General features: G+C 31.7%; 6 protein-coding genes across 12 annotated transcripts in view; 3 read left to right on the top strand and 3 right to left on the bottom strand.

Moving 5' to 3' along the window:
• Positions 1-8,608: 8,608 nt before the first annotated feature.
• On the bottom strand, positions 8,609-9,855 carry LOC112777282 (F-box/kelch-repeat protein At3g23880-like). Its single transcript, XM_025821618.2, has one exon. It carries the CDS (start codon positions 9,821-9,823, stop codon positions 8,609-8,611), a length of 1,215 nt encoding a protein of 404 aa, XP_025677403.1. The 5' UTR covers positions 9,824-9,855.
• A 7,963-nt stretch (positions 9,856-17,818) lies between these two features.
• LOC112777047 (uncharacterized) lies at positions 17,819-24,600 on the top strand. 6 transcript variants are annotated; one of them, XM_025821327.3, is made up of 15 exons: positions 17,909-18,312; positions 18,645-18,704; positions 18,890-18,980; positions 19,429-19,501; positions 19,742-19,787; positions 20,001-20,111; positions 21,632-21,719; positions 22,255-22,351; positions 22,652-22,712; positions 22,831-22,961; positions 23,203-23,320; positions 23,548-23,671; positions 23,864-23,971; positions 24,054-24,119; positions 24,260-24,600. In XM_025821327.3, exons 1-15 carry the CDS (start codon positions 18,247-18,249, stop codon positions 24,349-24,351), a joined length of 1,332 nt encoding a protein of 443 aa, XP_025677112.1. In that variant the 5' UTR covers positions 17,909-18,246; the 3' UTR covers positions 24,352-24,600. The 6 variants fall into 6 exon arrangements, with proteins under 6 accessions (XP_029151713.1, XP_025677116.1, XP_025677112.1 ...); XM_025821326.3 differs by having other exon boundaries at positions 18,887-18,980; XM_029295880.2 differs by lacking the exon at positions 18,890-18,980 and having other exon boundaries at positions 17,819-18,312.
• Positions 24,601-36,658: 12,058 nt separating this feature from the next.
• LOC112776112 (F-actin-capping protein subunit beta) lies at positions 36,659-39,527 on the top strand. The gene is made up of 8 exons (XM_025820116.3): positions 36,659-37,036; positions 37,252-37,322; positions 37,694-37,807; positions 38,021-38,103; positions 38,205-38,278; positions 38,434-38,550; positions 38,761-38,856; positions 39,038-39,527. The coding sequence occupies exons 1-8, from the start codon at positions 36,908-36,910 to the stop codon at positions 39,119-39,121; spliced, it is 768 nt and encodes a 255-aa protein (XP_025675901.1). The 5' UTR covers positions 36,659-36,907; the 3' UTR covers positions 39,122-39,527.
• A 104-nt stretch (positions 39,528-39,631) lies between these two features.
• On the bottom strand, positions 39,632-42,196 carry LOC112776113 (co-chaperone protein p23-1). 2 transcript variants are annotated; one of them, XM_025820117.3, is made up of 6 exons: positions 41,963-42,196; positions 40,829-41,015; positions 40,566-40,734; positions 40,437-40,474; positions 40,286-40,343; positions 39,632-40,042 (listed from the first exon to the last, which is right to left on the bottom strand). In XM_025820117.3, the coding sequence occupies exons 1-6, from the start codon at positions 41,965-41,967 to the stop codon at positions 39,927-39,929; spliced, it is 573 nt and encodes a 190-aa protein (XP_025675902.1). In that variant the 5' UTR covers positions 41,968-42,196; the 3' UTR covers positions 39,632-39,926. The 2 variants fall into 2 exon arrangements, with proteins under 2 accessions (XP_025675902.1, XP_025675903.1); XM_025820118.3 differs by having other exon boundaries at positions 40,325-40,343; positions 41,963-42,145.
• Positions 42,197-43,126: 930 nt separating this feature from the next.
• On the bottom strand, positions 43,127-46,271 carry LOC112776107 (very-long-chain aldehyde decarbonylase GL1-9). Its single transcript, XM_025820108.2, has 3 exons — positions 45,949-46,271; positions 45,349-45,713; positions 43,127-44,046 (listed from the first exon to the last, which is right to left on the bottom strand). The coding sequence occupies exons 2-3, from the start codon at positions 45,571-45,573 to the stop codon at positions 43,504-43,506; spliced, it is 768 nt and encodes a 255-aa protein (XP_025675893.1). The 5' UTR covers positions 45,574-45,713; positions 45,949-46,271; the 3' UTR covers positions 43,127-43,503.
• Positions 46,272-70,411: 24,140 nt separating this feature from the next.
• LOC112777503 (NAC domain-containing protein 17) overlaps positions 70,412-72,089 on the top strand; it is a 4,232-nt gene continuing 2,554 nt past the window's right edge. Inside the window, exons 1-2 of the mRNA XM_025821889.3 lie at positions 70,412-71,240; positions 71,848-72,089. The exon at positions 71,848-72,089 is cut by the window's right edge and continues 36 nt beyond it. Of these exons, the coding sequence (XP_025677674.1) occupies positions 71,051-71,240; positions 71,848-72,089 (432 nt within the window). The 5' untranslated portion in view covers positions 70,412-71,050. The remainder of the gene's footprint in view (positions 71,241-71,847) is intronic.

The raw sequence follows: 72,089 nt of genomic DNA, 5'->3' as shown, positions 1-72,089 counted from the left end.
TAATTTAGGAAAATATATTTATTATAATTATATAAAATTAATATTTAATACATTATCAACTAATGAAAGCGTTGTGTCAATTTTTCATGAATTTATTTTCTCTCCAAAATAAAAATACTATTCTCTCTTCTAAATTTATTTTAGAAAAATTAAAATTCCATACTGAATATAGGTGGCAAGTTAAAAAAAAGCAAGTTAATGGAATCAAATCATATTTCTATAACATATATAAGAATGTATATTTTTATTATATAAAAATTGAATTTCCGCACTTCATGATGGTCGTGACATACTTCTTAGCGTGTTTCTTAATTTATTTTTTATAACTCATTGAATACAATTTATTACGGTAAATTAATTATATCAACTAATTGATTTGATTAGGTATTTAAATATCACACGATTTATTATAATTTATATCAATCAAATAATCTATTCTATTATATAAAAATCGGATGTCTGCATTTAACGATGGAGCTGACGTAGCATGCTCTGGAGAGTGTTTCCCGATTTAATTATTTTAACTCATTCAATACAATTTATTACCATGACTTAATTATATCAGCTAATTGAATTGATTAGATATTTAAATATTAATATAATTTATTATAATATATATTACTTAATTAATTTTACTACATTAATTATAATTTGTTATATTAGTTAATTAATTTATTCATTTATAAAGTCTGAAATAAAATAAATAATTTATTATTTATTCTAATTGAATTCATTAAATTTAATTATACATTATATATGAATTAATAATAATTTGTAAATCAATTTATATTATATATGTATTAACAAAATATTATATATGTCTTAATGTGTTAATTAAATATTATATACGCACAGAAAAATAAATACAAAGATGATTTATATAATATTAATAATATTATATTAGCACGGTGATTTTTTTTTCTTTTGATATCATATAGTATTAATAATGATAATATTATTATATAGTATTATATAAACTTTCTAATATTAGTATAGAAAATTGGAAAATTATTCCTTATGGCAATTATTCTTAGTAGAATAGTGTGTCCTTTATATAGTATTGATAATTATTGCTTAATTTAAAATAATTGTATGTTAGTATCTTAAATTTATTTTCAATAATGACCTAAATAGATAAATCTAATTGAATTGTTTATATAATTAATATACTAAAATTAAATTTATTTTTTGGTACAGAATTTTATAGGTAAATTTTATATAAGATTAAGTAATTTTTTATTTTTTTTATCTATGTTACTTAATTTAATTTTAAGTAGCGTCATATTTACAATTACTGCCAGTATAATATTTTATAAAATATGAAAATCAATTTTTTATAATTTAAATATCAATGTTTGAATAGAAGAATTTAACAGACTCATAATGAGAGAGGGAGAAAAATTTACCTAGAGAAAAGAAACTTGGCATGAGAATGGTGGCGACGGGCTCAACAACGACAGTAACGAGATGAGCAGCGATGATGACATAAGCTGTGAACAGTGATGGACCCAAAAAAATTTAGTAATGGGGATAAAAATATAATAAAATTTAGGTATAGATATTTTTTTTGCTTCCCACGATATTCAACAAGTTAAGGACTAATCCGTCATGAATTTGAATTCCATTTAAGAATCTACAATTGGCCGGCAACGAGTTGCTATACATACGAGACAGAATTCGAACCCTCAATACTTATTTAAGCGGACGACTAAGTTGATCACTTGATCAATCTAAATTGGTTTAGATATATTCAAAATTTAAAATTAGAACTATCTAATACATATTGATAAGAACTAGAAATATACACACAATCATTATTACAATATTTAAAATAATAAAAATATAATTTCATACACATAGTATAACTAATTTTTAACCAAAATAATTACAGTATATTATAATTGTCAAATCTACTTATTATAATTTTTATAGTATAAATAAATTTTTTAACCAAAATAATTACAGTATATTAATACATAGATAATATATATTTTTTTATCTTAAACAAATTTTAAAAAATCACTAATAATTTAAGTGGTATTTAATTAGAAAACTAAGTTTTAATTTTAATTAATTAACTAATATAATATAATTAATTATCACTAATTTTTGAGTGTATTTATTTATTTTTCATACTAAATCAAATTTAATAATATAATTATTATTATGTGTTAAGTTTAATAAAATATTTTTTAACATAAAATACAAAAAAACTATTTATATGTTATTTTGAGACAAATATAATATAATAAGTGGTATATATGTATATAAGTATTAATTTTTTTCAAAAAAATTTGTGGGGGCAAATGCCCCCTCTATATTAAATGTGGGTTCGTCTCTGGCTGTGAAGGAAGATGGGAGTTGTGAATAGGTAAGCGGCGATGGACTCAGCAACAACATGACAGGAGCTATGCGATTTTTTTGTGAAGAAGTCGAGAAGAATAAGATTTTAGGTGAGGATGATTGAGTTTATCTTGCATGGCTATAGAGTATAGACTAAAGTTATGAATCATGTGTGATGTGAGGCAAATCCTAATTACTAAAAAGTGTTTATATGTATATATTCGGGGCGGATACACCCTAAACCCGACGATACCTGTCTTAAGCAAAATCTTTCCCGACTCGAGTCAAGTTATTACCCTTTTCATTCGGGTATAGACGGGTCGGATACCTGCGTATTCGAAAACTCCTGCCAAGTCTAACCACGTATTGATACTCCTTTTATTAAGGGTTTATCGCTAGCCAATAGATTGCTATATACACAAGGCGAGATTCTAACTCCTAATAGTTGTTTAAGCGGACGAGTGAGATGATCACTTAACAAATTCAAATTGATTAAGATAAATACTAATTATTTTTAATATTTTAATATTAAAAATTTTAAGAGTTTGATTTTTATTATAACTTTATAAAATATTTATAATAATTATTATTATATATATTATTTAATTTTTAATATAATTTTTAATATAATTTTATGTATTATCCCGTACAAGGTACGGGAACATACACTAGTTGTAAATAAAAATTAAAATCGTATTAATGAATTTAATATTAAAGTTAATTTGGCTTTTTATTATTTAGAGTATTTTTCAACCAATAATTTTATACTCTTTACTTTTTTTTCAGTTTCATTTTGAATTTTAATTTAGTACTCAAAGATAGTGAAATTCCATTGATACTGAAATAAAGTTACATAAGGGTCCATAGGGTGGAATAAATAAAATAATGTGATACCCACATTGCAACATCTAAATGAAACAACTTAGGATCTAAAATGTTTATCTTTCTCTTTCTCGCTGTTTATTATATTATCTATTCTATCTATTCTATTATATAAAAATCAAATTTTTACCTTTAATGATAGAATCAACGTAGCATGCTTCTGCTTTATTTTGTTTAACTCATTAAAGACAATTCATTATGATGAATTAATTATATCAACTAATTGATTTGAATAGATATTTAAGTATCACACAATTTAAAATTATGTATATTAATTATTTGATTTAATTTTATGATATATAAATTAAGAATAAATTAAATAGATAATTATTATTATTTAATAATTAATTAATTAATTTAGTTAAAAATTTACTATTTTCTAATCTTCTATAAATAAAAATAACAAAACAAAATTATAAAAATAATCTTTTTATCATTTTTGCTATTTTAATTTTATTTTCTTTGCTTTTTCTTATGTGTAATTTTATTTTATATTAACTTTATTTATTTAATAATAATATTTTTTTTTCCTATATTAATCGAAGAATTTCAATAGTTATCAACTACATCTAATAGAATGACTGAGAAGTGAGAACTACGAGAAGTTAAACCCAGGTTCAAAATGCTGAAACAAAAAAAAGAAAATAGTAGATATATGATTAGAGAAAAATGTATAATAATGACAAAATATACTAAAACTGGATTTTTTCTCCAACTAATAAAAGTGAGGTGTTAATTCCTCATGAATTCATTTTTTCTGTAAAATAAAATCACTGTTTTCTTTTCTAAATTTATTTTTAAAAAATATATTTATTATAATTATATTACAATTAACATTTAACAAATAATGCATGACTACACTAATTTAGAGAAATATTTTTATTATAATTATATAAAATCAATATTTAATACATTATCAACTAATAAAATGAGGTGTCAATTTCTCATGAATTTATTTTTCCTCCAAAATGAAAGCACTATTCTCTCTTCTAAATTTATTTTAAAAAAATATCTTTATTATAATTAAATTACAATATTACAATTAGCATTTAATGAATAATACATAATGATAATAATTTAGAAAAATAAAATAAAGTCCAGTAATTTATCTTTCAATTGCACATGTGTGTAGAATAACTTTTAAGGAGTAATGTATAGTAAATACGGTCGATGATTGTAAAACAGTATACTAACATTGATATAATATTATTTCAGGTATATATTTTGCAGGCATCAAAGAAAAGTGTTGAGTTATTTTTTAGTAGATTTAAATTATTTATTGTTTATTAGCGAATTTTGTGCATTAGAATTCTCTAATAATTTATTATTTATTTTGAGCTAATTTTAATATGTTCTTACTTGACAGTAAAACATATAAAAATTTGTTGGTGGGTCTAAGTATTATTAAATTGTTTATCGTCACATTGAGTATATATATTTGATTTATTGAAGAAAGTAAATTACTAAAACTAATTAATAACTATTTTAGAGTTAATATATTTAACATTAAATTAAGAAAAAACAAATAATACATAACATGTTATATTTTTATTAATCAAATTATTATAATTTAATTTAATCTTAACAAAATAATTTAAAATTATAATTTCAATCTTATTACGTGCATAACACGGATTAATACACTTGTTTGTATATATAAGTGACAAACAATATAAAATTATTTATATAAGTTAAATATATTTTTGACAAAAAAAATTTAAATACATTTTAGATATAAATATAAAGAAATAATATTTTCTGTGCATCCCACATATATATACACAATACACTACTACTTTCTAAAAAAAAAAAAAATAGAATTGAAAAGAATAAAAGAGAATTAGAGAAAAAATAATCGAGAGATAATTTCATTAAAAAATTTTAAAGAGAAAAAAAGACAATTACTAATTTTTTGTTTTATTGACTCTATCGCTATTATTATATTTATACTAAATTCTACTCTTAATGAGAATTTTTTTTGTTGGATTATTAACCCTTTTTTACTCATTATATTACATCCTCCTTAATAACAATTTTATCCTCAAAGTTGCACTAATTTTAATGCAAGTTTGTTTAATTTTTTCGTAGAAATTTCTCTTTTTTTGGAATGACGGATTGGTTAGGATAGATAAATCATCAAGAAAAGCACACATTAGCAGTTGATAATTTGGATTCAAGTTTTTTAACTAGTTTTAATCTGATTTCGATGTTCGAAGAATCACCATGATAATTTAACATGGTGTTCAATGAAAGTACCAACTATGTATAAGAAAAAGAATACTTTAAACACGTGTTTTGCATAATACTTTACACATATTAATATATTATATAATATCAATAAAAAATATTCTGAAAGAATCATAGATATTAATACATAATTATGAGAAAAACAATATTTTATACATTATTAAAGTTAAAATGCGTGTATTAATATTTTAAATCACTACATTATAGGAACATATGTATATATGTATTTATATTAATAAGAAAAAGATAATATTCTAATTTATTATAAATTATACTAAACATAAATTATTCAAATTATACATAAAATTTACATAATTATTTATTCTTAAATTAGAGAATCAAATTATTATACCATCATCCTTAATTAATATTTTTTTAATTTTAAAAACATTATAATTAAATGAATAGAATCTGACAAAGGAAAAAATATGTTAGTCTATTAAATAGAATTTTTAAATTAAATTTTGAACTAAATGTGATTATTCTTACTTGTCACATTATACGAACAATAGATGATGGATCTTATTTAAAAAGAAAATGGTATGAATTTGCGTCGATTTTACCTATTTAATTTGGTCAAACTATTTTTGTTAGTTATCGTTACAAAAATGATTCTAATATATATGCATCTAAAATCTAAAATTGAATATCATAAATATTATTTAAATAACTTAATTCTAATATTAAGATTGGATTAGTTTAGTTTTAAAATAATTTAAAACTAAATAATATATCATATAATTTTGATATACAGTTAATCTATCAATAATTAAAAATTAAATTATTTAAAATAATAATAATATTTTTTGTCAATAATAATAAATGTTTATGAGAAAAAAATGCTTTTAAATACGTTTTTACATTATACTTTACGTATATTAATATATTATTATGAAAAAGATAATAATTATATATTATTAAAATCAAAATGTGGGTATTAAACGAGAAGTAAAATACTTTTTATTTTGGATTTTAATCTGACCCGCTCGACTCAACCCTAACTCTATTCTTTAATTGCCCGGCTATAAATTCTGCAAGAATATTAGGATGTCCATAAGGGTTTGCAATTTTTGTAATAGCAATGTTCAGTTTTCTGTTCACAATGTTTTAAATCAACTAATAGTAAGAGTATATATGATTATACTATTAGAAGATAGATAATATTTTACTGAATATAAATTATACAAATTATAATATGATTTACATAATTAATTATTTGCTCTTAAACTATAGAATCAAATGATTGTATTATTAATTAATAATTTATTTTTAATTTTAAAAGCATTATATTTGAATGCATATACTTTAATTAAGGAAATTAGTCTATAAAGCATATTTTTCAAATTAAATTTTGAGAATAAAATATTAAATTTTTTCCTTGTTGAAAATTCCGTGTATGATTAGTTTATTTTAAGTAATTATTTTGAGATTTTGTTTCCTAATGTATTGAATATGATTTTATTTGATGTTCTTTATTATATATATCATTAATTAATAATATATTTCCTAATCTTAAAAGTACTATACTTACGGAAAGAACTTGGATATTAATATATGATTTTAAGAAAGATAATATTTATATATTACTAAAGTTAAAATTTGTGTATTAATGTTTTAAATTAATTAATAGTAGCAATCTATATTACTATATTATTAGGAGAAAGATATTATTCTAATTTATTACTAATTATACCAAACATAAATTATATTATAAATGTACAAAATTATTTGTTTTTAAATTAGAGAATTAAATTAGTATATTATTAATTTATAATTTATTTTTTAATTTTAAAATGATTATAATTAAATAGATAGACGCTAATTAATGGGTAAATATGTTAGTCTATTAAAAATAAATTTCAAATTGAATTTTATGAATAAAATAATATTTTAAATATTTTTTATTGTTAAAAAATTTGTGATTAATTTGTTTAAGGTAGTTACTTCGACATTTTATTTTTTAATACATTGGGTATGATTTTATTATGATACTCTTTAATATAATATTAACTAATAATTTCTTTCTTAATCTCAAAAATATTATACTTATGGAAGGAACGCGTATATTAATATATGATTATGAGAAAAAAAATATGTATATATTATTTAAGATTAGAATGCATGTAATAATATTTTAAATTAATTAATAATAGAAATATATTTGATTATATTATTAGAAAAAAATGATATTCTAATTTGTTGCTAATTACACTAAATATAAATTATACTACAATTATATATAATTATTTGTTATTAAATCAAAAAATTAAATTATTATATTATTAATTAATAATTTTTTTTTCTAATCTTAAAAGTATTATAATTCTTTTTCAAAAAAAATATTTTTCATAATATTAAACATTTCTAAAATTATTTTATATAAAATTATAAATAGAATACCTTTTCATTATGACTATGAATAATAAATGAAAATAAGATAGAATAATCATTGAATAAAATAGAGATTAGTGGATAAATTTTTGTAACACATAAAATATAAAATATTGAAGGTGTAATTAATATATTATTATTATTATTATTATTATTATTATTATTATTATTATTATTATTATTATTATTATTATTATTATTATAGCATTGTTTGTTATTTGTATAAGTGACAAAAAAATATAAAATTATTTTATTTAAGTTAAATATATTTATGATAATTTTTTTAAAAAATATATTTTAGATATAAATATAAAGAAATAAATATTTTTTATGCATCGCACAGATACAAATACTAGTATTTTCTAAAAAAATATTTTAAAATAAAAAATAATAAGAGAAAATTAGAGAAAAATTAATAAAGAGAGATGATTCTATTGAAAAAAAAGTTAAATTAAGAAGGTTACGAAGAATGAAAATTGAAAGAAAATATAATAAAAAATAAATACTTTAATAGTTTTAAAAAATTTAAATAACTAAAATTATATTATTTGGACATTATGGTCGTCACCACCATCAACAATAACAATAATAACTAAAAAAATTTATTTTATTAGATGGGATCAATTACATAAATCTTACAATCTCATCTTATTCACTTTTCTAACTGAATGATTTACTAATCTTCTAGTTAATAGAGTGAATGAGAAGAAAAGTATATCAAATAAGTAACGGCTATAATCAGCTGTCAATCCCAATAAGCTACTTCACTTGGAAGGCCAAGATGTGAGGGTGAAACCAAGCTTTCATGGAAAACATGAAAGCCCCTAGGAGCTGCTCTCTCACTCATGGGAAATTTTGTCATGCCATCACTTGAGCTGTCAAACAAAGGATAATGTAACCGGTTATGATCATTTGGGTCATACAAAACTAACTTGTAACTTGTAGGAGGAATGGTCAAAACAACACCATTCTCATAGATGTACACCAGGTACAAAGGATAAGGGGGTTCATAATGCTTGAGTTCCACATGTGAGATCACAATCAATTTAGTCCAAGACTCTTGAACTCCATACTCCTTCATTATCCACACATCAAAATGACTTTTCTGATGGTCAACACAAACGCAAAGACATTCCCTCGCCACTTGCAACACAGGCTCGCACACGTTTTCGCCATTCATAAAAGGCAGAAATACTTCACCGAAACTCTCCCTGGCCAAGTCAAAGAAAACTATCATCCAAGAATTGAGAGTGACAGGCACCTTATGAATCCAGTTGAGAGTGCCACTCACGAATTCCCCTTTGCATCGTTGAGGGTAAAATGGGAAATCCGGCATTGTTGACCAAGAATTATTTGCGCCAAACGTCAAAACCATTGGGCTTGTAGGTTCTTGGCGACGTTTCTGAACAAACAACAAGAGCTTGTACCTGTCATGCACATGATCGTAGCCGAAACCGTGATTCACAACTTCTACTCCTCTTTGCTCAATTTCAATCCAATCGGACTCGACTCCGGTGCAAGGGTTCCACAGCCGAACAAAATTACATATAATTTCGAGCAAGCAGAGTAAGCCGTTGCAGGAGCCAAGAATTTCGAGGCAATCTTTCATCTCGAAGCTAACGACAGTCGTAGGGTTTGATGATGGAGATGATGTGTTCTTCAATAATGGCTGTACGGGGAAGAATCCGATATTACAGTCAACGAAATGGCGAGTGGAATAGACCAATCGAGGATTCGTCATGGTTGGATCCGCAATTGAGCGTCGAAAATGGTTTAGGGCAAATCTGGAATTGGAGATTAAGGTTTTCCATGACTTGCAGACGGTCTTGAGTTCCAGAAGGTTCCTCGCCGGAAGCCTGAATAGGATTTCGGCGATGAGATCTTCAGACAGTGTGTTGATTGTGGTGGTGGTTTCGAGTGGATTGCTCTCAGCAATAACTGGGTGCAATGCCGTCGTCATGACGACGCCCAAGGTGTTCTTGAAACGCCGGTGCCGCCGAACTAAGAACACGTCAGGCCGCTGAGGAAATGAGTGAAGAACAACCTTTACAAACTCTTTATTTATAGTTCAAATTTAGGATTTCAATAAATTTATTGGTCAACTTTTATTAATTACAAAGGATTTAGATTGCTTTAAAATGAACGTATATAAGGCTGTGTTTAATATAAGTCAAATTTGCAATAAAGTTTATTACTATTTTTGTCATCTATTTTGGCATATTTGCATTAACTTTCAATAATAATCTAGCATATAATTAATGCAAAAGTTAATGCGGAATTACTAAACACAGTCTTATACAAACTCATTTTAAAGCAATCTAAATCCTTTGTAATTAATGAAAGTTGACCAATAAATTTATTAAAATACTAAATTTGAACTATAAATAAAGAGTTTGTAAAGGTGGTTCTTCACTCACTTCCTCAGCGGCCTGACGTTCTTAGTTCGGCGGCACCGGCGTTTCAAGAACACCTTGGGCGGTCGTCATGACGACGGCATTGCACCCACTTATTGCTGAGGGCAACCCACTCGAAACCACCTCCAAAATCAACACACTGTCTGAAGATCTCATCGCCGAAATACTATTCAGGCTTCCGGCAAGGAACCTTCTGGAACTCAAGACCATCTGCAAGTCATGGAAAACCTTAATCTCCAATTTTAGATTTGTCCTAAATTATATTCTCACATTCAATTTGATGTTGAGACTTATTATATATATTTAATTTATAAAATTGTAAATCTAATCTAATAAAAACAACTTGAAATTAGATCAAATTTTAAAAAAATCATTCAATCCAAATTATACCATAAATAAAATTAATGCTCAACATAAAATTTTAACTAAAAAACAATCTACCATTGTTAAAAGTTAACACAGAGTTACCAATTACCAAAACAGATGACAAAAACAATAATAAACTTAATGCAAATTTGACTTATATTAAATATAGCCTTATACACGTTCATTTCAAAGCAATTCAAATCCTTTTTAATTATTAAAGTTAACCAATAAATTTACTGAAATCCTAAATTTGAACCATAAATAATTAGTTTGTAAACTGTTATTCTTCACCCACTTCTTCAGCAGCAGCTACAGGTGCCATATCATTAACAAGATATGAAAAACTTTATTGATTAGTAAAAAAATAATTCTCCAGTGCTTATAAAATTGTCTATATACAAGTGTTGATATAAATTTAAAAGATGTATAATTTGTAGATACCATAAAACAAAAAAATATCGTAAATAAATTTAATAAGACAATAAGCATAAATTCGCTCAAAAATTTTAGATTTTTTTTTCCTCACCAATCTCAAAATTATCAATTAAGACTTAAGAGACGTATTATACTTTAGAAAAAATTCAATTTAACCAAGTCGTACTATAATATTAAAGAAATAAAAAAAGTACTCAGAAAAAATATTAAAATACAAATAAAAATATTATAAAATTTAAATTTGTATTGTTCTTATTAAAAAAATTAATATAAAATAAATCAAACTTTATTAAAGAGCAAAAAGAATTATAAATTAGTCAAATAAAATAATTGGCATAAACTTCTGTTATATTATTTGATAATCCACTCTCTTTCTAGATTGAATACAAGAAAGAAGAGGGAATTGAATTGGGAATTTTGCTGGTTGAATTATATGAAGAATATTAAAGACACAAAAAAATAAAAAAAAAAATTCAAACAAGAAATACTAGAACACAAATAAAATAAATAAAATAAAATAAGATATAAATAACAACACCGCTTTTATTGATAACTTTTAATCCCTACTCACTGTTTGTTAAAGATCATTGCATAGAATAGAGTCACCAAGTTCTTTTACACCGGTACTATTATCAAATCAATTCACCAATATGATCATAAGCAGTGGAATAAAGCTGCTATTTATTGAGGAAAAGTGCGGCTGAAGCGTTTATTCCACCTAGGTCTATATAATGGACGGATAAAAACTTAAAATAGGCCCATCAAAAAATTTTTTTTCTTAATTTTTGGATAATTTTTAAATAGACAAATTAGTCATAATATATTTTTTGAAAAGTTATAAAAAAAAAACTCAAAATAAGCTCATTTGTCATTTTTATTTTTATATATTAAGAATTTAATTTTGATATAGAATAATATAAAGGTTATTTTGTTAAAGAAAATAAAAAATATTTAATTTAAAAAATTAAACTGATTTTTTTTATTAGAGTAAATTTGTCGTACTAATACAAATTGAACGGTACAAACAATAAGAATGTTTTTTTTAATATTTTTGGTCAATGATATTGGCATTATCAATTTATTATTGTCTTCGTCTAGAAATACATAAAAATACATAAAAATAAACTGTATTTAAAAATGACATTATATTTTATACTTTTGCATTAATTTTTTTAAAGATACGTACTCTTGAAAATCTAAAAAAGGGGATAAAATTATATGTTCAAATTATTTTTTGTTAATTGTGTGCGGTGTACATACTTGCCAAAAATAATAATGTAATAAGAATTGTGCTCTCCAACGCTAAAAAAATAGTTTTTTTTGGTGACTCTAAAAAAAATAGTTATAAAGTTTAAGTAAGGTGACATCATTAAATTTGACATTTAAAATTTACAATTTTTTTTTTAAGTTTGTCCAAACATACAGCAAACTTTATGAAATTTACTAATTTTGAGGAGAGAGACAACAAACTTGTTATCGGTGCAAAAAAAATATTTAGACTCTCTCGCAAATAAAATGTGAGAATGATTTTTTTTATTTTATTACAAAAAAAATCTTGGTATAAAGCAGTTGTACAAGAAAGATTATAATAATTTTGCATATAAAATAGTATAACTTCCTCTAATAGATAATATTATTCTTTCATTATATATTATTTTAAAATTGTTTTTGTAAAAAAATACTTCTATGACTATAAAAGATAAAAAATAGAGATAATTTGGTAAAATAACCTAAAAAATATTTATTTTAACATCGTGTAATTTTTAGAGATAATTTGCTTTTTCATATTATTATTGTATTTTAATTCTCTATTTTATTGTATTTTACATAATAATATTTTATATTTTATTGATTTCAATAGTTTCATCAAATTTATGATTAAATCTTTATATTTTTTTCTAAATTTTTATAATATTTTAATTTTATAATTAAATCATTGTCAGTATAAAATATGTTAGAGTTAATAAAATATTTTTCACAAATTAAAAATATCCACATTTGAGAGCCTAATTAAATTTTGACCACATATTTTTAAAAAGAATATTCTATAAATTTTAATATTTTTTATACAAAAAAAATTTAATTATAAAATTAAAAATAATATAAAAATTTAATTAAAAAATATTTAATTATAAATTTAATAAATTTATAAAAATTAATAAAATAATTAAACCTATAATAATAATTAATATTTAAAAATAATCAATACTAGTCAGATTAAAGTCTATTTTCTATTAAAAAAAAATTTTGTTGTCTATTTCTTTATTCTAACATTTCCCGGCTTTTAGTTAGGGATGACAATACCACCCGAACTCGATCCCGTTCCTACCCGCTTGGAGCGGGTAATTACCCGCCCCGCACCGGGGCGGGTTTTTAGCGGGGCGAGTTCTTGGGAGGGGCGGGGCGGGGTCAGGTTTAGGTAATACCCGCCCCTACCTGCTCCGCTATATATATAATATATATAATTTTAATATATAATATGTATAATATATGTAAAATAATTAGTAAATGATTAATAATATTGTATCATATTTAAATTTTTATTTTAATTTATGTTATGTATGTGATGATAGTTATATAAATTTTGAAATTTAATTTTATTTATTGGATTTTAATAATTATAGGGGCGGGTTAAGGTTTACGCGTTCTATGCGGGTTATTGTACGACGGGGCGAGGTCGGGTAGAGCAAAAAGCCAAAAACTCGCCTCTACCTGCCCCGTTGCCACCCCTACTTTTATCCGTGTAGTTAATAAAAATATAAGAACTAACAGAAAATTAATTTTCATATAATGATATTAGGTGTATATTAAAATTATCTACTAAAATTAATATTTAATATAAAATATACATTAAAACTAAATTAAATTATACATATATTTATATATAATATATATAAATTTATGGTGGATGATTTTTATGTACATATATTTATTATTTTCATATAGAGTAAATTTTGGCTGATTTTACTTTGTTGTGTTGATGACACCATTGAATCTATGAGAGTCCTCTTCTTGTATGGTTGAAATTTAAAAAGACCTATAACAATAAAATTTTAAAGGAATCTATCAATCTCACTTTTTTAAGATTGTGTTTATTTGTGAAACTAAAAATCAATCTCTAGTTTGGTGGAAAGAACAGTTAGAAATTGTGGTTTTAGAGAATGGAAAATAGTGGAACCTAATGGTACGACAAGAGGACTAATATTGACTTGGAAAGAAGGCACTGTGATGCAAGTTATTCCGGCTGATGATTATTATGTCGCTGCAAATGGTAAAGACTCATCCTTTAATGTCTTCTTATATGTTTTCATTTGAGATGCTCAAATCAGATGTAGGCAGTTCAATTCTATGAAATTTCTGGCCTAATTCCGCAAATTGATGAGAAGGCTTTGATTATGTGAGATTTCAACACTATCACTAATCAACAAGAGAAGGAGGGAGGACGTGAGAAATTTTTTTCGTCCATTTCTAACATTAATTTTATTGATGATTGTAATTTCATAAATCTTGGTATGTCTGATAAACTGTTTACGTGGTCTAATCGAAGAAGTGGGACTGAGCTTATAAAGGAACAGTTAGATAGATGTACGACTAATCTTCCTTGGTCTAATTCATATCCTACAACCAGAGTCTTTAGATTATCAGAAAATGGATAAGATTATGCTTCTTTGTTACTAGAATCAAACTTGTAATTGAAAAGAACAAAAAAATTATTTAAATTTCAGGAGTGATGATGTAAATTGGATGATATTAGAGCTTTCATTATTAATGTCTAGAGGTCTGATTTTAAAGGATCAATTATGTATAATCTGGCTCAAAAATTAAAAGTTTATAGACATCGTATTATACAATAATAGCAGCTTAAAAGTCAAATTTCAGAATTGAAATTAATGACATAGAAAGACAAATTGAAGCACAAAAGAGGTTGGTTTTGAAGGAGGGAATATAATGAACTAATTGAACTTGAGCACAAACTTGAAGCAAAAACTTCTATAGAAGAGAGCTATTGAAAGAAAAAATCCAAAATAAAATGATTACAAGCTGGAGGTAGAAAGACAAAGTTCTTTTACCAGAATTTCTAAACTATAATTTGGAGAGCTAGAATTTGAAAATTGGAAAAAAATGATAGTGATTATGTTACAAAAAAGAAAAAGATGTAACATTATTATATAACTTGATGATAATTTAAAATAAAATTAACTTTTATATAAAAGAAAAAGTATTAAATTATCAATTAATGATCTTCTTTTAGTCGCTAAGAAGTCTTTCGTTCAACATCCACTTAAAAAATATTTTTATATAAGTGTATAACATATACATGTATAGAGTGTGAGTTGATCAGATAAATTTAAAGTTCAACTCGCACTCTATCCGATTCGCACAAAAATCCTACTCGTTACGAATCGGGTTGAATACCCACAGGTAGGAAAATGGATCTTCTCAATTTTTTTAACAATTGAGAAAGTAAAATGTACTTTCTTACCATTAATTTTATAGGTGAGATCAACAATAAATATGAAAGAGAGAATAATAAAGGGTTAAAAATCACACTTTACACTCCCAATTTTTTTTAACAATCAATTCTGCTAGGAACCAAGAGGGATTCAGCCAATTCCTACAAACTTTTTAATGGGTTGGACCTCCAACTTTTTAATGGGTTGGACCTCAAAACTCATTTTAATAAAAATAAGTTAATATATATGGATGTTTCTTCTGCTAAGCATCAGAATGTTTCTTTTTCATACTAAATGGATGTTCTTTTATATATTTTTCGAATTTTTTTGTATTGAAAATATGAATGTCTCTATTTCTTTAAGAATTTCATAATTTTTTTTAAAAATTTTATAGATCTTTAATTATTTTTACTAAAATATAACTGTATATTTCTTTTGTTAGGTATTAGGATGATTTTTTTTCATATTAAATGAATATTTTTTTTTATATTTCTTATCCGTGATCCACTACTCCTTTTGGCTAAGATCAAGTGTGTAGTTTGCAGTCTCAAAAATGACGAAGAAACTTGAGAACAAAGCCAAATAGGCATTCTTAGATAACGATTTTGTCCTCGCCATTGATTACTACTCTCCGCCGATTTTTCCTATACTCTGGTGTGTGACTCTCTTTATTCTCATATTACTCTCTCTTCTTTACATCTTAAGGTGCTTGTTTTTCTTTAAGATGGTAAAAACCGAGTTCTTGCACGGAGTTAATTATCTCTTTGCATCATGGATCTCGTGGCTCTTCCTTCTTGAATCGTCACCCTTCATGACACCCAAAACCGTCTCTTACCTGGTGCTGTAGTGGTTGTTCGCGGTCCCTGTGGTGATGCTTGACGTGAAGATCTACGGGCAGTGATTCGAAAGGGAAGAGGTCTTTGTTGACGGTGGCGAATCCGACGAGTCAAATGTCGGTGATAGAAGAGAAGTGGATCGCAGTAGGGAGACAGAGCGGGTCTTACGGTGAGAGAGAGTCTGTGTGTAATTGTTAGAGGTGTGTAGGTTAATGTGAGAGAAAAGAGATGAAAGTTTTTATAAATTTTAATTAGATTTAATTAATCAATTTTAAATTTTAAAATTAATTATTAATATTTTTTTTGGTGACTAAATAGAAAAGAAAGAAAAAAAAAGAGACAAAACCAAATTAATTGGCTAGGGTCATATCTAAATCTATTAGATGTTGAAGCTCACTCCATGGTTGGCTCCAATTCGAATGAATGTCCGCGACAGAAGCAGCTGCTTTAGCCATACAATCTGCAACACTATTTGCAGTCCTCTGAATTAAAAGAATAGAGACTCTCCAATTCCAATTCATAACCTCCTGTATATGCTTTGCCAAATCCCATTCCGGAATATCCTTACCAAGCATTCTTTGGTTTACCAAGAAAAGAACTTCTAAACAATCTGTTTCACAAATAACCTCACGAAATCCACTCTCCCAAGCAAGAAGTAAGCCTTTCCAAATTGCATACAATTCAGCAAAAAGAACACTGCACACTTCGACTTTTCCAGTGCAACCTTTCAACCAACATCCATCAGGATTGCGAATGATACAACCAAAACCAGCATAGCCAGAAGGAGCAAACCAACTAGCATCACAATTCAATTTAACAGAATAAACTGGAGGTGGAACCCAATGCAAACAAAGTGAAGGAGGAGACAGAGATTGATGCATAGCAAAAATAGTGTGAAACTCCCTTACTGAACTACGAATCAAACTCACCACTTTACTAGCACTCCATGAATCATCTATATTAAATAAGTCATGATTCCTGCTTCTCTAAATCCACCAGATGGTCGAAAAGAAAAGAAAAATATTTTCACTCCTTGCACCTCTATAGAGCCAATCATGCAAATTTGAGTTATCTGAATACAGGCCTAAAAGGTTCCAGACCTCCTTGGCACTAGGGCACTCCCGAAGACAATGAAGAATTGATTCAGAACCCTTCTGACACCGATGACAGGTGCTAGATAAAGCTAAACCACGACCCAAACGAAACTCTGCCGTAGGAATAGCATTATGAAGACTGAGCCAAATCAAGAACTTGTACTTCTCAGGAATATGCAGTCGCCATACACACAACCAATTATCATGCTCATTCCAGTCAAACTTTCTTTTGGCTAGCCAACTGTACCCACTCCTAACTGAGTAAAGTCTAGAAGATGCCACACCCCACGACCAACCCGAACTCTCTCCAGCATTCAAATCCGGATTATAAGCATTCAAACGCTGTTTGACATCTTAATTAATTAAGTTGTTTCATTTTTAACTAATTAAAAATTGCTTCCATATATTTTTCTTTTAATAATTGAGAGAATACATTCCCGCCGAATGTTGTCACCCCCCTAAATGAAACGTGTTGACCTTTGATTTCTCAACAAAATAATTTGCAACGATAAGAATTTTCCGAGTGAAAAAATGTCGGTTTACCACTTTACCCATTTTTCATTCAAAGGGGAATTTTCGAAAACGATGTTGTAAATTGTAATTCACAAATTTTCTCAGCTTCTGTTTTCAGTGTGCAGAAATTTGAAACAAAACAAGAAGCGGCGGAGATTGGTTCCCGTTACGGTTTAGGCTTCAGAAACTGCACCAAACCTACACGCTCTGGTTTGGTTTCTTTCGTTTTAATCATTGCCACTATTAACATAACTCTAACTGTGCTTTAAGCATGGCGACGCAACTGAATGGTGGTGACAACAGTGACCTCATAGCCACTTTGCAGGCCAGGGTCAAGGTATTTCCTTTCAACTCCGATTCTATTTTTCAGGAAAATAATATTTCATGAGTGTCATCTCGGATAGATGGAATTCTTTTTGTAGTTTTAGACCCACTTAAGATATCATTGTATTTTGTAGACATTTAGATATGAAAACAGTGAACTGAGCTAAAGGATTTGCTGATATTATGTTATGTTTATTTTTTTATTTTTTTATTTTTTTTTCAATAGTTCTGCTGGGATGAGGGTTTAATCTGGAATTCTGGACTTAGAATCAACATTGCAACTAAATATGTGTGTGTGTGTGTGTGTGTGTGTGTTTTTAACTGATTTGCGGTTTATAAAATCAGGAATTAGAGGCTGAGAATGCAAGGCTGTTATCTCAACTTGCTAATTGTCAAATTCAAGAGGTTAGCTAGTAAATTGTTTCATTTTTTTTTTTAAAGTTTGCTCTTTGTTTAGTCTCCTGGGAAGTTAGAGCTAGTGGCAGTTTTCATGTAGGAAATACTAAACAAAGAGAAGTGATTGCGAAAAAGGAAATCACCTATGAAAAAAAGAATAAAAGTGAGTGAAATTTTGTGTAAATATGAAGCAGGTGGAGAAGAAATTACATGGCACTGATGCTAAAGAAACAAAATCGAGAAAAGGCAACAGGAAATCAGGAGAAAAGATAGAAAATGTGCCAGGTTTCTTTTTCTACATCCTAAGTTTATTTCAAACACATGGCCACCTAGTACACAAGATCAATGAAAGGGATGCACCCAAGGAGTAGCCTGAATGCATTAGTAATTGATTCCATGGCTTGAATGGGTGACCTCAAAGCTCAATGGTTGCTCCAAGGCTTTACTTCTTTTCTTCAAACACATGATGGCTTGAAATTTTTTATAAAAATTAACTTGCAAACTGAAAGCTTCACTTTCTGTTCTTCAGTAAATGCCTCAGCTGTGTTTAATGGACTTAATGAATTCAGCGATTTATTGATTTGTATACATGGTTTGCCCCTTCCACATCACAAGTTGTAGGTTGTAATGAAATTTAAATGACAAAGGACCTAATTTGTTTTTAATCTCATGAGCAAGATGAGTTTAGCAAAACAATTTGGCATTTCGAATTAACTTCTGCATCTTGGTGCAGGCTATAACTCGAGGTTTATGAGTCATCACAGCAAGAGATATGTAGCTTTAAAAGTTATGTACTTTGGAAAAAGGTATATGTATCGTCACTATTACATCTGGCCTTGTTTTTTCTGGACAATTTGCCCATCTTTACTGAAAAGACAGCTGTTTTAATAAGTTGTACATCCTCAGAGCATTGGATGTATAACCTTTGTGTTTTTCCTTCTTCTTATTTCACTTTTTTACCTGTATTCCTTGAATTAGAAACATATAGATTTCATGTGATAATGAATATGAAGGCATTTTAACAGTTTGGTATTGGCTAAATACAGGTACTATGGTTTTGCTTCAGAGGCACAAATGGAACCTACTGTTGAGGTTTGTTATGTTGCAGATACACAAGAAAATAATTCTGAATTTTCTGGGGAAAAAAAATTGATCGAGAACTAACAACAAAACATCCGATGCTCATAAAGATTTTTATTTGTTCTGGATGTACACCATGTGGATAGTTATTTAAAAAAAAAAATATCAGCGTGGCATTGACTGTGCGATTTTATTTTTTATTTAACTTAGAACATTTTTTTGCAGTCTGAAATTTTCAAAGCTTTAGAGAAAACTAGGCTTTTGGTTGGTGACAGGAAGGAGTCACAGTATTCAAGATGTGGTAGAACAGACAAAGGTGTTTCCTCTGTTGGACAAGTAAGTTAATGTTGAAAGGGGGAAGAAGAAAGGGAGTGTGCTTTCTGTTTACTATGACTAATACATTGACGTTTATATGCTATCCTTTGATGTATTTGGCTTGAATGAGATTCACAGATATTTATAGAGTTCATATGTGATTTCTTCTAGGAAACTCCTTTAGCATCTATACAGAGGGACTGAAGAGCTCCTTTCAGTCCTTCACTACTTTGTTTTCCTATCTTTTCCTTTGTCTGATGCCTTTTCATTTTTGGAGGATATCTTACTTTCCCTAGAAACAATGATAGTTTTATCATGCAATCCTTGATAATTCAAATTGTTTGAGTTTTTGTCACAACAACAACGATGCCTTGTCCCATTAGGTGGGGTTCGGCTACATGGATCAAACGAGGCCATTGAACTCTATTATGTATCATGTCTACAGAGAGATCATTTACATGTATATTTCATTTGACCACCTCATGGATAGTTTTCCTAGGTCTTCCTTTGCCTTTCACCCTTTATCCATCTTCCATCTCAGCTACCCTCCTGATTGGATGCTCTGTCGGTCTTCTTCTCACATGTCAAAACCACTTGAGACGCGATTCTACCATATTTTTCACAATAGGTGCTACTCCAACTCTCTCTCTTATATCTTCGTTCCTTATTTTATCCAATCGCATATGACCACTCATCCATCTCAACATCTTCATCTCTGACACACACTTAACTTATGTTTACGCTTCCTTTTGGCTGCCTAACACTTTGTATCATAAAGCATAGCCGGTCTGATAGCAGTGCGATAGAATTTACCTTCTAATTTTAAAGACACTTTTTTGTCACATATAAAACCAAACGCACTCCGCTATTTTGACCAACCTGCTTGGATTTTATGATTTACATCCTGTTCAATTTTTCCATTATCCTGTATAATGCATCCAAGATACTTAAAACTTTTAACGTTTCTCCAATTTTCACCTCTGTATTAGGGTTTTCCCTTCGACGACTGAATTTACATTCTATATATTCCGTTTTGCTACGGCTTATGTGCAGACCATACACTTCTAGAGCTTCTCTTCATAAATCCAACTTTTTATTTAGGTCTTCCATTAACTCTCTCATAAGGATGATATCATCGGCAAAAAACATGCACCATGACACAGGTTCTTGGATATGTTATGTGAGTACTTCCAAGGCTAATGTGAAAATGTATGGACTTAAGGATGATCCCTGGTGTAATTCTATACTAATAGGAAATTTCTTTGTCACACCATCTTGAGTCTTCACACTAGTTGTATCCCCATCGTACATGTCTTTAATTGCACGAATATATGTGATTTTTACTCTTTTCCTTTCCAAAATCTTCCGTAAGACCTTCCTTGGCACCCTATCCGAGTTTTTATTTTTATTTTAAGAGGATGTATCAGCATCAAATTTCTAATTATGATTAAGACTATTATGCTGTTGATTTGTGGATTTATGTGATCTATTAATAACTTGTTACTTTATTGGTTCTCTCATTTGGTAACGTTTTGATGCAGGTGATAGCTCTTTTCCTAAGATCAAACCTCAAGATATCTGGAGCAAATGATGTAGGTTCTGGAGAAATTGCTTTAGAAAGTCAATATGGTTAGCAGAACAATCTTTAGAGCTTACACAAGTAGACATTTAATGGTGGATCTGATATCACCATGAAACAATTTTTTCCATAAAAATTTCCCAGGATTTACTAATTAATACCTTTAGAAATTAAATTTTCAAGTGTTAAGCATACAACCAAACTATATATATCTGACTACAACATCAGTTAAAGTCTTAACATTAACCTTTTATGTGGATGGCATAGGGTTATTTCTATTGGTGTATGAAGTTTGATTTCTTCCCTTCCTCTTACCACCTCTTATTAACATATTTTGTACCCAGCATAGATACCAACCGGATTACTTATTAGGCTGCTTTGTTGTAATAGGTTTGGGTTCAATGCTTTTAGCAGGTTTTCTTTATAATGTTTTTTATGTTATGGGTTTTTGGGAGTTTTCTGATCATTGATGATTGAACCATGCTCTTGACTATTTTGTATAACTATAACAGTTTGACAATTGTACAGATTTCTTTTCCCCCATTTTGTAAAACAAATATATTTTTTTTCTTTTTTAAACTGCAGAAGGGGAAATTGATTATCTGAGGGTGCTCAATCGAGTCCTTCCAAATGATATTCGCATTATGGGCTGGTGTCCTGTTCCAGTCAATTTCCATGCAAGGTTTGTATCTCTAACTTCATTTTCTATATGAATATCAAGTTATACTGAGTTTGAGAGCAACGGGGAACAACTGATTGGGGAAGTAGGTTTGATATGGTTAGGTAAACCATACTATTGTGGTGAAGTTCATACTCTAACAGATTTATTGAATCATGAAGTAGCTGGAATATTTTCATTTACTTACCCTTCAAATTGAAACGGGCTTGCAGTAAATCAAATTTTAAAATATTAAATAATTAAGCTTGATATTTTGAATTATAGTATTTTTTCATCATGTCCCTTGCTTATTTGTGGATGCAGGTTCAGCTGTTTAAGTAGGCAGTATAAATACTTCTTTTGGAAAGAAAATTTGAATATCCTGGTAGGAAAACATTACCCCTTTGCAATCTTTTTAGATATCAAAACCGCCTTTTCTCTGATTCCTATAGACATGTGAAATTGTGAATTTTATACATTTTTCTTTGGTTCATGTCCATTAGGCAATGGAGAGCGCCGGGAAGAAATTGATAGGAGAACATGACTTTAGAAACTTTTGCAAAATGGATGCTGCAAATGTGCACAACTACAGGAGGAATATCACATCACTTGAGATGTCTCCCACAGATGTGAGGTTAAGATTGGTAGACAATTTTTCTGACCCTTATATGTGTTTTTGTTTGTGTGTTTGTGAGTGGATCCTAAGGTTAGGAAAACATAGGATAAAAATCTAAGATGTAGAACAAGCTGAGACTTTTTTGTTGGCAATTGGTAGACCCTATGTAATACGAGGAGAGAACCCTAATTCTGTTTCATTTCAGAATTCAGTGTTTTTGGGCTTGAAGTTTGTGCATCATTTTCATGTTTATCTGCAGGTATGGTGATAATGAACTTTGGGTGATTAAAATCAGAGGCAGTGCTTTCCTATGGCACCAGGTTCGCTGCATGGTTGCTGTTCTATTCATGATTGGCAAAGGCCTGGAATCTCCAAATGTGGGTACCTAAAACTCTCAACTAAATCACTTTAAAATTATGTTTTGCTGTTGCCTTGTTCGTCCTTTAAGTGTGTCCAGTAAAGCCATTCCTGTCAGATGACTGATGGCCGTATGTGTATTATATGACATTTTCCAATTTTACTTGCCGAAGCCAATTTTAGATCCTAGGAATGTTCATCCTTTTTAGTACTTTGAGCTAAACACTTCACTGCTTAAATTTTGTAGGTAATTGATATGCTACTGGACACTACTAGTATCCCAAGGAAACCTCAGTACACCATGGCTTCGGAGGTTCCATTGGTTCTTCAGTCATGTGAATTTGAAGATATTAAGTTTATATGCTCATCAGGTAGTTCTGATTTTTTCCTAGATTACGGAACATGGTGACTTGCTGTTTCACTGGATTCTTCCTAGAAGTCCAGTACCAGTTAGCATATTGGAGATGCATCGTCTTTCAAATTTTTCTTCTTCGCTTGCCTAGTTGTGAATTTTATTTAGAGAAATTTGATACTATCACTTCATTAATTTGTCTCGTATATAGATTCTGGAGAAGCACTGCGTGCACACTTGGTGAACGAATGCCAAAGTTACCAGCTTGAAGCTGCTATCTTTCATGAGGCACTTCTTAATTATGTGCCTTTATCAGAAGGTACAGCAAAATGCATTCCCGAATTAATATCGTATTCCTTGTGTTTACAGTGGTCTAATGCTGATAACTGATCCTTTTCCAGATCAACCTACTCGAGAAATCAAAAAGAAACCTTCACATGTCCCTATTATGTTGCGACCAACTGAGCGTGAGTTTCGGTCACCCATATTTTAAAGTTTGCATAGAAATCTACTCAAATGCATGTGTCTGGAATGTTTATGAATTTAGTTCTTGTAAGCTTCACACCAGATGTTGTTTACTGACTTATTCTTACTGAACTAAATGCAGCATCATATGAAGAGCGCCGCTCCAAATTCAACTCAAAACATGAAGATCATATTCATACTGCTCATCTCAACATTGTAGGCCTTCCTACATAGGTTGTATTATCAAGTGATCACTTTTTTCCTAATTGAAAGTTCTGATGTAGATTGCAATCTTTTTATCTGGGCTATTCAAGCCCCTCCGAGATTTTATTGTGAGCAAAAGAGCCAAAGATAATTAATTATCAATTGTTGATGCAAAATTACTCACCCTAACCTGCTATTTACTTGGATACTAGCACTTTGTTGTATTTAATCTTTCATTCTTGTGAGTAAATGAAATGAGTCAAATGAGATTAACTGAAATGAGTAATGACCTTAACTGAATGCAGGTGAACAACAGTTTGCTTGGTTTTGACACTTTCAGCTTTCAATTTTATGCCGGATCTAATTATATATTTTAGATACTTTTTTAAAAGGTAGCTACTTCCATAAAGACAAAATGATGTTGTAAACTGTTAGATAGTTTAGTCAAATATGTCAAACTATTTAATAGTTCACAATATCTTTTTATATAAAGATGACTTTATTGAAATAATCACCATTTTAAAATTGTCTTTTGATAGTTGATTTATAAATATTTGTATACAAATACCGGAAGAGCTTAGAGTTAGTGTTCAGTTCCTGAGAGGATGCTCAATGTTGAATTTACTTGAAACTTTTATGGAAAATGTTGAATTTACTTGAAACTTTTATGGAAAAAAAACTACAAATTTTGCTTGATTTCCGTTATGAAAAAAAATAATTCAATCCATGTGGAAATAAACCAGAAATTATTTTTAATATGGAGATAAAGATGATGTTTTAGTTGAATATTGATATTTGAAGTGTATTACAATATTGTAGATGTATAAAAAAAGTGTTCAACACGCATCCTGCGTGTTGCTAAGGTGTTGACACGTGTCCAGCACGCATCTTGCGTGTTGAGTTCTTACTTGCAAAATTCACTCACCTGTAATTACACCAAATAATTTCATTTTTAATAAAAACAACAAAACAACAACAAAGCCTTGTCCCACTAAGTGGGGTCGGCTACATGAATCAAACGACACCATTGTACTCTGTCATGTATCATATCTACAGAGAGACCGTTTACATGTAGGTCTCGTTTGACCACCTCATGAATGGTCTTCTTAGGTCTTCCTCTGCCTTTCGCCCTTTGTTCATCTTCCATCTCATCCACCCTCCTAACTGGATGTTCTATCGGTCTTCTTCTCACATGTCCAAACCACCTGAGACGCGATTCAACCATCTTTTCCACAATTGGTGCAACTCCAACTTTCTCTCTTATATCTTCATTCCTTATTTTATCCAATCGCGTATGACCACTCATCCATCTCAACATCTTCATCTCTGCCACACTCAGCTTATGTTCGTGCTCCCCTTTAGCCGCCCAACACTCCGTACTATACAGCATAGCCGGTCTTATAGCGGTGCGATAGAATTTACCTTTAAGTTTTAAAGGCACTTTTTTGTCGCATATAAAACCAGATGCATTCCGCCATTTTGACCAACCTGCTTGGATCCTATGATTTACATCCTGTTCAATCTCTCCATTGTCCTGTATGATGCACCCAAGATACTTAAAACTTTTAACTTTTCGTAGGGTGTTTTCTCCAATCTTCACCTCTATATTGGGGTTTTCCCTTCTCAGACTGAACTTACATTCCATATATTCCGTCTTGCTACGGCTTATGCGCAGACCATACACTTCTAAAGCTTCTCTCCATAACTCCAACTTCTTATTTAGGTCTTCCCTTGACTCTCCCATAAGGACGATATCATCGGCAAAAAGCATGCACCATGGCACAGGCTCTTGGATGTGCTCTGTGAGTACTTCCAAGACTAATGTGAAAAGGTATGGACTTAAGGATGATCCCTGGTGTAATCATATACCAATAGGAAATTCCTCTGTCACACCACCTTGAGTCTTCACACTAGTTGTGGCCCCATCATACATATCTTTAATTGCCCGAATATATGCGATCCTTACTCTCCTCTTTTCTAAAACCTTCCATAAGACATCCCTTAGTACTCTATCATACGCTTTTTCCAAATCAATAAACACCATATGTAGATCCCTTTTATTACTACGATACCTCTCCATCATCCTTCTTAATAGGTATATCGCTTCAGTGGTAGATCTGCCTGGCATAAATCCAAATTGGTTCTCTATTACTTGTGTCTCTTTTCTCAACCTCCGTTCTATCACCCTTTCCCACAACTTCATAGTATGACTCATAAGCTTAATCCCTCTATAGTTTTCGCAACTTTGTATATCCCCTTATTCTTGTAGATAGGTACCAAGGTGCTCTTTCTCCACTCATCAGGCATCTTCTTAGACCTTAAAATCTCATTAAAAAGCATGGTTAACCAGTTGATGCCTTTTTCTCCAAGACCCTTCCAAACCTCAATCGGGATATTATCAGGTCCTACTCCCCTGCCATTTTTCATCTGCTTTAGAGCCTCTTTTACCTCGAAGTCTCTAATCCTTCGATAGTAGTCAAAGTTTTGATCTTCTTCCCTTGTGCATAAACGACCAAGGCTCGGAAGAGTCTTCTGTCCCTCATTAAATAACTCGTAGAAGTAGCTCTTCCACCTTTCATTAATCTTCTCCTCTTGAGCCAACACCTCTCCATCCTTATCCTTTATGCACTTAACCTGATCCAAATCTCTCGTTCTTCTTTCCCGGCTCTTTGCGATTCTATATATACCTTTTTCTCTTTTTTTCGTGCCCAAAGACTGGTAGAGACCCTCATATGCTCTTGTTCTTGCTTCACTTACAGCCACTTTTGTCTCTTTCTTAGCCGCCTTATATTTTTCCCAGTTATCTGCATTGCGGCATAAAGACCACTCTTTGAAGCATCCCCTTTTTATCTTTATCTTTTCTTGTATACTCGCATTCCACCACCAGGACTCCTTGTCTCTTAGTCCTATTCCTTTAGATTCACCAAAACTTTCTTTTGCTGTTCTTCTAATAACTTCTGACATCTCCCTCCACATCTCTTCCGCGCTTCCATTTCCATCCCACTTTGCCTCTTCTCCTACCCGTCTTAGGAAGCTTCTTTGTTCCTCATCTTTCATCCGCCACCACCTCGTCCTTGGGTTCTTCGTATGATGTCTTTTCCTCAACTTTTGCTCAACGCGGAAATCCATGACGAGCACCCTATGTTGTGTTGTCAAACTCTCTCCCGGGATAATTTTACAGTTAATGCAAAATTTCCGGTCGACTCTCCTCAACAAGAAGAAGTCGATTTGAGAGCTTGTCATGCCACTCTTATAGGTTATAAGATGTTCGTCTCTCTTTTTAAAACATGTATTTGCGATGAGAAGATCAAAGGTTGAGGAAAAGTCCAAAATAGTTTTACCCTCGGCATTGATCACCCCGAAACCATGGCCTCCGTGAATACTCCCATATCCAGTCACTTCTCTCCCAACATGGCCATTTAAATCTCCTCCTAAGAAAATCTTATCTCCCAAAGGTATGCCTTGAACCAAACTCTCTAGATCCTCCCAAAACCTTATCTTGTGTTGTTCGTCCGAACCCACTTGCAGTGCATAGGCGCTAATCACATGGAAAGCACCTCCCTCCACCACAAGTTTGATAGAGATGATCCGATCTTCCACCCTCTTGACATCCACTACGTCCTTCTTCCACTGCTTATCCACAATTATTCCAACCCCATTCCTATTCTTCACCTTTCCTGTATACCAAAGTTTGAAACCAGAAGTATCCAACTCCCTAGCCTTTGCACCAACCCATTTCGTTTCTTGTAGGCACATAATGTTAATCTTCCTCCTTGTCATGGTATCCACCACCTCCATGGACTTTCCTGTTAGAGTGCCTATGTTCCATGTCCCAAATCTCAACCTTCTGTCGCTTCGACCTTTACCTTTTACTTTGTGAACTAGCTTATTTACCCTCGTCCGTTCACGAAAACGCGAGAACCCTTGCTCATTTAACACTACATCCGGGCACCGATGCAGCGGCTCTTGCTTTGACACCGTACTCGAGCCATACGGCGCGTTGCTTCCGGGCAACGACCTAGCTTTAGCGCAATAATGTCTTTGATTCATGTCATGAGGGTTCGGCTATATTTTTATGTTGGTTGCCGAAGACCTAACACAACCCTCCTCCTTTATCCAGGCTTGAAACCGGCTATGTACCGCAAGTATAACATAGGCGGAGTTTTCATTTTTAATAAAAACACCAATATTTTTTTCATATAAAAAAAAATTAGTCGAAATAAACTTGCTATGAGCCTATGACCACTTTAGGAGGAAAAGAAAGAAAAAAGACAAAAGCTACTTCTAAAATACTTTGCCTGTCCATGTTTCCAATATTTGGTGCCTTGAAGGCTTCAATCAAACTCCTCCAAACCGACAATTCAGCATGTGGAAAAAGGTTGAATTCCCTAAACAACTTAAATCCCTTCCTTACCTTTTCCTCGATGATGGTGGATTGGTGGGATAAGATAATAATAATGGCCCTATGCTTGTTAATTGTTATCATGTATATGTATGAACTGGAAGGGATATACATTTCACGCCAACTATTTAAATTGAAAATGCAATCCATTAACATCAATAATGATTGGTTAGGGTTAGTTGACCCTACCATCCATCCAAAGTTTAGGGTTTTTTAAACAAAGTTCGAGTTTTAGGATGACAGCTACATTGCACAAAAATTTGCACTATAAATATTTGACTTAAATATATTTATTTAGAGTAATGATCAGAATTTTTATTTATTTTTTAATTTTTAAATGAATAAAAATTTAAAGATAAATTATTTTTCAAAACGTACAATAAATTCAAATTGTTTTTTTCAAATAAAAACTAAAAAAGGATAGCTAAAAACAATTTAGGACTTCCAATATAAAATACACAATTTGTTCGTATAACGAGTAATTTGAATGAATTTAATTTTTTAAAAAAATTATAAAATAATATAAGAGATTAATTATTATTAATTTTATAACTTTTACTATATATAAATTTTATTATCTGAATTTAAAAATAATTAACTCTATACTTTGTCACTTTATTAATTCTCTCATTTTAAAAGAGTTCTACCCAATTTAACTACTGCCTAAATAAGATCTAAAGATCTCGATATAGTATCTTGTAATTTATAATGGAAAACTATCCCATTATAATCACATAAATAACTAACCCAAGTTCGGTCCTAGCTAGATCATGTCGGATACCCCACAAACGACCATACAAAATACCGTATTTGAAAGTATACCATTTTCATGACTCAACAAAAAAAAAAAGTTATACACATCATTATTATTATTTTTTTTTTAAAGTAAGAGCTCAACACTCAAGTGGAGCAATGTAAACAAATACAAGAATAAAAAAGCATAGCAATTCCTATGTCATCTCCGGCATAGCCATTAACAACATGAGTTATTTACAACACCATTCTTTAGCACATGAAAATGATTGCTCTACACAGTCACCAATTCCTGTTGTCTTACAGTAAAATATGGCATCATTTCTGCGTAGCCAAATAATCCATATAACTGAGAAGAATCCAGCTAGCCAATACTTGCGCCTCTCTTTTCTCATTGGCATGGATCTCCAACTCTCAAAATGCTCTTTCAACGTACCAGGGACAATCCATGTCTGTCCAAACGCCGAGATCCAAGCACACCACACCTGCCAAGAGTACTCACATGTAATAAATAAATGTTGTAAATTTTCAACTTTTTTCTTACACAGCACGCACACCACATCATTCTGTTATAGGATTCCCAGTCTACTAAGTCGGTCCTTTGTGTTGACCTGGCCTACCAATACAAACCACACAAATAGCTCCACTCGAGGCGGAACTAGACCTTTCCATATCTCCTTTGTGAACCTTAATCTTAGAAGCTCCTCATCCAAAGTTTCTTCCTGCAAAACCTGCACAAATGAATTAGTAGAATAAACGCTTTCCTTATCAAATTTCCACACCATTCTATCTTGCACATCCACTATCAGTCTAACAGATTGCAACACATGAAGCAGTTTGTTCAAAGTATCTGTCTCTCATTGGCGTAGTTTCCTTCTCTATTGAAAGTGTCAAACCCACTCTATCCCATCCCAGAACCCACAATCCCCGATCACTAATCCTTTTTGGTTTGAAATCAAGAAGAGTCTCGGAAAGGAGTATTTCAGCTTTCCCACTTGTAACCATGTATCCTCCCAAAATCTAGTGGGTCTTCCATAGCTAGGCCATCAATCATCTTCTACTTGACATGTTGCTCCCTTATTGGCACTTGACATATGTCTTTCCACGGTTCCCCTCCCCCCCTCTTCGGTAATGTCTGAGTTGACAACAGGTGATTTGGGTTCATGTTATTACAGGAGCATACAACCTTCTTCCATAGAGGATAGTCCTCCTTAGAGAACCGCCACCACCATTTAAACAGTAGTGCAGTATTGTGTACCATTGCATCACCCACCCCAACCCTCCTAACTTCTTTGGGGCTAGGATCAACTCCCGCTTAACAAGAGCAATGCCTGGTCGCCCATCATCCTTCTCTCAGAAGAACCTCCTCTGCAACGAGATAATTTTTCTTGCAACCGCATTTGGCATCTTATACAAACTCAGGTAATAAATTGGCAGGCTATTGATTACCGACTTGATGATTTCCAGCTTCCCGTCCTTACTAAGGACTTTTGCTTTCCACAAGTTGAGTTTCTCTTCCACCTTGTCTATGACCGGCTTCCAAGTCTTTACCAGCCTCGGGTTCGCTCCTAGATTGATGCCAAGATACCTCACCGGCGTGGCCGCCTCCTGGCAAGCCAATAGCTGACACATTTGGGTAACCCACTCCTGTCTACAATTCACTGGTATCAAGTTGGACTTCTCAAAATTAATGCTCAAGGCAGACATCATTTCAAAATACCTCAACAACCTCTTATAGTTTCTGACTGTCTTCTCATCCGATAAACAGAATAATATAGTGTCATCAGCAAATTGTAAATGTGATAGCTATATATTATCCCGACCAACTAGGAGTGGAGAGATTCGACCGTTCCTTACCGCCTCCCCGATCATCCTGTTAAGCACATCTACCACCAAGACAAACAAGAACGGTGATAACGGATCACCTTGACGAAGCACCCTTTCCATTTTGAAGGGTTTCGATGGAGACCCATTAACCAGAATAGAAATAGAAGCCGTTCTGACACACTCCCTAACCCATGACCTCCATATTCTACCGAAGCTCATCTTCTCTAGCACGGTATCAATAAAGCACCATTTAACTCTATCATAGGCTTTTTGAAAGTCCAGTTTAATAATTACTGACGCCTTCTTTTTCAGTTTCAACCATTACACTGTTTCACATGCGATTAAAGCTCCATCATGTATCTTCCTCCCCTTCACAAAGGCACTCTGTGATTTCCCAACTAAACCTGGCATGACACTCCTCATTCTTTGTGTCAACAATTTAGAAATGACTTTGTAGACACACCCCACCATGCTGATAGGTCTGAGATCCTTTATCTCCTTCGCCCCAACGAATTTCGGAGCTAACGCTACCCATGTGACATTGGATTCCTCTGGTAATGTTGCTGTCTCGAAAAAACACATAACAGCTGCAGTGAACTCCGTTCCAATTTCATTCCAACACTTTTTTATAAAATTCATGTTGTACCCGTCGCTTCCTGGAGCCTTAGAAGATTCACACTCCCAGACTGTTTTCTTCACTTCTTCCACTGACGATAGCACCTCTAGGGCTTCAGCTTCCTCTCTCTAGTCGATTAACTAGTCCGTCCCTAAAGCTCACCCTTGGAGAATGTTCCTGGTGGTACAGACGTTTATAAAAGTCCCGAACCGCAGCCTTAATTCTTGGTTGATTCCTCACTAGCCTCCCATGGATAACCAAGGACTCAATCCTGTTATTTCTTCTTCTCGCCGAAGCTATATTATGGAAATATCTTGTGTTTCTATCCATCTCAGTAGCATGCCGAGATCTAGATATTTGCTTCCAGTGTAGATCCCGTCTCACATACCACTTTTCACAGCACCTCACAAGCGCCCTCCTCCTTGCCTCCATTATACTATCATACCGACTACTACTGACCATATCATCCACCTTCTGTATTTCTTCCTCAAACCTCTTTATCTTCTCAGTTATATTCCCAAAATGCTGCTTATGCCATTTATGCAGTGGTGTTGACAGCGCTTTCATCTTCTCTAAGAAGTGTACATCACCCGATTCCCTCCATTCTTCCTTTACCATTCTCAAAAATTCTTCATGTGTGAACCAGGAGTCTAAGCTGCGGAATGGTCTTAGGCCATCAAGTCTTCTGCTGTCTTCCATAATCAATGGGCAGTGATCCAATAAACCTCTTGGACCTCCCCTAAGATGCAATTTCGGGTACTCATCAAGCCACCCCAAAGACACTAGGCACCTATCAATACGACTGCACGACTGCCCTCTAAACCATGTATACTTACGATCATTTAGTGCCAAATCAGTTAATTCCATATCATTTATCCACACTTTAAAATCTTCCGCAGACGCTGATAAACTAGTCACTCCTTTTCTTTCTTCTAGACGCAAAATTTCATTAAAATCTCCCAAACAACAAAACGGCACCTGACACAGCCTTGTAATATAACAAAATTCTTCCCAAACAGAGGCCTTCTCAGCTCTCTCATGTGGTCCATACACCAGACAAATAGCACAGTGAAAATTATCCTTTACCACAACCCTTTCTACACAGAGCCATCCATCCCCTTTATAGCAATTATTCAATTTAAAGACCGCCTCATCCTATATTAATAATAACCCTCCAGGGCCCCAATGGAACCCACAAACTCCCAACAAGCATTTTTGCTTCCCCAGATACGAGCTACATCAAATTTAGTCACAAGCTCTTTCTTTGTTTCTATCAAACCCAGCATATCCAATCTAAGCTTACTTATAAAATTCTTTAGCATATTAACTTTTCCATTACCTCCCAACCCCCTAATATTCCAGGAACTTAAAATCATATCACAAAATTATTACACACCTGCTTTCAATTTTTTGGCCTGCTTCGTCGAACTTTTTCTTTTTGCTTTGCATGTCTTCGCTTCAGAGCAATCGCTTCATTCTGCTCCTGCAAAATGGCCATAATATACTCCTCACCACTGCATTGAGCACCTGACTCTACAGCTAGTTTTCAAGCCTCTTTATTCTCAGTCATCTCCTCTTCCCAACTCGGCCTTTGATTTTCATTATGAACATTAGTGCCACCATCTATGACAGCTCCCCTTTCTGTTCCTGATTGTGTGTACAGATAGCATGCTCTTCATCTTGTTCCCTGCCATTCCCCCGTTCCTCGCTCTCCATCATGATTTCCCCATCCTCCGGTCCCAACCCTGTAACGCCTCTCGAGTGCTGATCCTCCTCTGATGCCTTGCAACCCATCATAATGCCATATCCCTCATCTTCAAGTAGCCGCACTCTCTCTTGCGAGTCGTAGCGTCGTTGTTCCTGGGTCGATTCTGTGCGCTTCTCCATTTCCTGCCTCCACCGCCCTCTTTCTCCCTCATCATTCAAGGTTTCCCCAACGGTACCCATTCCTCCCGCAAGCCTCGCCACCTCCGCCTCCCGTGTGGCCTCCTCCGGTGCGAGCTGCAGGCCAGAAATCTCATCCATAACTTGTCGCGATCCATCCCCTGCATCCCTCACCCGACCAGGCTGCTCTCTCACCACATCCCCTGCATCCCTCACCCGACCAGGTTGCTCTCTCGCCACAGCACCGATCTGCAACTGATGTCCTTGCCGAGTCAACAAGATGGCGAATTCCCCTGCCGTCGAATTGGGTTGTCCGTGGCTATCCTCCCACCTGTGTCACATTCCAAGATCAGCTGCAAACGAAGATGGGCGTGCCGCGATGACTGAACTATGCACTAGCCTCTCCTTCTCATTCCGAGTCAGCAAGGAAGCCGGGTCAGCTGCTACCCGGAAACCCTTGGAAGCCCTATTCCAATGGGCCAACACTTCCCCTTTAGCTCCCTTAGGTCCGTTTCCTTTGCTACCCTTAATGGGCCTGGTAACTACTAGCCCATAATCATACCTTGTACCAACACAGCTTTGGCTTCCGTTACGTGGATAATAATCAAAAGATGTTGTTTCCTCCGAATCTGCCTTGCCATTAATATGAAAGGATCCCTGAGAATCCTCAGCCTCCTTCAATGCAGCATAATTATCGTTTCCATACTGAGGATTTGAATTTTTAAAATTCCATTCATTTAACATTACACTTGAATTTACCAATCTGCCCTTTTCTTCTTCAACGGACCTATTGTCCACCGATATCAGTACTGCCACCTGGTCCCAAGCCACCTCCGGTCGTTTATGACTCTTGGTCAGAGTGCCACCAAGCTCTTGATTCTGCAACCCTCCTCTATCTGCTATATACCTATCCGCTGTCACATGCTCACTCTTCCGAAAGCATTCCTCTTGATATACCTCTCCCCCCACTTTTCTTGCAAGGATGTCAAATCCACTTGCACCTATTGTAATGTATATCCATTCGTTAATCATATCAAAGACACACGTATCAATCAGTACTCGGCCCACGCTAAATGATTTACATGATTCTGTCAGTTTATCGCACTCCACCACCTCGCCCCATTGCTCCCCAATCCTGCGAAAAGTGACTGTTGACCATGCATGTAATGGGACTCCAAAACACTCCAACCAAACTCTTCTAGACTCACTTCTCTCCATTTCGTCCCATCTCCATACCACATAAAACATCTTTAATAAATCGTTCATTCTAAAGGTGTAAGCTTCTTCAGCACTGAGCACAAAGTCAAACGTTATCATTGCTTTATATGCTCCCAGTTCCCTTACATGTATTACACCTGGCAATATGTTATGAATCTTTTGCTGCAGTGCATTAAAATCGATCGCCAGCTTCGTACCTCCAACGATACTTCTTTGTAGCCAAACAACATTCTCATTAACTATAGGTATTTCTACCTTCTTTGTCCATCCATTTTTATTTGGATCTTTGAGGTTGCCATCAGCCTGCTGCCTTACCATTCGCTATTCTGCTACTTTCACACTCCTTGTCTGTGGGTTGCTTCGTCTATCATCATCCCTGGTGGTGTCCTTTACTTTTTTGCCCCTTGTATTCTGGCTCACCGCTCCCCTTCTGTACTTCGCTTCTCCGACAAACACTATATTGTCTCTCAACACCATACCGTTCATATCTGCAATAGCTTTTAAAGCTCTTCCTTTAGTAGTGTACGGCACAAACGCAAATAGATAGATCTGTCCATTTTTGTTCTTTCGCGACAAGTATATGTCGATTATTCTAACTGTCCACTTAAACATATGAAAAAGTTCTCTTTTTGATATATCTTTCGGTAGATTATCGACGAACAGAGAGAAAGACTCAAACTCCAATTGTAGATACTCTGCATGATTCCAAACCCTAGGATCTTCCCCCCCTGTGTTTCCCCTCCTCACACGCTCTCCGTCTCTCTCTCACATCTTTTTGTTGAGTATATAATTTTTAAAGACCGTCTGCTTCACATTGAGACAAATTTGAAGACATGACCGTTCACACTTCAAAGTTATTCGCATTAAGCATTAAGAATGGCGGTTTCTTAGTGCCTTATAATTGATTCTGAAAATAATTACTATATTACAAACTGGCTTATTATGGTTTCTGCTTTCTGGATAATGAAAAGGAATAGCTAAATTTAAGGCCTAATATGAGATGCCAAATCGTATCAATGAACGAAAAATCTATACACATTATTATTATTATTATTATTATTATTATTATTATTATTATTATTATTATTATTATTATTATTATTGTGTTGGTCACTAATTTTTTGTAATTTTACTAAATTTATAATTAGATCTATTTATTTATTTTTTAATTAAATTTTTATATTATTTTTAATTTTATAATTAGATCGTTTTTAATATACAAAAATATTAGAATTAGTTGAATATTTTTTTACAAATTGAATATATTTATTATTAAAAATCTAATTAAATTTTTAACTATATATATTTTTTAAAAAATATTCTGTTAATTTTAATATTTTAACATAAAAAATTTAATTATAAAATTAAAAATAATATAATAATTCAATTAAAAAATATAAAAATTCAATTAAAAATTTAATAAAATTATAAAAATCAATAGATTAATTAAACCTTTATTTCTTAGTCATTTCTTGTTATTCTTCAAAATAAAACAGAGGATTGAGAGAACTAAAAATGACTATCTCTAAATAATAATTCTGTGATAAAACATAACCTCTAAATAAAATAAAATAAAATAAAAATTACATTTAACCTACCTGCAATATAAATTTTAAATTAATAATTTAGTAAATTTCATTGCATTTGAATATTAATTTGTTTTTGGATATAAGATTTGCGGAAAAGGGAAAAGAGGCATAGATGGAGGGAAAGTCGGATCAGAAAAGAACACCAGGCTCCAAACAAAAATCTCTTTAACCAACATAAAACGCCAAATTCTGATTTTGCACTGCACTGCGTATTGTTCTCGCTCTTCAGAGAGAGAAACCGAAGAGAGAGAAAGAAGAAGAAGAAGTTGCTTGTGGTGGTTGTTGGGAAATCCGAAAATGGACGCAGCTATGGGATTGATGAGGAGGATTCCGCCAAAGCACACAGAGACGGCTCTCTCTGCGCTTCTCAGCCTAATGCCTCATCACTCCTCCGATCTCCTCTCTCAAGTTGATCAGCCCCTTCAGGTAACCCTCTCTCTCTCTCTCTAGATTCTGAGAATTAGGTGCAGAAAATTACAGGGGAAATGGGATTTTGATCAGTTTGCAGAATGGTTTGGTGACAAAAATAGTGTCTTTTTTTAAAAGTTTATTTATTTATCCATAACTTTTTGTGTGGCCATTTTGTTTTTCAAATTTTTTATTTTTATTTATTTATTCTAAAATTTCTGATGGCAATGCAGGTTATGTGTGATGTGGACTGTGGGAAGGAATTCATCCTGTGTGAATATAATAGAGATGCTGACTCTTACAGGTTGATTTTCTATGCTTGTTGCTTGTGTTGTTATCATTGTGTTTTTTAAGTCTTTTGTTGTGAATCATGCTTCTTTCGTTCTCTTTGGTATTCTTATCTTGAATTTTATTTCCTTTGAGCAAAATCAGTTTCAGTTTGTTATCTTTTGGCCAGTATATTTATGCACAACTTAATCCTGAAATGGAGATCAAATGATCAATACAAGTAGCTAATTCATTAGATGGTTATGGCTAAAGAGTTCACTTCAGATTGCAGATCTGTAATTTGGTTCTGATGAAGTGTTCCCTTTCTGTTTTCTCTGTTAATTTGTATAGTTTTTAGTTAAGGTTAAGGACAATGCTAAACTTATTTTATCCTGTTCCTTTCTGCAGATCACCTTGGTCGAACAAATACCATCCACCACTTGAAGATGGCTCCCTCCCTTCGTTAGAGTTGAGGAACCTTGAAATTGAAGCAAATGATATCTTTGCAATATATCGTGACCAGTGAGGTCCTTTACTTACCACGTCTTTTTTGGTTTATGTGTTTTCAAGATGTCTTGTTAGGATTTTTTTTCCTATCTAGCAACTTATTCCCATACTTCTGTTTCATGTGAAAGAAAACCAAGAAATATGCTACTTATCTGAATGTAATCATTTACTTATTTATTATGTATATTGTTTTAAAACAACATGCACCATTAATGGATAATGTCATAGATATTATGAAGGTGGCATTTCATCAGTTTATGTATGGGAAGATGACAATGATGGTTTCGTGGCTTGCTTTCTGATAAAGAAAGGTAAGCCTGTTATTTGATTACATTCTAATTTCTAATGGACTATAGTTGACTAGTTTTCATCCTTTTGATCTTTTTCTAACATGAAGTTTCCATTATTTAAGATGGTTCGAAGACAGGGCAAGGTCGCCGGGGCTATCTAGAGGAAGGAGCATGGGATGCTATACATGTTATAGAGGTAAAATGCTGGGTCTAAGACTAAGCTTTCATAGATGTTGTCTAATGACCAGTGGAAAACTGAAAAAAAAAAACTCTTATTCTAGTTTTAGTTTTTATATATATTGCAAGTTGATTTTAGTAGTTTCAGTCACACTCTTAATTATGTTAATATAGGTGGGACCAGAGGACGAAAACACAAATTATCGGTTAACCAGTACGGTTATGCTGACTTTGACTACAGATAATGAATCATCGGGTACTTTCAGTTTGTCTGGATCAATTAGGCGACAGGTAATTTCTATTAGAACTTGTTCATGTTAAACATTAGATTAGATCCAGTTAAGAGTTACATGGTTGTTGTTTAATGAAGCAATGATGATAGGAAATCTTTGCAAAGAGAATTTTCCCGAGTAATTCTAATCCAAAAAGTGTAATTTTGTGTGTACATGCACTTTCCTTGCTTTTTGCTGAAGTCATGCCTTTTCTCCTCCTACGTTTTAGATGAATATGAGGCTATCAGTTGCTGATGGACATCTTTCTAACATGGGAAGGATGATTGAAGAAATGGAGAGTAAGCTGAGAAACTCGCTAGATCAGGTACTTTCTGCTTAGAAAATTCAGCTGCATGTTTGCTGTACTCAATAGTTTAGCTTACTTTTATTTTCCTTGTTCAGATTATCACAGGAAGTTATTCAATTCAAGAGTTGTGTCCTTTGCTTTAGAATTTCAATCCATAATGCAACCTTAATATACTTTATCTTGTCAACAATCTTTTCAGGTATACTTCGGAAAAACAAGAGAAATGGTTTGCACACTGAGACCACCATCTGAAGTGGTGCAGCTGAGGATGCCTGAGAGCTAATGGCCACTACATGCAGATGAGAGACTATCTTTTCTTTATATGTTACAGCTTATGGGGTGGCAATTTGTGTCTTGCATTTGCAGTTCACAAGAAGTGCTGGAGATCAGGGATATCTTTAGTTTTGTGAAGGAGGCAGTTGTGATTGCTGTTTTGGTGTGAGCTGTATTGTTTCTGTAATTAGTATTGTGTTTGTGGTTGATACTGTAATTGATCCCGCACAACACACTCAATTTCTAAAACTGGTGACTATGGAATCACTGATAACTGATATGGTGTTTTCTGTAATTTTTAGCTTATTCCAAGTTAGTAGCTTTCAACATTTGAAGTATATTAACCATATCATGGTCATTTATAGTCATTAATCAAGAAATTTAAGTGATGCTGGAGAAGAAATACATTTGACCAATTGTTTCTTCAATTCTTTCGTATGCCATAAATAAATCAAGGTGCTGCTCCACAATTAAATCAGGTAATTCAAAATTGTGCCGCACCAGAATAAAAACAGTGTGATTGGCTCAAAAATCAACTATAAAGGTCAATGCGTAAACATATTTGTTCTTATAGCTACTTTATCCAAAAACGAAGAATTTTTCCAAACCGACCATCCCCAACCCAAATACACATAACACTGTCTGATCTCTGAAGATACTATGTATGGCCAATTCCTATATACTTAGCTTCTCTTGATGAGAATCCAAATGTCAAAACGCTGAAAGAGTAAACATGTCAGCAACCTAAGATCACAAGAAGTCTCCCAAGTCTTTACAATGAAAGCTACTACGACAAGGTTCCCGTCTCCTAATTTTTAAGCTTTAGCTTCAGGTGCAGCACTAGGACTGCCATCCACCTTCTCTTTTGTGTCAGCTTCATTATCAATTGATGTTTGTCCTGTTACCTCATCTTCGGTGTCGCTCTCATCATCTGAAAAGAAAATCAATCATAATTCCGACATCAACAACTAACCCTTGACCCAAAGAGGAATCAGCAACATAAAACAAACAATCTCATGATGTCCTATGTTTAAAAAAAGACCAATTAAACCAAACCATAAACCAATTTGAAGGCAATATAAGAGATAGACAAGCGCAGTAATCACGAAAACAACAGTGAGCTTGCCACCACCAATTTCATGGGGTTTAAACCGGTTTAGCAAGATATTCTAACCATCAGCATTGTTGGTCGCTTCGGTATCCAGTTCCTCACCTCCACCCATACTCAATTTCTGGATAACAATTTAATAAGCGAGTTAGAAACTCATCAAAACAGGAAAAAAAAAGTACTACAGTAATAAACTATCTTGAGTTATGATACATACAGATAAATCGAAGTTGCCAAAGTCCATATCGGCTCCCACTGAAAGACAATATGCAAATGAGAACATTGGCAGAAAATTTAAAAAAAAAATTGAACTCGAATCCTGAGAAATTTTAGCAGAATCACTTACTTTTACCGTCTTCGTCCACCTCGTCGTCTTCATCCACCCACTTATCCCAATCAACTTTCAAAAAGGCAGGAGGTTTCCCTCCTTGCTTCAACAATCTGTCCCACCATTTGTCCTCAGCCTTTGCCACTAAGTAGAAGATATTTCTCGAGCCGGCACTAACCTTGCTATTCTGAAAAGAAAGATGAATACAAAATTAATACACAATTGTGTAAAGATATGACTATCACTCTATCAGAACAATTATAGGAATAGGTAGTTCTTACATTTACATCAACCTTGTCAAACAGGTCAATGTCAATTTCGTAAGGTATCTTTTCTGCGCCAGTGGTCGCAGAGAAGTAAAACTTTCCTTCTGGCTCCAGTTTAAGCTTCACATCCTGGGCATCAGGCAACTCAACAGTTATGTATACCTCATCAGACCTCTGAGCCCACTTGACAGGAGGATGGCGGCTGCATTTTAAAATATCAAAGGAATTTAGGGACCTAAAATACTAATTTTCCCTCAGTATAGTGATCCCAAGGCCCCCGCTGCCACAAGAACACAGGATATGCAGTTCTTCACACAATATACAAGTATCAAATGCCAATAACAGGCACCAACAAAAGATCACTTGGTCAATACAGCATTGATACAGTAGCTGTAAAAACAGTCATACAAAATTGCACCAATACTGAAAATATTCAATACAATCACAAAATTGTGAAGCAAAACTATAAAACATGATAGCACTCAAGTGTGAAAAGAAAATAGAAACATGCTGATCAACATTTAGGTCAGAAATTCTACTCCGAAACAACATTGATTTTAGATTTTCCCCTGATTATATAATTCACCACCACTCTGCCAGATAATTAATTTGCAACACCAACTATATAGCTGAAAGTTCAAATAAAAGGAAAATCAAAGTTATGATAGAACTGTAAACATCTTCAGGATACCTTTTGTTAAAACACACACTGAAAACGGTGCAAAATAAAAATTTTACTATGATACATGCAGAGCAAACAAAAATAGCATTCAAGTAAAAGTGGCCCTGGTTTTAAAATGAAATCAACAAAAAAGAAAATGGTGAGTGGGAAGGTAACCTAAACCCTAAAATCAACTGATGAACACCACAAACAACCTGCACGACGATTTAAAATAAAAATAAAAAATCAAAGGTTGCATTCTCTCCAGCTAAATCCCCCTAAAACCCTAAATTTATTTTTTAAGAAACGATAAGGTGGGAGGAGGGGGAAAAAACACAAGTTGAAGCTCAACGGAATTCATAACAATAATAAAGGATGAAGATAGCATAGATGAATGAAGCAAACAGAGCATTTATATATAAATTGATAAATGTTGTTTTTCAAGCACTTTCTCGGGAACCAAACAACATGAAGGGAAGAAAATGAACCTCATGTTTGATTTCTGTGTGGAAAATGTAGAGGAAGAGCTCAAGAGAGTGACAGTGGGTTTTTCTCAGCAAGCAGAGTAGAAGGGTTGATTACAATTCTGTGTTTTTTGCGGCAATGCTTCGTTCATATAGCACCAATATCTCAATACTAATTAAAAAGATAGACCTTGAAATCACCACTTTAAAATTTAAAATGAGGAAATTCGGTTAATCCTTATCTAATATGATAGTTCCAAAGGTAAACTATTCAAATTCAAATGCTATAAAAAACTAGACACCAAAAAAATGGTATAAAAAAGAAAATAATTTCAAAAAATACAAATAATAAATAAATTTTTTAAATATTTTAAAATGTAATAAAAATAGTAAGATATTATATATACATTTTAAAAATAGGTTTTAAAAATGAAATTTTAATACAATTATTTACAAGTATTTTTTTTAAAAAAATATATTTTATTCTTAAAATTTGATCATTTATGCTAACTGAATATTTTTTTATTTTTTTTGTTAAATACAAAAAAAATAAATATTTTTTAAGAACTTAAAAATTAAATTTTATTTTGATTTTTTGTATACACTTCTTAAATAGTTATTTAAATGTTTACACAAAAATTTAGATCAAATGAATAAATCTTTTACTACTTATAAATTTAAATGATATTATTTTTATCATATTTTTAAATTATTTAGAGACTTATTTATGATTAATATCTTTTTAAAAAATTTTGTCAAAGATATAAATTTTCAAATACAATTTATTAACTTACCCTAAATAAATTTAAGAGACAAATAGGCCTTCATATTTTTTGCAAAATGGATTCATTTCATGATCTTAAGTTCTTAACACCCCAATAATAGAAAGTCTAAATGCCCATTTTATTTCTCTCTCCGTTTCTTCTATATTGGTAGTTTAACCCAAAAAAAAAAAAAAAAAACTCAAGGGCCAAAATTTATTATTTTTAACTAACACTTTTAGCTATCAACCTAATATCTTTAGTCTAATAATTCAATAATATACTTTTAGCCATATTTTGAAACATTATTAATTAACTACTAGTCAAAAATAATAAATTCTGCTAAACCTTTAGCATTTTTTTTTTTTTAACAATTCGAAGGTTGTAAATTGGAGCATACATGGCTAAGGCTAATACATCATACATGTTACTTTAATCCACAATTTTAATAGAAAAAATAAATCAGTATAACAAATAAATATCGGCAGAAAAAAAATGGCACTCTTTCAGCAACTTACATCTCAAAAAATTCTAAATACATCATAATTAACAATCCGGGTTATGAAAACGTTCCTCAACCATATCATAGTCTATGCTACACAAGGAGGCTGGGCAAAAACGCTATCTGTGACAATATGAACTGAGAAACATTGTCATTTGTCAAGCCACCAAACACCATTGAGCTCCAACCAACTTTGGAAATGTCCACAATAAAAGCTTCTGATATACATATCATCTGAAAGCATTTGCCGGCATAGGAAACAGGAAACCAGTCCCATCGGATGCGAGGGCTTTGACACTTAACTAGTCCTTTGCCGGCCTTGCTTCAAGGCCCCCTTCCGGCCGTTTTACAAGAGTGAAAGGCATGTATGTGCCAAGAAGCATGTCCCATAAGGGAAAGAACGGTTGTGAATAGTTGTATTTTAGGCCTTGTAGTTGATGGTGAATGTCATGATATGCTGTATTATTCTGGAAAAATAAATGGAAGATGTTGCCAGGTAACCAGAGTCCACAGTGGTCATCGACAGTTTTCACCACAGCAAAGCAGAAGAATGTGACTGCTGTTCTTGAAGTCATCCCAGAGGCAAGAAAGGAGATGGCTCCACCGACGGTGTCTAGTAGAAGGCCCTCAAGTGGGTGATTGTAAAGTGCACCTATTGCATAAGGGACGACCAGCCTATGATGCTGCGAGTGGATATGGCGATATAAAAACTTGTTCTGATGCATGTAGCGGTGCACAAAGTACTGCCATGTATCCATGACAAGCATCGCTGCAATGATCTGAAAAACTTGCTTGGGAATAGAAGGCTGCACCGTCGCTTCAGGTGTGTTTGAGGTTGTGGTCAACTACAGAATCAAAGCAAACATGTTAGCATTTGACAATGCTAAAGTAGTAGTAAAACAATGATGATAACAACGAAGTTATTTTCTCCTAAGGTAGGATTGTTTGCATTATAAAACAATGCCATTTTAACATTAGTCCTGGGTCCATGGCAAAGCCAATAAAACAACCAAACCTTATTTATACAAATTATAAATCATATATCTACGAAAATTCGAATGATGTGAATTACAGACTTGGTTTCTCAGGACCAATAAAAACTTCAAAATGAAGATCGACCTTGTTGACTGGACTGGAAGACTAGTAAGTAAGCAATCTTGTTTATGTCATGCTTGTAAAAAGCAGTTATCAACCCGCATCATAGTTTGGTTATTCAATACAGTTGTACTTTCCATTTGAATAGATCAAAAGAAAAATTGAACACATCTCAAAGTTCAAATAAGTAAATTCCCTTCTCCACATGGTCAACTAATCTAATAATAGAAAGTGCATTAGTAAACTCAAAACTAACCAGATTCCCGAATGGCAAGCAAATAAAGTGTGTTGTAAGCTCAACTAATTTTGTCTTGTTCACTACAAAACATCTGAATACCAACTACCATCAAGCTCAGAAACATGTTGAAACTCCCTTATTTTATGGCAGTGTGTTGTTTTGCAGTTTGGTTGGAGTGTATCTTTTGATCCTTGCATCTATTAGATATTGGTACTTAAGGCTAAGATTGTGAGATTTATTGGAGATCAAAGGGACTGGATGATTATAGAACAAACAGAAAGGCAAGGAGGAGGAGTGAAGTGGATCAAGCTATGCTATGTTGGAGAGTTTGAGTGACACTTTTTAGTGATAGGATCCACTCCCTCCATTATTCTTCGTAGTTCATCCAACTATAGCTCAGGTGTTTTCCCTTTGGATCTCTGCTCATTTTGTATTCCATCTTTCAGTTTATTGTGTACATTAATTTTTTATCTTCCCCAGAAATGCACCCTCGCCTTCCTTTTTTCTTTCCAGATAATATTATTCTTCAATTATAGCTTTCCGAAGTGATGCCATATCAGTTTAGAGTTCATAGTATGGGGCCTTAAGCAAAGACCTAAGATAAAATGGGATCACAATGAACAAGGAGTATAGCTTACAACTTATCCTAAAGTATCAAAGACAAATCAAAATAATGGAAAGTGTCTCATTCAAAACATGCTGTTAACTACAAATGTGAACACACGAAACAAGAAAATTAGACACTAGAAAAATAATATGAATAAATTGAGCAAATATCATCAATATAAACAACTTCAAATGTAGAATAACTGACCAAGAAGAGAGCAACAATTGCTTGGACAAGCTGCTGAAGAAGAACACCTTTCACAACAGCTCCAAAGGGCACCAAATTCTTCTCCTTGTCTTCTTCTTTAGTATGCAACCGATATTTATCCAAAGATGGAAGTAACTGATAGAAACCAGCATATAACCAATAAACCACAATAGGGGCAAACGTGCCCATCACTTCATCACTCACATAACCTTCCCAGAAAACCATTATTGAAGATTTAAAAGCTCCAGTAAACCAATAATCCAATATCAAACAAAAACAACCCAACCCAAAAAACAAGCTCAGCAAGTCAACAGCAGCATTTTACAGCTAAAGATCTTGAATTTGAAGCTAGTTTCCTTCAAACCCTGCAAGAGGAAGAAAAAAACTTTCAGCATAAAACTTCAAATACTTTATTTTTTTTCAGATAAAGAAATAAATAAATAAGAACCACAAAAACCAAGCACTGCAGCATGGTTGCTGAAAATGGCCACAACCTGAAAATTTCAAAAAGATTGAAAAACCTCCCACAAGTTCTACACAAAGTATAAAACTTTCAATCAATGCATGAGAAACCCATAACAGAATCTTGAACTTGCTTACCAGAAGAACCCAGATAATGAAAACAAGCCCTTCTCCACTCTCAGAAGCACATTCGTCGATCAGATCTAGAACCCTAATCTGTTATGCGGATAAACAGCAGTGACAGTTGTGAGATTCCAAAAATCTTCAAAGTTTGAATTTTTTTAATTCAAATTTGCACTGACGTTTTTGTTGTCTTTCGTTTTTTTGACACCGTTCTCTCTCCCACCAAAAGAGATAGCAAACGTGTTGGGAGACATGAAAATTATTGACCCTTCTTTCATTTTTTTTATTTATTTTTATTTTTTCTTTGAAACACACAGTGGCATTTGCTTTAGCAGCTGGAAAGAAAGGAAACTGTGGGCACACGTGTCTTATTCTTGTTCATATGATCATAAAACAATCGAATCTCAGCCGTTGAAAGTCATTATTATTTATTCAGTTCTATTTTTTACCACTTAAGTAGGTTTATTTTAAATAAAAAATAAAAAATTGGTCGTACAGTTATACTATTTTGGATGCAACGACCAGTCACCAGTGTGAGCTGCCCTTTCAAAGAAAATAGTGTCAAGAATTTACATTTCAATAATACCATTCATACATTATACAAAATACAATAAATACTTCTGATATTTATATAAAAATAATATTATTAATTAATTAATTATATTATTTTTTAGCTAATAAAATATTATTTTAATTATCAAAATATATTATTATTAAAATAATATTATTATAAAAATAAATTCTACTGAGCTCTTTTTAAGAAAGTATTATTAACTTGCATACACTCGTTTGATTTTAATTTTGATTTATTTGATTTGGTCTCTCAACTTAGCATTTATAATTTGTATTAGTTTCTAGTCTTATTTTTATTGTAAAACCGTCAACGAAGCACTAAAATGGATTGACAAGTACTTTACTAGATTTTTTAAACACTTGAAACTATTTTTATTTTTATCTCAATTTGTTTTTTACGAAGCATTTAAAACTCTTATTTTAACTAAATTGAAGTAAAAGGTTTTAATTAACACATTAGATAATTGATAAAAAATATAATGTAATATTTATGGATCTATCTTAACATGTCGTTAATAATTGTGTGACAAAAATAAATCATTAATGTCAAATTAAAAAACTAAATTAAATAAATTAAAAATTTTTAAATTAGATTAAAGCACAAATATAATTTTAGAGACTAATTTCTTTTATATTCTAATCTTCACAACTTTGCATAGAGCATAGTAGAGTACTTGCATATAATTATCCATTTGGAATTAGTCTAATTTACCATTTTTTTTCAAATTGATTGAATAGCATATAATTATAGTTTTTTTTGTCAGATAGATTAAATAATCTGAATGTAGCATATTAAGAAGGTTTAATTATTTTGTTGGTCTCTATAGTTTCGCAAAATTTTCAATTAGGTCCTATACTTTTTTTTAATTGAGTTCTTGTACCAAATTTTTTTTTAATTGAGTCCTTACACTTCTTTTTCTTTTTATTTAGGTCTCTATACCAATTCTTTTTTTTTTAATTGGGTCCTTATAAAATTAAGTCAATTACTACTAAGATGGACTTAATTGAAAAAAAAAATTAGTGCAAGGACCCAATTAAAAAGAAAAAAAATATAGAGACCTAATTGAAAATTTTACGAAATTATAGGGACTAACAAAATAATTAAACCTATTAAGAAATACATGGATAACTATTTGAGCTAAGTTTCAGCTGCAGCATATAATTATAGTTGTTTTTATGTGTTAATGATAAGCCCGTTAATATAATTTAAATTGTCCCCAACTCATAAAGTTTGTAACATCTTTTATTCCTTATTTTGTATTTTAAAATTATTTCTAATTAAACGGATACAAAATTATCGCATAAAACTAAAAGTAGAACTAAAATATATTTTAGATATTGAGATGAAAAAATATTTTTTAATTTTTTTTATAAATATTAAAGACAAAAATATTATTTTAAAATTAAAGATTAAGGTGAATCTTTAGGTTTGTTACATGATTTTAATTTTGTGGGAAAAACAAAGTATATTAGCTTGTCAATGAGGAACTACTGAATTTGAGAATAAAAGATAATTATAAATTTTAATTCATCTTTTTAATTATGTTCTAAATTTTTTAAAAAAAAGTTTTTATTTTTTATTATTTTGATATTTAAAAAATTAACATATATATTTAATTTTTGTTCATTTAAATACTAAAAAATAAATTAAAACTCTCTATCATTATTTAGAGAATAAACATCTGAAGAACGCGTCCAGCGTGCCCCACATACAGAAATTTAATCAAGTGTTCTATGCACGCAACATTTTTTTATTTTCACTTCTGTTAACCATAATCTTACGTGCTAAGATAGGGTCTAATTGTTATTTGTTAATTTATGTAATAACACCATAGTCAAAAGCAAAATGCATGTTCACTGAACTGAAGAAGGACGTGATGCTTCCTCCAATAATTCAAGCATCCATTTAAAGTTTAAACTATGAAATAATGGAAAAGATCATGATTCATGAGTAATACACTTGTTACAACAAAACACTGCAAAATTGAAACTTCTAATAATATTTTAATGATTATTCACAGTCTATTATTAGTACAACAACAACAACAATACTAATAATAATAAATCATTTCTTTGGCAAATGCATCAATGATTTACAACACGGAAAAAAGACGTGTATGAACTCCAAAATACGTTTTTTTTTAACATTTATATTAAAAATAATTGCTATAGTGTTTAAAAGGTGATATTTAACTTATTAAAAATTAATATTCAATTTACAAATATAAAATAAATAATTTTTAAAAATTTAAAATTTATTATAAAAAATAAGTTAAATAAAATTTAAACATCAACTCATAAATACCATAAAATTGACCTATATTAAATTAAAACGTATCAATTTCTCCTATAACAATTATGTATTCCAAAGTTATTAACTATCATGTAACCTATTAAAATTTTTGCTGCTTTCAACTTCATATTATTACATGATGTGTATTATCAATATATTAGTTAAAATCTCAATTCAATTTTTAAAAATCTTTTGATATTATAATTTTAAATAGATGAATTAATTTTAAAATATTAATATTAAATCTAAAAATTTTACAATTTAAATATGATTACAAATTTATATTTTGTATATTTATTTTATGTTTTTTATTTCACATAAAATTTTAATTTTCTCAATTTTTCATATAAATTTGAGTCAATATATTTGGTTAATACTGTAAATAACAGATTTTAAGTACTAACATTATTAATGTTAGAATATAATTAGAATCAATTAGAATTATTTAGTCTATCTGAATATTTATTATAGGAAATTACATTTTTATTATTACGATTCTCTTAACATCTATAAATATGCTTCTATATTGTATCATTCTATATAACTTGAATAGACAACTTGAATGGACAACTTGAATACACTCAATAATACACAAATTCTTTCTCCAGTTTAGTCTCTTGTATCTAACATGATATCAGAGCCATGGTATCCTCTTTGAAGATGATAGGTTGTTTTCCTTGCAGTGAAATCACCGTAGTTTTTGCATTTTTTCTATGCCATTCTTCTTTCTCTTTTGTCGCTCCTTTGATGCTTTTTCACTTCACCAGCTAGCCTATTTTCACTGTCTTGTGTTTTTTTCGAGTCGAATGATCAAACACCGTTGTTATGCGCTGCTTACCTATTCTCATGAAGAAATCATATAGTTTTCGCTCTCTTTCGGCAGTTCCGTCTGCGTTCTCTCGTGGCAGTTCCGTCTGCGTTCTCTCGTAGTAGTTCCGTTTGTGTTCTCTCGTGGCAATTTCATCTGTGTTTCGTCTGTGTTTTCTTGTGGCAGCTCTGGTGTTTTCTTTCTGGCAGTTTCGTCTGCGCTTCCTTCAGACAAGCGGCAGTTCCGTCTGCGCTTCCTTCAGACTAGCGGCAGTTCTATCTGCACTTCCTTCCGGCAGTCCCGTCTGCACCCGTTTTATCACTTTATGCAGTTTTTTCTCTTTATTTCGTTGTTTTAAATAAGTTTCAAACTTGAGGGGGATGTTAGAATATAATTAGGATCAATTAGGATCAATTAGAATTATTTAGTATATCTGAATATTTATTATAGGAAATTACGTTTTTATTATTACGATTCTCTTAGCATCTATAAATATGCTTATATATTGTATCATTCTATATAACTTGAATAGACAACTTGAATACACAACTTGAATGGACAACTTGAATACACTCAATAATACACAATTTTTTTCTCCAGTTTAGTCTCTTGTTTCTAACAATTAAATAAAAAGCATATTAAGTTATTCTTCCATCTTAACTTATGACAATAATAAAGAAGTCTCACGGCTCACAAATTCAACCCAACAGAATACATAAATTCAGTTACAATTTTAGCTTTTATTATCTTATCTCATCTTTATGTTACTTTTTTATCTTTATCTTTATTTTTCATAGACAATGTTCTATATATACATTTAGTTTTACCTTTATAATTTAATCAATCAACATACAATAAAATTTTTCATATTTTTTTTATTCTTTCGTAATTTTATTATGGTATCAGAGTTCTTCTCTGCTGACATCCATTGATAAACCAATCAAGTCAGATCCTAAAATCTCTTCAACCTCCCATTCCACTATGAATAATGTACCTTCCAATTTAGTTCAAAGTGGTCTTCTTCGAATTACCGAACTGTCTCCCTACTCTGTCCTAGGTCAAGCGGAAAGAACACACCAACAACTTCATCAGGAGCCTCTTTTAGACCTCTCGTCAGCCCAACACTTTTCTTTCATGGTACTTTCTTCCAATAAAGAAACTCATCCTTCAAATCAACTTAGACTTTTGTCAAGTCCAACTACTCATTATCTTTGTTCTTTTAGTACTTTTTCTATTGTTAACAAATTTTCAAATCGAGATTCATTCTTGAACACCTGGATCATTGATTCTGGTGTCACAAATTACATTGCATCAAATTTGTCTTGATTCATTTCTTACACACAAAATTCTCCTATTATTGTTTATTTATCAAATGGTTCTCAAATTACTATTTCTTATAAAGGCATTGTTCAATTTAGGGTTGCACACGGATCGGATCGGATCGGATATAGCCTATAATTCTATCCGATCCGCACTGCACTCATTGGATCAGATCGGATACGATATTCGCGTTTTTTCAAGTTGGATCCGATCCGATCCGATCCGCAAGTGCGGATCGGATCGGATCAGATATCGGGTATATCCGCATAATTTTAAAAAAAAAAAACTATTTTAAGGCCCTTTTCGGTGCTAGAAAATCTATTTTTCCACTTGTTTAATCCTATTTACTCCTAAAGTATTATCAATAAAAGTTATCTTGAATAACAAAAGAAAAATAATAACACAAGATCTAAGTTTAATTGTTCTAAGTTAAAGTACACCATAAAAAATTAAAAACAAGATATTATAAAATTCATAAAACAACACACTAAAATTCATATCACATTAGGGTTTACTTTCTTAAACTATGCTATTTATATGAGACTTGCGGATATGCGGATCTGCGGATCGGATCCGCGGATATCACTACCAAATTCGCAATCCGATCCTACCATAGTGCGGATCCGATCCAATGGCTCTGCAGATCGGATAATATTCGTAAAATTTGGATCGGATGCAGATAATTACCGGATATGCGGATATTATCTGATTCATGTGCAGCCCTAGTTCAATTTTTACCATTCTTAGTTCTTCATGATGTTCTTTATTTACCTCATTTCAACTTTAATATTATCTTCATTTCAAAAATTACTTCAGCACTCAAATGTGTACTCACTTTTTCATCTTCTTCTTACACTCTACAGAGCAACAATTTGGGGATGATTGATTTGGGCAGAATGAGAGATAGATTATATGTCCTTGAATCTAATTTCGGTAAAAATCTATCCACTACACATTCCATAAATTCCATCCAATTCCCACCCATTGCACCTTCAAATATATGGCATTTTCGTTTAGGACACATTTCTGGACAAAGACTTAATCATTTATATAAATATTTTCCTTTTATTTCTATGCATCATGATGAAACTTGTGACATTTGTTATCTTTTTAAGCAAAAGAAACTTTCATTCTCTCAAAATTTTAACAAAGCCAATGCAAGTTTTGATTTATTACATTTTGATATTTGGGTCTGTTTTGACAAAATTCTATTCATAATCATAAATATTTTTTTACTATTGATAATTTTAGTCGCTTTACATGGGTTATTTTATTAAAATCAAAAGGAGAAGGACAAAATCATATAAAAAAATTTTATTACTTTAGTTGAAACATAATTCAACTCTAAAGTCAAAGCTATTCGTTCCGATAATAGACCAGAATTCATTTTATATGATTTTTATGATTCAAAGGGCATTATTCATCAGTATAGTTGTGTTGAAACTCCTCAACAAAATGGAAGGGTAAAATATAAGGATCAACATATTTTAAATATAACTTGTGCTCTTATATTTCAATCTAATTTACCATCACCTTTTTAGTCTTATGCTGTTAAACATGTTGTTTATTTACTTAAAAGAGTTCCATCATCCACAATTAATTTTAAAACACCATTTGAGATTTTATTTAATCATCCACCAAATTATCATGATTTTAAAATTTTTGGATGTTTATGTTTTGTTTCTACCCTAATGGCAAACATATCAAAATTTGATTCAAGAGCGAAAAAGGATGTGTTTATTGGTTTTTAACATGGTTTTAAAGAATATATTATTTATGTTTTAGAAGATAAAAAAATTGAAATTTCTAGGAATGTGATTTTTTATGAAATGATCTTGCCCTTAGCCACCAAAAATGTCTAATTCCATACACTCATCCCTACATTACCAAACACGCCTTCTCAAAAACAAGATTTAGTTAGTCTTCCAGTTAAACCCTTACCCATACCCATTGACCCACTTCCATCCAATTCTTTTTTTTCTCCAACAACCCCTCTTTCTTTCTCACTATCGTGTCTTGACCAACTTGAACCCATGACCCCCGAATCTATTTCAAGTCGTACAACCTCCCTTCTTTCTGCGATAGACACTAACCCACCATCACCTCTTCATCCCACATCACCTTCCTTGCGACCTGAGCAACCCCGTCCTCGTCCTTCCGACCGACCTCACCGACCTCCAGCATATCTCTCTAATTACTTGTGTAATTCCTCTCTCACCTCCACAAATCTCTCTTCCTCAAAATTTTGTTATCCTCTATCTTTAGTTATGTCTTTTTCTTCTCTTTCATCTTCTCATCATAAGTTTCTTTTATCTCTACATTCTAATATTGAGCCAAAGTCTTTTAAAGATGCCCATCATCACTCTAATTGGCGTAGTAGTATGAAAGATGAGTTGGATGCTCTTGACTTGAACAAAACTTTACGTCTTGTTGATTGTCTTGCATGCGTTAAGCCGATTGGCTGTAAATGAGTCTTTGCATCAAACGCAAGCTTGATGGTTCAGTTGATCGATATAAAGCATGCCTTGTGGCTAAAGGGTTCACTCAGACTGAAGGTGTTGATTTCTTGAAAACCTTCTCCCTTGTTGTCAAGCCTACCACCATCAGATTAGTTTTGGCACTGGCCTCTATGAAGCATTGGCCCATACATCAGTTGGATGTCAATAATACTTTCTTATATGGGGATTTTTCTGAGAATGTTCATATGACTTTGCCACACGGGTTTACATCTCCTCGACCGAATCAATGCTGCAAGCTGCTAAAGTCACCATATGGTTTACGAAAAATTAGTCGTATGTGGTATGACAAACTTTTTCATCTTTTGCTATCTTCTGGATATCAGCAAACCTTATCTGATTATAATCTATTTATTAAATTCACTGGTATTAAAATTTCTATCCTTCTAGTCTATGTTGACGATATTATTCTCACTGGTAATCCTATTTCTGAACTTGCTGCCATTAAGTCTATTTTGCATCAACACTTTCAAATTAAAGACTTGGGTCTATTAAAATATTTTTTGGGTATTGAGGTGGCTCAATCAGCAAAGAAAATTTTGCTTATCTCAGAGAAAATATTATCTTGATCTTCTAGAAGATTTTGGCTTATTATGTGCTAAACTTGCATATGTTCCAATAGATAGTACCATAAGACTATATCAAGACAAAAGTCTCCTACTATCTGACCCTTTTGTGTATCACTGTTTGGTTGAGCATCTTAACTATCTTACCACTACTCGACCAGATATCATGTATGCCACTCAACAATTATGTCAATTTATGGCATCTCCTACTAAATCTCATCTTCAAGCTGCCAAGCATGTGTTACGATATCTGAAAACTAGCTCAGGCAAATGACTTTTTTTTTTCAAGAGAATAAGAAATTCAGCTTCTCGGCTTCAGTGACTCTGATTGAGCCGGATGTCCTGACACTCGGTGATCTTTAACAGGCTATTGTTTCTTCTTAGGCAACTCTTTAGTCTCTTAGAAGACTAAAAAATAAACTATCGTTACCCGCTCATCCATTGAAGCAGAATATCGTGCACTTGCTAACACAACTTGTGAACTTCAATGGATACTAAATATGTTACAATTTTTACGCATCTCTCATATCCGCCCACTAGTTTTATATTGTGATAATCAGAGTGCTCTTCATATTGCTGCTAACCTAGTTTTTAATGAACGGACCAAACATTTAGATGTTGATTGTCATTTGGTTCGACAAAAAAGTTTAAGTTGGAGTGATGAAATTTCTTCCCATTTCAGCTAGCTGACATCTTCACCAAGTCTTTGTCTTATCAACCATTCTATCTTAATCTCAATAAGTTTGGTGTTTTTAACATCTTTAATCCTCCAGCTTGCGGGGTGTATTAAACCATTATTTCACCTTAGCCCATGATAACAATAAAAAAGTCTCACGGCCCACAAATTCAGGCCAACAGAATACATAAATTCAATTACAGTTTTAGCCTTTTATTATCTTATCTTATCTTTATTTTATCTTCTTATCTTATCTTATCTTTATTTTTATCTTTTGTAAATAATATTCTATATATATTTAGTTTTACCTTTATAATTCAATCAATCAACATACAATAAAATTCTTCATTTTTTTTTGTTATTCTTTCATAATTTTATCAAAACACAATGGTTATATACCAATCTAATAATTAATTATATATTTAAAAGAATATAGCAATTCCTTGTAGCGTAGTGATCTTGGATAATAATAATAATATATCAAATTTTTCTAAAATAAAAAAGTCAATCAAATGAAAAAAAAATACTAATTATTATTAAATTAAAATAGTAAAATTTACGCAAGACATAAATTGTAAAATCAATAATAATAATAATAATAATAATAATAATAATAATAATAATAATAATAATAATAATTAAATTTTTGTTGTGATAGGAATGGGATGTAGATGCCCATTTCCTATATAAAGTTTACATTCTCAAAAGAGAATGAAATAAATGAAGGTTGACAATCTTCCTTCCATAAGTCTATAAATAGGAGGTGAACCTCCGTGAATGTAACACAACAAAAATACCATTCTCCCTTTCTTTTCATACACAAGCAAGTAATAATAAAATCACTTCTCTCTTTTATGCTGCAATCAAATACTCTTCTCCTTATATTTCTACCACAATTATTTCTCTTCTTTTATTTTATAAGTATTTTAAATTCTATTTTCTATTACTCTTTACATATAATATTAATAGCAATATTAATCATCTTTATTATATTGAGATTGTAACAATAAACAAATGCGATTCTCTCTCTCTTTATTTTTAATACTTCTTTCTATCTTTGTATATATATATACATTACAACATATAATATTATTATATATATATATAAATTATTATTGAGCTAATTATTTTAATACTAGAGTCTTCTATTTATACATCTCTATTATATATATATATCTTTTATTTCACAACAATTTTCACTACTTTTTTTACTAATTTTTTAATTTTAAATAATTTTTTTAACTAATATGAGTAGCACGGCTTACACGAAAATAATTGAAGGCACGTTACATTACAAAGTAGGATAAGAATTCAACTCCATTCATTGACGTTGACTGTACAAATAATTTACTTTTTTAAGCATAGTCTTCAAATTAATAAATTATTTTTAAATCTTAGTAATTAAGCTAGTGCAGTCTGTGCAGATGCATGTAGAATATTTCCGACACTTTGACCGAACATGCTCCCTTTTGCCATTAGAAATTTAGAATAGTAACGAGGATTATTTTTTGTCAAATAAATAAAATAAATATCATATTTATTTATGTATGTATTTTTAGATCTCTATATTTTTGCATTTCTTAAATATAATTTGATTTGATATAATTAAAATCAATCTAATATCGTAATAGTTTAAACCAGACTAGGTTAAAACATCAATACAATGTAAATTACAATTAGCTAAATAAAATTATATTAAAATAAAAAAAACTCAACCTAATATAACGTAACTCAAATCGCAAAGAATCTATATATCATATTGCAACAAACTCTCTAAGTAGCACATATCTACAATTATTGAAGCCACAGATCCAAAGAATTCGAATGAATGATATGAAAAATATTAAACATAAACTCAGGTAGGTTATATGGACAAAGAGAATCTATCTATCTAGTTTGGATTTCAGTTTGCAAAAGTGAGTTTGCATAAAATTGATTTTATAAAATTAATTTTGATGAAAAGTAAGTTTGAGTTAATGTGATTTATGTTTGGCAATATTTGTATCAAAATTGATTATAGCAAAATAGATGTTGTTTGTATTATACTACTTAAAATCACTTTTAGATGAAAAATTACTAAAAGAGACATCAATTTAAATTATTTTTTTTATATACATGCAAAAACAGAACCTAACAAAAATAATATAAAAAATATTTATTATATAAATAAATAAATATAATAAAAAAAATATAAAAGAGAGTACTATAAATTTTATAATATTAAACAAAAAAAATATTCTATAATTTTTCTAATATTACCCGTATTCTTTAATTTAGTATTATTTTGGACTATAAACTTTTATTATTTATGACACTATTGTTACTTATAATTAATTTTTTATTTATTTTGTCCTTTTTTATAGGATCATAGTTTATATTATACAAAATTTTGATAATAAACGTAGTATATAATAATTACAATTACAAATTTTACAAAGTCAAAATACAAAATAAAAAAATTAATATAAAACAAAGATAGAGTACATCAAAGAATAGAAAAAAAATCATACAAATAAAAAATAATAAAAATTTCATACACAACATAAATACAATGTAGTAAAAGATAGAAAAAAAAAGAATTTATATGAACAAAAAATAATTAAAAAATCATAAAAATTAATAAAAATACCTGAAAAATTATAGCACTACAAAAAATAAAAAAAATCAACAATATTTATCATATGAATAAAAAAATACAATAAAATAAATAAAAAATTATATAAACAAAGTCAAACAAAAATAAAAAAATTCATAAAAAATATACATATAAAAAATAGTGTAGGAAATGATAAAAAAACTCATAAAAACATAACATTAGAAATCGTAACATTAAAAATTAAAATATGAAAATGAGTACTAAAAATAATAAAAAAAATTAAAATATTCAATTTACTAGTGATTGAAACAAATCTGAACAATTTTGATGAAAAAAAATAGAAGGAATAACTATGAAAAAGTAGAAAGAACTACAGAGAACTAAAAATGAAGGGTAAGGTTGGTAAAAAAGAAAAAATTTTCTCACCTAATTTTCTAAAGGTAATCAGCAACCATAAACGTGAAACGCAGAAGTTACAAATTTTAGCTTTTTCTCAACGTGGGTTTAGAGGCAGAATCGTTTCTGCGTTTAGAAAGAAAAAAATTGCCAAACATAAAAATGAAACTTTCAAGAAGCTCAAACGCACTTCTTTCTTCACCAACGCGTTTGCCAAACACACCTTAAGTGGCCGTTTATATAATTGATAAGTGGAGCTTCATATGATATAAACATGTGACACATCATTAAAATTAATAAAACAATAAAAATTGAAAAAGTGTTGGACGAAAATTTTAATCAAATTCAAATTTAAAATATTTGTAAATCACTTTAAAACTATTGAATTATTACATCTGTGTCTAATTTATTAAATGCAAGTAATTTATGTCTAAATTCAAGATAATGAATCTAATTTTTTTAAAGATAGAGAAAAAATTATAGGCCAACACGCCGGTAGATCACTTAAAGAATTTGACGGGATACCTTTTTCAAGTTTTGACACTATTGAAGAGTTAGATAATAGGTTAATCATGGATGAATTGAACTTTGACGTCGTGTTCTGCACAATAGTTGGTTACAACTGTTAGAAATAAGAGATTAAATTGGAGAAAGAATTTGTGTATTTATTCAAGTTGTCTATTTGAATTGTCTAGAATGATACAATATAAAAGGATATTTATAGGTACTAAGAGAATCGTAATAATAAAGACGTAATCTCCTATAATAAATATTCAGATATATTAAATAACCCTAATTGATCCTAATTATATTCTAACATCCTCCCTCAAACTCAAGTGAAACTTATTTAAAACAACGAAATAAAGAGAAAAAAGAAAAAAAAATGCATAAACTCTCTAAAACGGGTGCAGACGGAACTGACGAAAGAAAGCGCAGACGGAACTGCCGCTTGTCTGAAAGAAGCGTAGACGGAACTGCCGCTTGTCTGAAGGAAGCACAGGCGGAACTGCCGCTTGTCTGAAGGAAGCGCAGACGGAACTGCCGTTTGTCTAAAGGAAGTGCAGACGGAACTGCCGGAACGAAACGCAGACGGAACTGGCACAAGGAAACACAGACGAAACGCAGAAGGAACTGCCACGAGAAAACACAGACGGAACTGCCGAAAGAGAGCGAAAACTATATGATTTCTTCATGAGAATAGGTAAGCAGCGGATGACAATGGTATTTGATCATTCAACTCGAAAAAAAATACAAGACAGAGAAAATAGGCTAATCGGTGAGGGAAAAAAAGCATAAAAGGAGTGACAAAAGGGAAAGAAGAATGGCATAGAAAAAAATGCAAAAACTACGGTGATTTCACCACAAGGAAAACAACATATATATCTTCTTCAAGGAGGATACCATGGCTCTGATACCATGTTAGAAATAAGAGACTAAACTGGAGAAAGGATTTGTGTGTCTATTGAGTGTAATCAAGTTATCTGTAATAATATAATATAAAAGGGTATTATGTAGATCAAAGAATTGTATTCGAGGTGATTATCAATGCTGTAAATGGAAATCAATGTGACTTTTTTTTCCCGTCTATGAGTATGGTTGAATCGGTAAGACGTTTCTCTACAACACTCTCTCAGCGGCTATAAGGAACAAAGGGAAAATTGTTCTAAATGTTGCATCTAGTGGTATTACTTCTTTGTTACTTTCAAATGGACACACTGCACATTCAAAGTTTAAGATACTCTTGAACTTAAATGAAGACTCGGTTTGTTGTATTAAGCAAGGCACCTCATTGTCTAAACTGGTTTGCAGAGCAAAACTTGTTATATGGAATGAGGCATCGATGTTGAATAAGTTGTGTATGAAGCTCTCTACAGATGTCTAAGGGACATTGTTAGGTTTGAGCCTTACTATAATCCAGAACTACCGTTTGGAGGAAAGGTTGTGGTCTAGGTGGTGACTTCGGGTAAATTCTACCTGTAATTTCAATGGGATCTTGCTAAGATATTGTCCAAGCAGGCATAAACTCATCTTACCTATGGCAACACTATAATGTATTAAGACTTACAATTAACATATGTTCAACTGTTAGAGCAACTTATACATCACTGATTTGATGTTTCTCTTTGCTTCACTTTTTGCTGGACATAGGTGATGGTGTTGTTAGGGATTCCACTGATGGTGAGTCTATTGTAGTAATGCCCAATAAAATTATAATTCAAGAATTTGACCAGTTGGTTGACTTTGTTTTATCCTAACTTGTTGGTTAATATCAACAACACATCATTCTTCAAAGATCGATCAATCCTAGCCCCAACGCTAGAAGTTGTCAATGATGTTAACTTATTTATAATGCAACGTATGGATGCCGATGTGAAAACTAATTTAAGCTCAGATACTTTGTGTCTCGAAGAAGGAAGCATGGAATCTGAATTGGATACACTTACACCAGATGTCCTTAATACAAATATTGTTCTGGTTTGCCACCTCACGAATTGACTCTGAAAGTGGGTGTTCTGGTCATGCTACTGCGTAACATTGATCAATTAAAGGAGTTATGTAACGGAACAAGATTACAGGTAAGGGGATTAGGTAACCATGTAATTGAATGCATCACGCTAACAGGAGGCAAAATAGGCCAAGTCGTTCTAATACCACAGATGAATATGATTCCCAATAACCAAGTTTTGCCATTTAGATTCCAACGCAGATAGTTTCCGATCATTGTCTCATTCGCTATGACCATTAACAAATCTCAAAGGCAGTTCTTAAGTACAATTAGATTGTATTTATCTAGACCGGTATTTACACATGGTCAACTATACGTTGAATTATCAAGAGTAAAGTCAAATAGTGGCTTGCGTGTGCTGATTTAGAACACTGGAACATTGTCGTCAAACTCAATAATAAATATCATATATAGGAAAGTATTCTAAAATATTTCATGACCATGTCAATGCAATAATATGTAGTCTCTTTAGCATTTTTTCAATTGTATTAATCAGTGATGTATTGTAAGTATTTTAAACTCAAGCTAACAATATTGTATTTGTATTTCTATATCGTATGTAACATAATTTTATTCGTTAGTGACATACCCATGCATGGCACGGGAAAATGCACTAGCTAAAATGTAAAAAAAGAAACTTATCAAATTCTCCAATTATGTAAAGGTGGACAACCGCAATAAGACATTAGGAGTTTAGATTAATGCAAAATAGTTACGAAATATTTATGTTTCAACTCAATGACTTAGTGTGTATTTGGATTAACGTTGGACGTTAATTCAAATGTATTTTTAGAAAATTAATTTTGATCAAAATTAAATTAGTGTCAATGTACTTTATATATATATATATATATATATATATATATATATATATATATATATATATATATATAATTAATTAATGTGCTTTCGACAAAATAAATCATGTTTGAATTATATTGACCAAAATTATATTAAAATGTAAAATTACTAAAAAAGACATCATTTATATCATTCTTTATATTAATTATGCAAAAGATAAATATTATTAAATATAATTTTAAAAAATATAAATATTTTTTATTGAGAAAATGTGAATATTATTATATAAATTCAATACGTTAAGCAAAATGTATTTAAATAATAAATATTATATGATTTAAAAAACAAAAAAAATTATATATATATATATATATATATATATATATATATATAACTATAAGTAAGTATAAAATAAATATAAGGTTATAACTATAAGCAAGTATAAAATAAATATGACGTTATAAGGTGATTATCAGATTAGTTTTTTTTTGTGTGTATTGTAGTAGTTCAAACTTCCCAACATATATGTAGAAGCTGTGTAAATATAAGCATACGAATGAAATTAAAATAAAACTTACTCATTTCTTTTGAAATATAAATTTGATAATATCAAAATCAATATAATCTTAAAGAGATATAGTTATGACTTACATAAAATATACATACACAAATAAACGACTAAAACTAATTATGCTGCATGTGATGAACTATTTGATCTCTAATTGAGTCACAAAAATCATCCATTTTTGTGGAAGTGACATCTAAATTTTCTATGTCACCTTCATTATCCTCAAGTTCAATGGTATTATCGTTTGTAAATCGTTTAAACTCAGCATCTGTTTGAGAGTTTCTTCTAAAAATAATACTATACATCCAGATCTTTTTGTTAACCAAGTCCAACTAAGTTGGTCTAACAAAACAAAAATCAATTATGGCTAGCATTATTCCAAGTCTTATTATTTAACTTGGTGGGACTTGGTTCATAAAAAGACTTGGATGTGTAGCATTACTCTTCTTCTATTATGTATAGCCATTGTTGCACTAAATATGTAAACTTGAGTTTCAATATTAAAACTTTGGCATTTTTCACCAATATTACAAACATATTCTTCTACACTCCAAGAGTCCTCTCTACTGTGCATCTTAAACTTAAATGATAATAATTAAACACCTCGTTATGATTTCAAATCCAGATGAGCGTAAAGTTCGATAGGTGATATCTTTCATATTTGTAGGGACCTATATATTCTGTCAATATAGAGTAGCCAACATCCACTAAATAATATTTACTTAACAAACCATGAAATTAGTATAAAATTAGTATAATATATATCGTCCTCTGTTCATTGTTCTTACCACAATTCTTGCATCTTCGACAACAATTTTCATATGGTATCCAGTGGCATTGGTTATGTCCTCCTCCTCAAACAGCAACAAGTCTCTTCTTTCATCTATTCCAAACAAGCTTGATGAAACGAATTTTACTATTTGAAAGCAATTGGCTCTATTCACAATTAATAGTATAGCAATATCACATTGTAGAAGGGAAAGAACCTCCCCAGCATACATCAGAGGTAGAAAAAACTGCAAGCACCTCTTCTAAGTATAATGAATGACAACAATCTCAATTCCTGGCTTCTAACTTCCATTGAAGATTCTTTCAAAATATAATGGTTCGTTGCACCTTAGCTCTACAAATTTAGCAAAAATTTTATCAACTCTTTACTGAAACAACAAAGTCAAAGATCAAACAATTTCACACTCAGTTGAAGAATTCCAAGAAACAATCCCTTTCAATCATTCAATATCTCTCTAATATCAAGAAATTTGTTAACTCGCTAGTTGCCCTTAGTCACGATGTCATTAATAAAACACATATTGAGGCTATCTGTGATAGGCTTCAAGAAGATTCTTCAAGTTGCATTTCTTTGGTTCAAGCCAAACCCAAGTTATTCACTGTAGGAGAAGTTGAAACTCTCTTTGTTTCCCATGAAGAAACTTTAGAAAAATTCAAACAGTTGCCTCATGGAATGGCACAAGCACAAATAGCACAATCAAGCTTCTCTAATTCAAGATTTACGAGTAGAAATCTCAATGACAAAAGAGGAGGTTGTGGTGGCTGTTTTGGCCATCGAGAAAGATTTTCTTGGAATTCAAGCAATCAATTGAATTGCGTTTGTGAACATGCTAGTCATTCTGCTCTCCATTGCTCTACCATTTTGATCATGCATATAATGGAAACTTAACACCTTCTAATCCTTCATTTTCATCTAACCATCCACCACCACTACCTCCATCTTTATTTCATCAACGACAATCCTTTCTAACATCAACTTCTTCCATTGTTGACTCATCATGGTATCCTGACACAGGTGCCAGTCATCATGTCACACATGATGCAAACAATCTCATAACTGTTACTGATTACACCCATCTTGATAAGCTCTACATTGCTAATGGTTTTGTTATTCCAATTAGTCATTAAACTCAAGAACATATTGCATATACCTAAAATTGTTAAGAGCCTTATTGGTGTTTCAAAATTCTGTTTGGATAATAATGTATTTTTTGAATTTCATCCTTACCGTTATTTTGTTAAATCTCAGGTCAACAAGAAAATTCTTCTTTAGGACCTACTTAAACATGGACTTTACTCATTTGACAACTTATCTATTCCATCTTCTTTAGTTGATAAATTTACTTTTCATGCTTTTTTGGCAAAATATTATCTGAATCTTGTGGTGTGGCATAGAAGACTGGGGTATCCTTCTTCTATTGTTAAAATTGTCCTTAAACTATTATATCTTTTAAACTATTAGTTACTCGAGAATCAAAATCTATTGTAAGTATACCTCACCATTGTCGATCTACTAGCCCGAAGAACAAAGAGATCCGCCATAATTTCGTGTCTTGGACTTATAAATTCATACTCTACAATTAGTAGTAATCTTAATCTCACTTTCAAAACAACTATGCATGAAATTAGTTAATCTTATGCATTTGTCTGTATAAAAGACATCCCGAAAATAGCTTCAGAAGTTAGTTTTATTTTTCACGCAGTGCAATTCTTGGATAATGCAATAGATTGACACACCTTAGCTAGATTTATTAGCATAATGGTACTCGATGTTGGGATAAAAACAACAATGATGATATAAAAGTAATGGTTGATTTTGAGTTATAGTTTATTTAAGGTTTAATTACTCTGCAGGTCTCTATAATTTCATTGAATTTTCAATTAGGTCTTTATACTTTTTTTCTTTTCAATTGAGTCCCTGTACCATTTAGTTTTTTCAATTAAGTCTTTGTCATTACAAAAACATATGAAATAACAAAATTTTGGATTAAAAATTTGAATATTCCGAGGTTAAGGGTACTAGACTTAATTGAAGACACCTCAATATTTTCTAAAGTCCAAAATCACCCTTTTCTTTTCAATTTTCAATGCTTCTTCAGTGTTTCTTCTCTCAGTCGTGAATGGTGCTTCTTCTTCTCCTCTGTCGATGTTTTGCCCTCCGTCGTCAATGTCGTTGTTTTGCCCTCCACCGTCATGATTGTTCACTTTTCCTTTGTGGAAGCGCCGCTTCCTCCACATAGATCTGCATCTTCGTCGATGTTGCTTGCTATCGCCACACCAGCCGTCTTGCGCACTTTCGTCTTCACCTTCCCCTTCACGACAGCATAGTCCTAAGCGCCATTTCTAGCCGTGCGTCATGCGCCATCATCGGGTAGGGTGGTTCTACCGCTGTAGATGTCATCATCTTCCTCAACCGGTTTTGTTCCCCACCACATATGATCGCCAGCATTCAAAGCTCGTGTTCCGTATTCAAGTAGATTGTTCCTTAGTCAGAAGCTCCAATTGCATATCTAGAATTGTTGTGATTTAAATTTGTCGTAGTTTTATTGCTGAACTTGGAATTTGTATAATAGAGAATCAACATATTTTGTTTTAATTATGAATAAATAATTCTGCGGTTGCATGCTTTTTGCTGATCAATTTTTTTTAATACCATATTTGTTTAGCTTAAGGACGATTACAAGAGTGCTAAACTTGCATCCAAATTGAGTTCCTTGTAGAATTAACAAAAGTGGTGTTGTGATCTTTAAACCCTCTTAGACACGGTGAGTTTACATACCTTTTACTTGGCCTCAGATCTAGCATGAGTTGAACTAATGTGGCGGTGTTAAAATACATTTGAATAGTTCGTTACCATACAAAAACCTAGGAGGCTATTTTAATGGGATGTTTTAGTATAGCTTAGTTATTTCCATTGGTATTTGGAGGCATGATTAGGAAGAAAACCTGTTTGTGTAATTTTATCTTTCTTCTGTCTTCTCTTCCTGTAGTGTCCATTTCTAGTTTTGAAGTGTGCGTAAAATGCTCATATTTTTTATTTGCCATGTAAATCAAAATTTTATCGAAGTGTTAAATTGGTGTTATTACCAAGACAGAAGGAAGGTGAGGAGATGGTGGATGAGGCGGGGGGACATAAAGGTGGAAATTATAAGTAAGGTATAGGTAAATAAGTAAATTCACATTTTATTAACGTTTTTTAGATATTTAACGTCAGCAGAAACTTAATTGAAAAAAATTAAATAATATAAAGAATTAATTAAAAAATATAGGGATCTAATTGAAAATTTGATAAAACTATGGGACCAACAATGTAATTAAACCTTTATTTAATGTATTTTTAGTTCCTAGTAGCTTAATGTTGAATTTAGGGGTGTACATGACACGGGCCCGAAGGATTTTGGGGCATGATGGCATGGACCCGAAGTGGCCCAGGGCTGACCTGTGGAAAAAAAAATGAAACCAGAAAGAGGAATAAAACCGGACCAGGCCATAGCTTGGGTCACCTGGCCCCAGCTCGGTGAGGATAACTAGTTCTAAACAACTAGGGCATGCATACAGCCATGAGCCATTAGCCTCACAATCCCTATTCTGTTCTCTCAGGTCTCAGCCACGCACCCTGCCACCCTCAAAGCTCAGTCCCCTCTCAGCCCTTCCCCTCACGGCGCTGCCGCCACCCTTCCCGTTGCAGCCATCCCTGAGTCTTTCACCAATTGCCGCACTCCTTCCCCCTCATCCCTCTTTCTGTCTCTCACTAGCCACCATCACGGCACTCGTCACCACTCTGTAGCCTCAGAGTCACGACGGTGCTACACTGCTTCTCGCCCCTGGTGACGACGACGACTGCGAAGTGCGACGGAGCTTCTCTGACCCTCAAGCCTCAACGATGACAACGACTGCTTCTCCCTTCTTGATCACGACGGTGTTGCCTCCAGTCGTATTCTTCTTCTCAGCTGCTGGTCTTCTTCTTCTTTTTCTCTTCTCTGACCCCTGCTCAAGCTCAGGTAAATAATTAATGTTCTGAATTTTAGGGGTTCTGATTATTGGAATTTCTAATTAGGAATTTTGATTATTGAAATTTTTTATTAGAATTTTGATTATTAGAATTTCTAATTAGGGATTTTGATTATTGGAATTTTTTATTAGGAATTTTGATTATTGTTCGGATTAAGTGTTTATTGTTCTTTCTTTTTCAGTATTTGGTTATTATTTTAATAAGAATTTTGATTATTGTTCTAACTCTTGATTATTGAAACTTTTGATTAGGAGCAACTTTGTTCTTCCTATTTCGGTGTTTTGTTCTGATTTTGTTTTAATTTTTGTTGAACTTCTGATGTGTTGCTAATTATTGATGAATTTGTTCTTGATTTTGTTTGTTTAGGATACGAACAATGAAAGGAGGAGATAATTGTATTCCTCCACAAATCATCGAAGAGAACAAAATAATAGAAATTAAAGATGAAAATCTTGCTGCTCCTGCTCCTGCTATTGATGCCGCCACAACTCCTACTGCACCACAAGTAGATGAAAAAAAAATAAAGATGCAAACAATGATGATCCAGAAGTTGTTCGTAAGGGAAAAAAATCGTATGTTTGGTAGCATGTTACTCAACTTTCATTGACTGAGACAAAGGGACAACATCATGTTAAATGTAATCGTTGCCAGAAAAAATATAGTTGTCATCCTACTAAACATGGCACAAATTTTCTAAATAAACACTTGAATAGTGATCATAAGTGGATATTTACTAAAGTGGGAAAAAATGGGACACTTCGTGGTTATATGCCTAAAATTGATGAAGAAGGGGAACTATGCAAAGTCTTTAAGGGTTATAACTTGGAAGATTGTAAAAAGTCTGTAGCTGAGTTTGTTGCACTTGATAAAATGTCGTTTAAAGTTGTTGAGGGGATTGGATTTTGCAAAATGTTAAATTGATTTGAGCCAAGATTTACGGTACCATCTAGGGTGACGGTGTCAAGAGATTGCTTTCAACTTTGTTTTGATGAGAAGAAAAAGCTAAAAGAATGGTTGGCAAAGTCATGTATTCGAATTTGCTTGACAACAGATTGCTGGACATCAAATCAAAATTATAGTTATATGAATTTGACTGCACATTTCATTGATGAAAAATGAAAGTTACAAAAGAGAATTATAAATTTCTGCTGGATTGAGAACCACGAGAGTGATACATGAAGAGAAATATAGAAATGCTTGAGAGAGTGGGGAATCGAAAAAGTCTTTACAATCACAGTAGATAATGCAAGTTCGAATGATGTGGCTATTATTTACCTTCAAAGAAAATTAGGTGCAAGAGGTGGGTTGGTGTGTGGAGAAAAATATATACATGTGAGATGTTGTACTCATGTTCTTAATTTGATAGTGAATGAAGAAATTAAAGAGCAACAAACTTTAATTGAAAGCGTTAGAAATGCTGTCAGGTATGTTAGGTCCTCTCCTCAATAGACTAAAAAAAATTTAAAGATTGTATTGAAGCTGAGATAATTGAATCTAAAAGTTTTGGGTGCTTGGATGTTTCAACTAGGTGAAATTCTACCTATCTAATATTGGAACATGTCGAGAAATTTGAACAAACTTTTGATAGACTTTATAATTAAGAATATGATTTTCTTAGATGATTTGGAGAGAAAAGTGGAGGAAAAAGAAAAATTAGTCCACCTACACCATTTGATTAGCAACATGCTAGATTATTCATTGAGTTTGAGAATCTTCTACGAGATAACTTTGAGTTTCTCATCTTCCTTGCATGTGACATCAAACAAATATTTTCATAAAATCGCATCTATTGCTTCTCAATTAATATCTTGGAGGCAAAATCATTCTAAATTATTAGGAACTATGGCATGTTCTATGAAAAATAAATATCATAAATATTGGGACAGGTTGACAAATTTAACCCATTGTTGGTTCCTGTTGTTGTATTGGATCTTCGGTACAAACTAGATTATATCTGTTGGTGTTTGGAAGATGTTTATGACAAGAAAGTGTCTACTAGTATGACTGATTTTGTTAAACTCATATTGGATATCTTATATAAGTTTTATGAAAAGGACGTTGCAGATGATAATGAAAGGAAGGATGATGAAAGTTCATCTAGAGATGTCTTAGATGACAATACTAAAATCTCAGCTAGTGTCAAGTATGTTTCTGAAGATAGAGTGAATATGTGAAAAAAAAAAAAAGAGAGAGAAGGCTAATGCAGATAGCAAGTTAGATGTGGAGAGATATCTGGTCGAAGATACTGTAGAAAGAAGAGAATTTTGATATATTGGCTTGGTGGAAAGTGAATGCTTCAAAATACAAGATTCTTTCTCTTATAACCCGTGATGTCTTAGGTATTCCAATTTCAACTGTTACTTCTGAATCATGCTTTAGCACCGGTGGACATGTGCTTGATGCCTTCTACAGCTCTTTGTCACTGTTACTAGCTAAAGCTTTAATATGTACTCAAAGTTAGTTGTGTCCTTCTAAACAAGAAGTTAGAGATCAAGAATTTAATCAATTTGATTATAGTCAGAAAGTTGTTCAAGATACATTTATGATATTTTTATTATTTGTGACTTATTTAATTCAAGTAATAATCTTTTATATAAAAATGAGTAATTTTATATGTTTTTGAAGGTTTTACTAATACATCTATATCACAAGGAATAAGTTGACGACATTAATAGCAATTGATGTATGATGGCTATTTTTTTGTGGAATTTAAGTATTGTAAACATTAATATTTTGTGTTATAAAGACTATAAGTTAAATTTCTGTATTTAGGAAGTATAATACTTTAGACTAATGCATAATATTTGTGTTATTTGTATGTGACTTAAATATTTAGTGTTATTAAACAATATTAATATTGATTGTGGTTATACTTTAATTTTAGAAAATTATTGGTTCTTGTTATATTTTTCTAAATAAATTTTACCATGTGAAATAATGGGTGGAGATTTAAAAATTTTCACATACTAACCTACAAGAAGATATCAAAGTAATATGTTTTGTCTTAAACTTGTGTTTTCTACCTAATATTGTGTAATATTAATTATACATTGATTCTTTTATTTTTAATGAAAATTATGCAACTAGAAAAGAGATACAAAGATGCATGAAATTTTGATTTATGAAGAGATTTAAGTTGAATATTAACTATCAACTTCTTCATAACAACTAACAAGTAAATTTTTATCTCTTTTTATAAATTATTACTAAAATTCCGATTTTTACTCGATCTAAAGATGTGTATGTTTCATCGAGTTTAGAATCGTATTAGAATATAAAAAACACGCCCAATATATCATTTGGATCATATTTGAGTTAGGATAAATCTAATTTTCCTTGGTCCATATACACCCTAGTTAAATTATTGATAGCCAAAGTAAAAATTTATCAAATATGTATCCGAGTCAGGGTTCTTTGTTGGATATTTTAAAAAAAACCTAACTTAATTTTATTCAAATAAATAACATTAGAAAAGCTAACTAATTAAATATATTATCCTTTTTATAAAAAAATAGAGTAACAATAAAATTATTAGCTGCATATAATTATAAAACGATTAATCATCTAATTTTTTTTAAAAGAATTTAGTTACTATTTGCAAATTTCAAAGTAAAAATATTTTATAATGATATTAAAATAAAATAAACTACAAAAAATATATCTAAATTATTTTTTTATTAAAAATTTTAAAACATGTCAAGAATATTCAACTATAATTAAAGACATACTCCATTAATAAAAAACGTTATGTGACTCATTTGTTAATGTTAGAGTTTTATTTGCTACATAAAAAATTTTATTTAACGTATTATTATTTTTTATTAACATAAAATGCTCAATTTACAAATGTATATTTTTTTTATCACGTTTTAAATAATTTGAGACATTTTCATCAATAACAAATTTTAAAAATATTTTTGTCATTTAAAAAAAATTTAGGTATTTTTTTTTTGGTTTATCCTATTAAAATACTAGATGCAATGATGAATATACCAAATCAAAATCGTGATTTGCTTGTGCGAGATGCCACATAAGACCTAATGTTCACACACAAAAGCACAATCACATACACCCAAGATCACAAAAACCCAATGCTCACCTCAAACACCCTAATCACACCCTTAATCAACGACTTGAATACCACGCAATCACATCATGTCACGGAGCTCACACTCTCTCCCTGCTCCCTCATCGCACTGAATCACTCTCCCATATGAAGGTTCCCAGTCATTACTGCTAGGAGTCTAAGTACTACGCCAAGCTTCCTTCTTTGACCATAACACTATCCAATTCCAACCCCCCAGACCCCCTTTCTTCTTTTTCACACCGCAATTTTTTCCACAATCGATCCCATTTTAAGCTTCTCTCTCCCTCTAGGTTTTTTTTTTTTTTCATTCGACGGTTCATTCCTCGAATTCTCGTACCCCGAGGATTCGATTCGGGTCATGTAGTCGTAGGTTTTCGGTTTCTACAACCGCTTGATCCACAAAGCTCGGATTCTTTTTTTTCTTCACTTTTTTGGGGGGTTGTGAATTCTGATCCTCTATTTTTGGGGGTTTCGATTCCGTGATTCAATTTCTTCTTCCGGATTCCTCTAATCGCATCGATTAACTGGGTGTTTGGTTTCGTAGCCTGTCGATTCAGAAAGTTTCGGTTTGTTCCTTTGGGTGTTTGGTCTAGGGTTTTTCGGATTGAGTATGGGTGCTGAAGCTGGTGCAACTGAGTGTTTCAGTAAGGCCATGGCGTCGATGCCTGGGTTTCGGTTTCATCCCACGGATGAGGAGCTGGTTATGTACTATCTGAAGAGGAAGATATGTGGGAAGAAGCTGAAACTCGACGTGATTCTAGAAACCGATGTTTACAAGTGGGATCCTGAGGAATTGCCAGGTATACTGTTATACTCTGTGAACTCGAGTGTTTCTGACTGTTATAGCGTTGACTTAGGGTTTGCGTTATTTGTGTAATTGTGTTCTTTTGTTTGATTCTTATCAAGTTGTTGATTGATACTTTAGGATGTATGTGTTTAAACTTGGGTCCTCGTGTTGCGAATAGTGTGATTGCTTGGGTTAGAATACTAATAAACCAATTATAGTTGATATTCTGAATGCTTGTGTTGAGATATCTTGACTGATTTGGTGCATATTCCATATAAATTGAATATATGGCTTTCGTGCGATGATCTGTCAGATTATGGCTTTCTTGGTCCGTCCAAACTGGGATTTTTTACTTACCATATAATTACGGTTAATAACGTTTGCTAATAATTTATCTGTTCATGGGATTTGTGGTTTTGGTGTTCGAAGGTTGCAGTTACTCTTATGATGCGAACAAATTATACAGATAGGGTATGATGCTGGTACACTGCTTGCACCATTGTCAAACTTAGTCCAGATAGGGTTTTAAGTTGATATTAAAGATTGTATGGAACTTTTTTTTTTCCACTTTTCTTTATTTTCTTTTCGGTTGATTGCTGATAGTTTGTAATATTTCGCAGGGATCTCTGTACTGAGGACTGGAGATAGGCAATGGTTCTTTTTCACTCATAGAGATAGGAAGTATCCTAATGGTGCGAGGTCCAACCGAGCAACAAGGCAAGGTTACTGGAAAGCAACAGGAAAGGATCGTAATGTGACCTGCAATTCTCGGTCAGTTGGAGTGAAAAAGACTCTGGTTTTCTATAGAGGCAGAGCTCCTAATGGTGAGCGGACCGATTGGGTTATGCATGAATACACCATG

The sequence above is a fragment of the Arachis hypogaea genome, chromosome 19 (assembly GCF_003086295.3).
Source record: "Arachis hypogaea cultivar Tifrunner chromosome 19, arahy.Tifrunner.gnm2.J5K5, whole genome shotgun sequence".
Classification (NCBI taxonomy): Eukaryota; Viridiplantae; Streptophyta; class Magnoliopsida; order Fabales; family Fabaceae; genus Arachis; species Arachis hypogaea.
This window is presented reverse-complemented; position numbering and strand designations above follow the sequence as displayed.

Coding starts and splice junctions, on each gene's coding strand:
- LOC112777282 (XM_025821618.2), bottom strand. CDS start 9,823: ATGACGACGGCATTGCACCCAGTTATTGCTGAGAGCAATCCACTCGAA.
- LOC112777047 (XM_025821326.3), top strand. CDS start 18,247: ATGGCGACGCAACTGAATGGTGGTGACAACAGTGACCTCATAGCCACT. Junction 20,112..21,631: donor GTGTTTCCTCTGTTGGACAA/GTAAGTTAATGT, acceptor GTTTTGATGCAG/GTGATAGCTCTTTTCCTAAG. Junction 24,120..24,259: donor TATGTTGCGACCAACTGAGC/GTGAGTTTCGGT, acceptor AACTAAATGCAG/CATCATATGAAGAGCGCCGC.
- LOC112776112 (XM_025820116.3), top strand. CDS start 36,908: ATGGACGCAGCTATGGGATTGATGAGGAGGATTCCGCCAAAGCACACA. Junction 37,323..37,693: donor AGAGATGCTGACTCTTACAG/GTTGATTTTCTA, acceptor TCCTTTCTGCAG/ATCACCTTGGTCGAACAAAT. Junction 38,857..39,037: donor TGAGAAACTCGCTAGATCAG/GTACTTTCTGCT, acceptor CAATCTTTTCAG/GTATACTTCGGAAAAACAAG.
- LOC112776113 (XM_025820117.3), bottom strand. Junction 40,475..40,565: donor GGTGGACGAAGACGGTAAAA/GTAAGTGATTCT, acceptor ATTGTCTTTCAG/TGGGAGCCGATATGGACTTT. Junction 40,043..40,285: donor AGCGACCAACAATGCTGATG/GTTAGAATATCT, acceptor TTTTCTTTTCAG/ATGATGAGAGCGACACCGAA.
- LOC112776107 (XM_025820108.2), bottom strand. CDS start 45,573: ATGGTTTTCTGGGAAGGTTATGTGAGTGATGAAGTGATGGGCACGTTT. Junction 44,047..45,348: donor CAATTGTTGCTCTCTTCTTG/GTCAGTTATTCT, acceptor TTGATTCTGTAG/TTGACCACAACCTCAAACAC.